Raw genomic sequence first — 72,089 nt, 5'->3', positions numbered from 1 at the left:
GGATCCCATTACAAGAATACAAAGGCAAAGCAGCCTACCCAATTTCAAGGCAGATGGAATGTATCCATGTTCATTGCCTATTTCTGCAATTCTTCAAGATAAAATATATAAAGGGAAAAGTAATCTATTGGAGCTGGATAACCAACAAATTTTAAAAAATAACTATACTATTCATTATCGCCTCCATTGTTTTTCACTGCATTGATTCCTCTGCCAACAATGCTAAAATAGTCAGGCAAGGGCTATCAAACATTAAAAACATCTTCCAGACTATCCCAACTCGTTTACATGGAAATTTTGAAATTGTATGGAAAAATACCATCTGAAAGAGAATTGTTGATCAACATTGTCCGTATATACAGCAAAGATAATACAATGGGGTTCAGAGTCCATAGTACTTGAGTGTGATGCCAAAACATCTGGAGCACCACTTGAACACCACCAGTTTTGACACTGTGGATGGTATATAAATTTAAATGCTTTTGCTATTGTTATTGTTATAAGCGCCTTCAAAACCCATCCAGGGTAATCTTTTATACTGAAGAAGAAAATCGATCTTAAACCAATAAGCAAAGTAGAAACAGAAATTATTTAGAAAGAATGATGTAAATAAAATAGAAAGAACCTCAGGTTGCTGGACTCCCCTGATGAAAATAAGAATCTTAGAAATAGATCAGAATTGCCTTTTAATCTAGATTTTCCCAACCTAGAGCCCTTCTAGATTCCCAGTCATCTAGAAATTTTGAAAAGTTGCTGTCTCAAAATCAGGGCAGGGAAGTGGGTACAGCTTCTTCCCCTCCCACTACAAAATGATGATGTAGTGTAAAACTACTTTTACAAAGTAGTTATTTCCAGATTCTGCTCAAAGGGATTTTAAACCAATGAGGTGCTCTTTCACTGGTCATGTGAAAGTTATATGGACATACATGCATTGTTGATGTCAACCCTTCCCCAGCCCAGCGCCCATCATTCTCACCAATAAGAAGAAAAGAATATGATCACAAAAGGCTGCTTTAGAAGGATTAACGGGATTTGAAATTGTCAAAAGGGTTAAATATTTGGGGGTATATTTGTCACCCTCAAATGCAAAGCTATATAAAAATAATTATGAAAAGCTATGGGGAAAAGTTCAAAAAGAATTGGATAGTTGGAAAAAACTACAATTGTCTCTATTGGGAAGAATTGCAGCAGTGAAAATGAATGTTTTGCCGAAATTTCTATTTTTATTTCAAATGATACCTATTCTTAAAAAGGATTCAAATTTGGAGGAATGGCAAAAGGGTATTAATAAATTTGTTTGGGCAGGGAAAAGGCCACGAGTTAAATTTAAGATCATGCAGGATACACGTGAGAGAGGTGGTCTTAAAATGCCTAATTTTAAATTATATTATGAAGCTGCAGCTTTGTCAGCGATAAGTGATTGGATTAATTTAACACAAGTGAGATTATTAAATCTTGAAGGTCATGATTTGCTATTCGGTTGGCATGCATACCTATTGTATGATAAGAAGGTGGATAATGTGTTCAAGGTGCATATTTTAAGATATGCTCTGTTGCGAGTTTGGAAAAAGTATAGACATAAGTTAAATTATAAGATACCTTTATGGGCAATACCGAAACACGCAATAGAAAATATAAGTGTTGGGTTTAAACATGATGTGACTACATATAAGGAAATTTTAAGCTTGGAAAAAAAATGTATGGCATTTGAAGCCGTATAATATCTTACGAGAAGAAAAGATTGTTCAAACTTGGTTTCAGTATGGGCAATTACAGGCCAGGTGGAAAGAAGATCAGAAAATTGGTTTTTCAATGACTGATGAAAATTTGGTAAAGCAAATTAGAAATCAAGGTCAAGCACATATCAAACGGATATATCTTGCACTGATAGAAATTGATTCAGAGACAGAACTTGTTAAAGATTGTATGATAAAGTGGGCTCCGAATTTTCAAGAAGTCATTACAATGGACACTTGGGAAAAGATTTGGGTGAGAAATGTAAAATTTACGCAAGCTCAAAATTTAAGAGAGAACTTTTATAAAATGTTTTATAGGTGGCATTTAGATCCTAAAAAATTAGCAAGTATGTATCCGAACTGCCAGCCTAAATGTTGGAGGTGTGGTGGTGAAGATGCAACGTATTTTCATATATGGTGGACCTGTAAGAAGGTTAAAGCATTTTGGATTAAAATTTGGTGGAATATGCAGAAGATATTTAAGAAAAGGATAAAGTTTTGTCCGCAATTGTTTTTACTGGGCATTATTACTGATACTACTGTTGTGGACACTAAGTTGATGTTGAATTTAATTACGGCAGCAAGACTTTTAGTAGGGCAATATTGGAAGAAGGAAGAACTGCCGACTATAGAAGAATGAACTTTAAAAGTTTCCAACCTGGCGGAAATGGCAAAGATCTCAGCGTATTTGAAAGACCATTCGCAACAGAGATATATTGTGGAGTGGAACTAAAGAGAAACTTCCTGACAGTTAGAACAATTAACCAGTGGAACAACCTGCCTCCAGAGGTGGTGAATGCTCCAACACTGGAGGTTTTTAAGAAGAGACTGGACAGCCATTTGCCTGAAATGGTATAGGGTTTCCTGCCTGAGCAGGGGGTTGGACTAGATGACCTCCAAGGTCCCTTCCAACTTTATATTATTATTATTATTAAATGGATTGATTACATCCAGAATAAATATGGGACTAAAAAGTTTCATTTAGCATTTGAATAAGTACTGATGTGATATTTATATTGCTTGTAGTCATTTTATAAGAGTTAAAGTGCGATAGATTTAATAGTTTATTGTTGTTTGCATATGGTAGATTATGATTGTTTCTACTTTTATACCTTGTATTTAGCTCTGGGAAGTCGGGGAGGGGGGAGGGGGAGGGAGGGAGGTGGTGGGGAGGGTTGGGAAGAGGGGAGGGGGTTGGGAGGGGTTTTGTTTTGTCTTGTTATAAATAAAATGTACTGTAAAACTTTTCAATAAAAAAAATAAGAAGAAAAGAATATGGGGGGAAACTGGTTCGGATGCTGATTTATGCCACTTAAAAATGTTTCGTGTCACTTCTGGTGCACTTTGGCACTATCTTTCTTATCCCACTTTCACACCATCATTGTTTGCACACCCTAAATTCTCAGAACCAATTTGCAGACAATCTGCCCAGAATTAGTTTGAAGACAATCTGACTCAAACTACTGAGAAGATGAACAAGCAACAGTGATCACTGTCCTCTTCAGAGCTACAGAAAGTCCTACAGTAACAAAACAGAAATTATTCTCATCCCTTTTTTACCTAGAATAGGAAAATATTAATAGCCTTTCATTGAGTACATCAACTCACCTGCTACGAACCAGGAAGAAAAACAGAACACGCCTCTGTAAGTTTTATTTCTGCTCCTTTGTCTGAATTGATGCTGGGGAGCTGTAAAGCTGTTAAGCTAGCCTTTCTCTACTTACCTCTAAGGGATCCCAATGAACAAAAAAACTGATCAGATGTTGACCCCTGGTACTCTAGCTAACTATAAACATTTATCTTACAAAATCAGAAGCTCAGGAGTTGGAAGGGGGAGGCAAAGGTTCCTCTCAATGCCAAAGTGAAGTCGCACTATCTCAAATATGCAAACTAGCATCTGGTTTTAAACTGGGGTGGAATTTTAAGTAGAACTAAACTTGTTTTACATGACCTTGAGTTTCTGCCCCATAATCATATATTAAGTGTACCATTTTTATCCAGCTTAGTAAAAAGAAAACAGCGTAATAGATATCATGCAGTCATGCTCTGAAGTCTAAGAACACAATTTTTCCCCTTTTTTTCCTGCTGTCAGTTATGTGCAGGTTATCCATTGTCATGATCCCCTTGCGGGTCATAATAATTGCTTCTAAAGTGGAATATTATACAGAATGCAAGTTTTGCCTTAACATAAAAAAGGAACCCTGCTTATTTCTACTGTTCCCACATAAAATATGTTCTGAAGGCAGATTTTCTGCAATGTTTTATTTTTTTATCTATAACTTCTGGGTTAGGAGTCCAGAAAGAGGACAGCACATTATTCTCCCAGGAAACTAGTAATTACTATTAGTTTTCTGGAAGGGTCTTCTGGAGGGAAAGAGGTATAAAATTCATGAATCCATAAATTCATAAATTACACAAAACTATGCCTTACAACCATGCTACAGCATAAGCAATAAGGCAATTGAGGGAAGGAAATAGGGTTTATGATTTGGAAATTGCCCAGGTTACTTGCTCACTGAGCCCCTCCATAGCCTGATATCATTTAGACTGCAACTTTTAGTGTCCCAATATGAGAATGTTAAGAGATAAAGTCCCAATTCATCTTGAAGGCAATAGGTTGGGAAGGACCCAATGTAGGTGAAAGGGGATGCCTCTCCTTGGTTTTGGCTCTACTCCTCAACTTTTCCTGCTAAAGTTGTTCTCCTTTGCTACTGTTGGCAATTGCACCATTCCAGGTCCAAGGCTCCCTTGTAGTTCCCCACGTTCTTCCTTTTGTTTTGTTTGTAATAACTGAACCTGGAGAAATTTCCAAGCCCTTCTTACATCAGTCCTTATGAAAACAGATGGCCACATTCCCTGCTGATGATCTTGTTTTCATAGCTTCATGCTCAATGAGTCAGAGACACCAAATGAGATACCCCCAATGAAGTGGGGGGGGGATTTGGCTTAGGTGTGGAATCCTATTGCCTTCAGTGTTATTGTGGACAGAGGCATCTTGGGCCAAAGCCAAGGAATGCCTGATCTTGCTGCAATTATTTGACTTTAAGTGGTATGTAATGTTTTCCTGCAAGTTTTAGCTTGCAAAAAACAAGATTTGACATAGGATCTGGTACAGTTAGTTAACTATCCTTACGCAACTGATATTTTTTGGTAAATAAGATCACGGAATGCTTCTTTCAGTATGAGAAATAGAAAACAAAATTCATTATAATGACAAATTTATACTCATATCATAGCAACCAAAGGCTGCAAGCTAATATAAGGTAAGAAAGAGAAAAGGAGAAAGAAATCAAAGAGAAAGCTAAAAATGCAAGAAAGGGGGAAAGGTAAAAGAAAAATTGAGAAGAAAAAAAAATGATCTTCCCTCTATAATCTATCTTAACTAATTACCGAAACCACAATTCATAAGTTTATTTTTTTCTGTTTTATGCAAAAAGTCTACAAGGGGTTTCCAGTCAGCAGTAAACATAGATATTGTCTTTTGTCTAATTAAGGAGATCAATTTAGCTATCTCAGCAAGTTCCATCATGTTCACCAACTATTTCTACATTGCCATATTTTTCCATCTTTATGCATACAATAATCTCACCCTGAGGTTATCATATACAAAACAAAGTTCCATGATTTTTTCTGCACTGTGTATCCACCAATCCTCTGGTTTCAATTGTATATTAAACTTTAAAAACAATGTATGTATTTGAATCCAGAATTTCTAGCTTTCTTATATGTCCACACAGATGATAAAATGTTTTTACTCACATTTCCAACATAGAATTGAAGTGTCTTTATACATTCTAGACAATTTCTCTAGAAACATATACCAACTGTACATCATTTCATAAAAATATATTATAACATACTGTAAATTTCAGTCCTTTCAATCATATATTTTCTCAATATTTCCTCTATGTATTATAACCAAACTTTTCAGCCCATTTTATGACATATTCTATCACATTCTTCTCTTTCAAATTTCAATAAAAATTTTCTATTTTAGAAATGACATCTTCATCATTTGTATACAATTCCATTTCAAATTCAATCTTACAATGTTCAAATCTATAAATTCCCTTGCCTTCATTAAATCTTTCTAACTGTAAATAAGAGAACCATTGACAACTATATCCTACTGCTACCAGCTCCTTTCTTGATTTTCTTCTTGATAAAATTCTAGTATCTCACAATACAGTAAGTTAGCCATTTGTGTTAGCCAATTATTTCTCAGCTTGTCTTGTGGTGAGATCAACAAAGATGTGTTCAGGCATAATTTGGGTTTGTATCTATTAAATACATGAACTTCTAATTTCAAAAGCCTTCTATTTCTCATCAACATTAATTCTTTCATCCAAACCAAACAGCAAGCTACAAAATACAATTTTAAATCAGATACTTCTCCTCCGTGATGTCCCGTTGCCTGGAGGCGGTTCGGGTCTGGATGGGGAGGAACAGACTTCAACTCAACCCCGACAAGACTGAGTGGCTTTGCATACCTTCATCCCGGGTTTATTCGGACATTCCACCTCTGGCTATGGGGGGTGAACTATTACCCCCCGTAGATAGGGCTCGCAACTTGGGAGTCCTCCTAGATTCACGGCTCACCTTAGAAGACCACATAGGAGCTGTGACTAGGGGGGCCTTCGCCCAGGTTCGCCTGGTGCGCCAGTTGCGGCCCTATCTTAGCCGGGATGATTTGTGCACGGTCACTCATGCGCTCGTGTCCTCTCGTCTGGACTACTGCAACGCTCTCTACATGGGGCTGCCCTTGAGGACCACCCGGAAGCTCCAACTGGTACAGAATGCAGCCGCGAGAGTGGTGTTGGGAGTTTCCCGATACTCCCACGTTACACCTCTGCTCCGTGAGCTGCATTGGTTGCCAGTTGTCTTCCGGGTGAGATTCAAGGTACTGGTAACGGTGTTTAAAGCCCTCCATGGCATGGGGCCGGAGTACCTCAGGGAACATCTGCTGCCCGCATCAAGCTCCCTGCGCCCTGTGCGTTCCCACAGAGAGGGCCTCCTCAGGGTGCCACCGATCAGAGAATGTCGATTGGTGGCCCCCAGGGGGAGATCCTTCTCTGTGGGCGCTCCGGAGCTGTGGAATCAGCTACCGGTAGAGCTCCGGATGGCGCCCGATCTTCGCTCCTTTCGTCGCGATCTCAAGACATTTTTGTTTGTACAAGCTGGCCTAGCCTGATGGGGATCGGTGGGGTTGTTTTATCTTTGGTCTTTTAATTTTATCTTGGGGTTTTTAGAATTGTACTTCTATTGTTTTTAACTAGGGCAACTGTTTAATCTCTTTTTAATGTTTGTATTTGCTATTTTATTCTGCCCTGTGAACCGCCCTGAGTCCTCAGGGAGAAGGGCGGTATATAAATGTTATTAAATTAAATTAAAATTAAATTAAATTTCCTTTGTATCTTCTAACACCTTATATTTAACTCATGGGGATGTTTTTCCTCTGATCAACAAATTTACATATTATCCTGACATAGTTTAAATAGGGCATCAATTGTCAAAACAGGTATTATCTGAAGCAAATTTCATTCATTCATTCATTCATTCATTCATCACAATTTGATAATATCAATCTCACCAAAGTGACTCTTGGCAGCTTACAAAAAAATCCATCATTCTATTATATTATCAAGATATTATCAAGACATTCATTTTTAATCACAAAAATTCTCTCCAGAAATGACAGTTGTAATTTCCCTTATATTAACATATATTTTTTTTAATTTCATTCCATCTTAACATGTTATTTTGAAACAACATAAAATTCATATCATACTAATACCCATATATTTTACTTTCTTCTCAATTTAAAATATATTTTATGAGTTCTGTTTGATCTTCTATTTTCATTTTCATAAACATCATCTTGCATATATTAATCCTAGAACCTGATAATGTACCAAATTCTTTTAATTTCCCCATTTAATATTTTAATTCCCTTTAAAACATCTTCCAAAACAAACATTGATATCTGCAAAAGTCTATAACTTATGAAAGGTGTGGGGGGTCTAAGTGGGAAATCATATACCCATGATGATAAGACACACTGGGCTAACTATTATAAAAAAGGAGATCAGCAATTTGCTGCAAGCCCCCAATTGGTGGTGCTTTCCTTAATAGGTGAATCATTGGCTGTCTTAGTTTGAGATTGTTGCAGGTAAATGCCAGGTCTAAATATCCCAAATGTGCTTTTCCAAAAGGCAATTGAACTTTCTTGGAGTTTTCCCTTGAAAACTTTTCACTTCTCATCCAAGAAGCTTCTTCAGTTGAATGGTAAGGAACAGAAGAATTTATATTTATATTCTTTGCAGTTATCTGGTCATTAGCACTCTGAAGGTCGGTCACTAGATCTCCAGGAAGTTTCTTGGATAAGAAACAAAATGATTTCAAAGCAAAAAAACCAAGAAAGTTCAGTTGTCTTTTGGAAAAGCACTTTGGAACAACCATGACCTGGATGATTGAGCATCTCCATAAACATTCAGCCATGTCTAAATATAATAAGATTTCATTCATTGATGATTTAGTACCAAATGAGCATGAATACCCCATGAGGTATACCACAGGTAATCCTCAGCTTCTGACTGCGATAGAGCCTGCCCATTACAGTTGCAAGTTATGATGGTCATTAAGTCAAGCAAGCAATTGATCACTTCATTTAATGACCCTTAATCCAGGTCTCCCTGGTGCAGCTGTAAGCGACCATGCACGTAGTTAAGTGGAGCACGGGGTGCCTCATGGTGGGGAGGACATGGGAGGCCTAGCATAGGTCCAGGTCTGCCTGGCTAGGCATCCCAAGGCTTCCAACTCTAAGCTTGCATTGGGAAAGAACAGCAGGAAGATTTGTCCTGGCCATCCCTATGGGCCACATGGGGCCCTCCCAGAAGCAGGTGCTATTTTGGAGTGGCCACAAGCCAGGTTGCATGGTTTGTGGTATGTGAGTGCTTCCACTGGACCTTCCACTGTTCTGATTAATCTTGCCAGTATTGTGGGCTTAGCGCCAAGCAACTAAAATGCCTTGCAAAACCCACCCTGTCAAGATAGTACTCACTGGAGATTCTGGGAGCAGCAGTCCAATACATCTTTATGCAACTAACTATTGGACACAATGCAAAGTAAAACTGTTGAAGAGGAATCAGAAATGTTGTTTCATTTTTTCCCATGAAGTAGGAGTGAAAAAAAGTTTTTTCCTGCAAGATCTGTAACATCTCAAGCACATGAAATTGTTTTTTGTTCCTTGTCTTCAAGAAAAAACATCTGGCAAGGGATGCTTTTGAGAGATTGGGAGTGGAACAGGTGCATCTTCAAGGAGGAGTTAAAATGATCACATAATTAACACATATTAAAAAGGAGTAGTACTTCAACTGTGTAATTACAGCTGGTGTCTAGATTTTTTTTTACACCTCCCCACTCCCATGGACACTCCTGAAGTGAAAGCAGTAGTAGTCTAGAAGTGCTGTTGCAATGTTGTAATATTTTGCAAAATACTTGCAATATTTCTTGTGAATGTTCACACTGCATGTCCCAGAATCTGAACACGCACAAAGCCAAAGTCCATTTCAAAATTCTTTTTCCATAATCTAAAGTTGTTACAGCTTGCCCATAAGTATTTTAGGTTACACTGTCTGTCATAAATTGACAGCACTGTGAAAATGCAGGATGTGGCATTTGGTGTAAAGTTCAACCTCTCACTTCAGAAGTTTTAAAGTTTTATTCATGCTCTGAGTATGAAAAAAATGCAAATGACACCTATGTTTTTTAAATGAAGCAGCAGTGATAAGATTTCATGACAGTGATAGGACAGGCAAAATTCAGGTGATGGTTTCAATTTTTGGAAAGCTCTTTGCCCCATCTCACGATGAACAAAAGCAAAACTAATTGTGTAAATAAGAACTATTGAGCAAAATTGCCTGCTATGCTTTGTTCATATAGGTTGAAGATTCTAACTTACTGTATGTCTGTCCAAAAATGTTGTAACTTTCTTAATATGTAGTTCCAGCAAGATTATATTTAACTTGTCAATACAAATCAAATAGGCTATATCATACCATTCTCACGTTTTCACTTTAGATACTATTTTCCCCCACAACTTTGGAGATGGGATTGTCTGAAAAAGCGCCAGTTCCAAACCCAAGTGAGGGAGACTTGAGCAAGCTACCTAGGCAAGTCTATTTTTTTGAAAACCACTGAAAATTGCAGCTGTTCCATTTCTTTAAATTTTCCAGATCCAGCATTCTTGCTTAGAAGAGAGCCAATGAGCAGGCAGACTAACATTTTGTTGGTTGCTCACTTCTCTGGACCAGTAAATAGATGATTGACAAGAAAATGACTGTGTAGTATGATTGGCAAGTGATCTTGCCAACTTTAGACAAACACTCTATTCTGAGAGCAACACAACCCGGCAAACCAGTCTACTAATGCTCAAGCATCATCCAAAACAGTGCTAAAAAATAGTTTAAACAAAGAATGGGTAAAGTCTATATGGGGTGACATATAGCAAGTTATCTTCATATTCAGTTATATTATGCTGGAACAGTCTAACGATTTCTCATATTCAATCCAAGATGTTTTAACTAGTAGAACGCATAGCTTTAATGGTATACAGAAGTAAATGAGATGTGGGCATATTTGTGAACTGCAGCAGGAGGGATTCTGATTAGTTTGAATGAAAGTTTTCCATTCAAAAATGAAAATGCAAAGACGAAAAAAGGTTGTCAAAAGAGATTCTTGCAAATAAAAAAAATAATACATTGGTAGGATCAAATATGTCATTAAGCATAACTGTACAAACATAAACAGACTAACTAGAATGCAGCCAGAATGTCACCCTGTAATGGAGAGCCCATCCTTGCAAGAACGAGGGAGAAAGGCTTTGTTGAGGCAAAAGTCCTACTCTTGTCATCATCACCTTCATGATCATAAAACCATAGAAGTCTAAGAATCACTGGTTTAATCCATTTTTAAAAACAATTGATTGGGTCTGTGCTGGGATTCATTGGAAATATTTCATAGTTCTTAGAGAGACAATTGGTAATGATAAATGAATTAAAAATTAGTGGAACCACCACAACCAAATTTTCCATTTGGAAAGTCCTGAGGATATTTCAGGGCAGAATTTCAAATAGCAAAATATTGAGGTGACTAAGATCCACCTCAAAGCTTTCTCCAGAAAGGTTGACATTGTGCAGTGATTTCTTTTTCGGCTACAGACCAATGTGTGAAGTAAACCATAAAGAGAAAATTTTGCAAATAATTGGGGACTGTAAATTTTTTTCATTAAAGCTAAGATGCACAGTAAGGCTTCCTAAGCACTAAATCTGCATTCCAAGACTTCAAATACTTGGCTCACCTCAAGTATTATAGAAAAAGAATTATCCCAAAATATTAAGGAAAAAATATTGATACAATAAATCAGTCAGTGAAGGGTTGGACTGAATTATAGGAACCATCTCTCTCAAGCCATTCAATGTGACATAGCATCACTCTCATGAGGTTAGAAAATCCTAGTGCATTATAACTCTGTCCTTTGGAGGCAGATCTGTTTTAAAAGGGTAGGAAGGAAGGGGGATACAAGGATTCAAGCAACATAAGGCTTTTCCACTAAGTCCTGTAGAGCTTAGTGAACACAACCACCCATTCAAGGATGGTCAAGAATAGACTACTGTGTTTCATGCCAGTTTGAGCCATACTTGTGCTCAGAGAACAAGAACTGAAAACATTTTATTGTATTCTATGTGCACCAAGAGTGCACACAGGGACCCTCCTTCAGGGACCTACCAAGTCCTTCATGCAGATTACATGTGAGGGAGCAGCAGTTTCTTTAGTAACTAAAGATTTTCCCATTTCTCTTCTTTTTCAAAGGTCTGAACTGCCCAAAACTGCTGCTGGCAGAGGTGAAGAAAGACTTAGCAAGCTGTTGGCTCCTGTTCAGAATTTATGCTGATGGGGTCCTTGGCCCTCTGCCCCCATCTTGAATATCTTTTTCTCTGTGTGTTTATCAGCTGAGTCCTTCAACAAAAGTGAGTTGGGGGGAACAAACAGTCTAAGAATTCCAAGATAGTTTGCCAAGAAAATGAAGGAGCAGCTGCAAATGACATTTATCTTATCAGCATGTCATTCCCCAATGGAAGACCCATTAAAAATGAATGCAAAAGTCTACATAATATTTGTAATTAGTTGGCAACAAAGATGGGTAGGGTACAGAATAAAGACATAAATCTAACTTTTGTACACTCATCTTGCTAGAGCTTTCCTACAAATTGGGAAAACAATCCCAGTCTTTCTCATGTTTAAAAGTAACAACAGGCAAAAAAATTTAAAGCCAAGACTTACTTTGCCAAATTTGGGATGAGGAAAGGATGAAGGGGGAATAACTAGCTGAGCAGTAGCAGCTGCCAATAATAATTATTTTAGTTTTGATAACATATTGAACATGTGTCAGCAGTATTATGTGTTGATGAAAAGAGACATTCTGTGTTACCCCAGATGAAAAAGTATCTGGATGCACATCTTGAACTGATCATATAATTTGTTAACCATGCATAATTGAATAAACCATAATGGCTAGCTTCAAACAATGTGCAAACTATGATTTGCACACCACAATGGCAAAAATAGTAAACAAAAATCAAAGCAATTATATTAAAGTTTAGCATAATGGGTACACCCAGTCCAGGAACATCCACAGGTAATTTAGAAAAGTCAGGATGATGGCTGCAGCTACCCAGTCAAGAGGTTCAGGCATTGGTAGAGTTAGAAAAAAACCCACCTGAATCTGTCAACCCAGGAGATGGACAAGAAACATCCAAACATATATGTCTCACAAATTTCAGATGGTCTTTAAAAAGGGAGGGGGAGAGAAAATGGGGCCATTTGGTTTGGTTTTTCTTCTTCTCTACTTAGGAGATGCCAGATAGAGAAGAAAGGAAGCCTTAGCCTATAGAAATCCAGACTGGATATCAGAGAATTATGCAGCAAGGTGCGTGGAGAAAAACTAGCTGCTGTATGCAATTATCTTCTTTTATCTTTATCTTTATTAGACTTATATACCGCCCTTCTCCCGTAGGACTCAGGGCAGTTCACAAGGTTTTTTAAAATAACAATAAAATTACAAAAATTAAGAACAGTTAAAATAATTACATTTAGACCTTGAATAAGTATAAAACCCCAATTAAAATCCAATTTAAAACCCCAATTAATACTCTCAGTCCAGGCCAGAAAGCTCAAAGAGCCAAGTCTTCAGGTCCCGGTGGAATGAGCGAAGGTCAGGGGCAGTCCTAAGCTCTATGGGCAGCTGGTTCCAAAGGGCAGGCGCACCCACAGAGAAGGCCCTCCCCCTGGGTGTTATCCGCCGGCAATCTTTTACCTGCGGTACCCTGAGAAGACCCTTCCTGTGTGAGCGCACTGGAAAAAGGGAGCTTGATGCCGGCAGCAGGTGTTCCTTTCCTTTATGGACTGAGATCTGAGCTACACAGGTGAAAGCTGTGTAACTTTCTGCCCCTTGTGTGTCTTTACAGAGACCCTCACTTGACCTAAATATAATGTCTTTTCCTTCTAGTCTCCACCTCCAATTTGTTTTGTGCTTTCACCTTCCTTTAGTTATTTCACCTTGATATTCACAGTGAATTCCTTTAAAATATTGTGAGCCAATGACATTTATTTTGGGGAAAGGGAACAGCCTGTAGCACACATCCTCCAGTCAGATCAACCTGCTGAAGAAAGATTACTAACTTGCCTTTTCTTGAGGAAAGTATTACTAGGTCACTTTTTCCAGAAGCTACGGAAAGGGTACAGCCATTTGTGGATGGATGATTTAGAAACCCCTTGTGGAAGTCAATGAGTGCTAGCCCACCACATCTCAGTATGTTTGCACATATGCAGCCTCTTCCACTACTGTTATCCACCAAGAGAATTCTGAAGTCTTAGGAAAATGCAACAGGAGCCATGTGGAAGTGCCATAGAGAACCCAATCTGTGAAATAAGGTAATGGGTGTAAAGCTTGCTAACCCAGATTTGAATATCTTTTCAGGTTTTTCAAAAAAGAATGTATTTCATTTAAATTTACAGTAGCCTGGAGTTCGATCCTCACCAGCTCAAGATTGACTCAGCCTTCCATCCTACCGTGGTCGGTAAAATGAGGAGCCAGATTGTTGGGGGCAATAGGCTGACTCTGTAAACTGCCCAGAAAGTGCTGTAAAGCACCATGAAGTGGTATATAAGACTAACTGCTATTGCTATTGCTATATGCCATCCATCTCCCCTATAAAGTGACTCTAAGATGTTGAGCAAATAAATCAGTTTAACCTAAGCAAAACATCATAATGCAATGTTTCGCAACTTTAAGGGGGTGGGGATTTCAAGTCCCAGAATATCCCTAACACTGCCTTAGTGTTTTTAGAGTCATAGTTTGTATTTATTTGGCTTACGGTTGAAAATAACACTTATATTTATATCTTTTCTAAAAAATAGAAGCAATAGGAAGCAATAAAATTAGATCCTCTCCCTTCATTGATGTCACCTCTACATTGAATTGGGAAAGCTAACAATATACAAGAATAGTATACAGAAATTATCTGTTGTATGTTGAACTGTTAAATAGATGTTACAGCTCAGACCAGCATAATGAGAATCTTCCTCTGCCAGTTAACCAAAGAAATTATTCCATTTTATTTTTTAGCTACCGTGTAGGATAGACTGAGAGAGAATCTAGTCCAACAAGTTATTTCCCCCATTAAAATCTTGTACCGAAGTCCCATGTGAAATTTCAATTACATTTTCTAAGCTATGGTAAGATTTCAAGGCTCTCTTCCCAAAGGAAATTTCCGCTTTGCAAATAAGCATTCTGCATTTGCTACCCTTTGGGGGGGAATAATATAATCTGAATGCTGGATTAGGTTCTATTAGATTTATTTTTGTTTGGGTGAGAGAGGATTGGAGATCGACTCATGATGTCTTTTTAATCATTCCTTTCTTTACAAATTGAGCCTAAATAGAGGAAATGGAGCTTACATGGCTCCAGAGAAAACATTGGCAAGAATGATGGATGGGACATGGGATGGGTTTTTTGTTTTGTTTTGTTTCTTTTCATCCCTGAAATGGAAATTCAGTTAGGAAAGAATGAAGTTGAGGGGAGAATGCCAGCCAACTGCCATTTTTTCAGTACCACCATCCTCACTGATTTAAGAATTATGGGTATCTTTGGGCTCCTGCATTCTCCTCCTCCCCTTTCTTTTGTGATTCTCTTCTCATCTTTACTTTCAACAAATCTTGTTTACAGGCAAGGACCAACTGTAGCATAACTAATCAGATGCAACATTGAACAACAGATTGCATAAACAAGGATCTCTCATATTTGTATATGAACAAAGAAAAAAGACAGAAGAAGCACATTAGTCTAGGGCTGCCTAGAGCTCCTTCATATAATTCCAAATTATGCCTGAATAAATCTATTGCACTCCATTTTCCTGTAATGCTACATGCCTTTACTTCTAATATGTAAGATTGTTCTTTCTGAAATATAAAAAGGTACATGCTAGAGGGAAATGGGGAACAGTGGGTTATTGGAATTTTGTTATTGGAAAAGCACTCTTTTAAAGAGGTCATATACACTGGAGAAGAAAATTTGTCCTTAGATATCTCTCAGAAGAGCAAACGTTTTTCAGGGAACAAATATTTAAATTCCTTCTCCATGACTGCTGAAATCTCAAGATTACTTTATGGGGTTTTTTTTAGAGTGCAAATATTCCATTAAATAAACTGCAATTAGTTTAGGCCTGTCTGTTTCTTTCTTACTCTTATTTTGGAACCATTTCAGGTTAAAAGTGTAAGAAACTCACCTCTGTTCCTTTTGAAGAAAAACGAAGAAAAGGACATCGCTTATACTTGCTTATAAGATGTACTTTGAGTTGAATATTCTTTTCTCAAATTGGTGTGTGTGTGTGTGTGTGTGTGTGTGTGTGTGTGTGTGTGTGTAGTAATCAAGATCTTCAAATGCCTGTTTTTCTTACTATTTATGGTGATTCTCTTCCTTTGTATTCCTTTGGATTATCTCAGTGTTTTTCAAACTTGGCAAATTAGATCTATTAAAGTTCTTAAAGTTGCCAGGTTCGGAAAAAAACACTGGATTATCTGAAGCACATGGAATATTTTATCATCCCCAGTGAAAGAAAAACCTGGAAATATAAATGTGAAAAATATCTACTCTGGACATTTTTGGTTTATTTTTTCTTTTATTTTTACCATTTATAAATAGCTTTTTCCCAGAAATGTTCAAATTAAGTGATATACAACAACTGTATTATTTGAAAAGTTTGTTTTTTAAAAAAAATAGAATTAAGAGCAATAACATTCACAGCAACAAAAACATTGCAAACGATATACTAGCAGATAATCACAGCACTTATTGTATGCAAAAGCTTGACAGGATAAAAAGAGGCACCATAATAGAAGTATACAATATTACCAGATTTGACTGGATTACATGTGTTGTGTGAAAATGTCCTATGTTCCCAGATATGAAACAGAAGGCATTTAATAAGACTGTACCTGCTTCAAAATGGATTCAGAAAAACTGCTCTGCACTTCTGAAATAATCTGCTAAAGAGACCAACTGTTAAAATGTGCTGCTATTTTAAGAGTTGACTTAATTTTCAAACCGAATCATGACTGAAGGGTACACAGCTTTAGCTTCTGGTGCTGAGAGAGTATTTCCTCTCAACAAAAATTAATCTTCACTGTTTCTATTCTTGACACCTAGAAGTGTAATTGCTGAGCATTGTTTGCGACTGTGCTGAAAGATGGTATGATTGATGTAGCCAAATATGAAATAGTACAGTAGGATGCATAGCAATTCAAATATTAGTTCCACTGAGTTCAGATAACTGCAGCTTAAAAAATGCACTGAACCTACAGAAAAGCAACAAAGAAGAAATAGGCAACCTGAGGCCTCCAACTTCTTTTTGTGACCCATTGAGCCCCTTTGCACCACAGTTGCCAAAAACTGATTGTGCCATTTTGAGGCATGAAAATCTATGAAACTGTTACTCCTCCCTCAAAGAAATGTAACAACTCTTTTTTTTTTAAAAAAAAAGAGAAAACTTTCTCTGTAAGCTCAGGGGGGGAAATAGGGAAATCTTGACTCTAACTAATTTCTACAATTGAGCCGCTTTTGAGGGTGGCTGCGGAATTCTGGGAGTTGAAGTCCAATTTCTTTAAATTGCCAAGGATGAACACTGCCATAAACGTTAAAGCAACCTGCAGATGTAAAAAGATTGCTCAACACCTGTAGGAAGACACAGGCCATAATGTGTAGCTCTATAAAATATCACAGGCAATGTAAAGCTAGCTAGCAATAATTAATATGCCCCGTTATGGACCATATGGAAGTTCACATGTTTTCATCTTTGACAAATGTGTTTCACCAGTCAGATAAATTTGGAGTTATAGCTGTTCCCAGATTGTTGTTCAACAGAGGTTGTTAGAAATTATGAAAATAGAAGTCCAACAACTTGAAAATGATTAGGGAATTCCTAAAGGATTGGAACAGACCAGAAGAGCCCCAAGCAATTACCAATGGCCTGAAAGGAATTAAACTGAAATCAAAAACTTTCCAGCAGTGGATTGCAGCCAGCTTCAGATTCAGTAGATCTGAATCTACTCTCCCCTTCAGTTCCCAGAAGAGATTAGGTTCCCCAGATCCACATAATAAATACCCTAAAGCCAGTAAAGAGTTTGCCATACATAAAACCCAACTTGTTTTGATCAACACGAGCAGCCTGGATTTGGAAACAGTGGGTGATCTACTATTTATTTCTTTTTCCCTCGTTAGCTCTGTTAGATATCAAGTTGACAGTTTTATTGGGAGATAGTTGATGTTTATAGATTAATTGAGATAAGGTTCAACCATATGTATGTCCTTTCCCTGTGTTATGGATTATTTTGGGTTTTTTCCCCTTTTATTCCTTTCCTGTTTGTCCTTTCCTCCCTTTTTATTGTTCATGCATTGTGTTTTTGTTTCTATCTTTTGATATATTATTGTCTTAGTACATTCTAAAAAAAGAACCTACATTTAGAATACTGTCATTTCAGGAAGAGAGGCTGCAGCTGAGAGTTTCAGTTCCTTACCAAAACTGTTCCCTTTCTAAAACCAGTCATCTAATAAAGGCAACAAGGTCCAAACAAAGATTTTTCCACTTGAAAGAGCTACACCCCATGCTTGTTGTAATGTGTAATGAGGTCTTACACTCTTGGAAGGCAAAGGACGTCATCAAAAGTTAGACCAACATATGTATTTATAACTAAGGAAGAACATCCTAATCTGAGAGATATAATTTTTAAAAAAAGATAATGAATTACTTTGCACCTCATGGAAACCTATTTTGTCCTTTTAAAGGCAAAATGTGAGAAACTGCCCAATAGAAAATTAATGGTTTTACCAACAAATTTGGCAGCCCAAACTGAAGATTTTTATGAAGCTCCAGCAAAGGGGGCTGGGAGTCTCTGAACTCCCCCTCTCCAATGATGCAAATTCTACTTCCTAATGAGACACATTTCATTTGAGGAAAAGATTCCTTATTCTGCAGCAAGATTGCTTGATGGGGTTAACTTTATTGTTCTATAACTAGAAACTTTTTAACACTCAAAAGAAGGTTGTAAGCTAGAAAAAAAGGGGACTTGTTTTCAGTAATAAATGGGTCTGGGCTCTAGAATTGGCAAAATTAATCTTGGATGCTCTAAACATTTTCAGTTTTGTTTCCAGATTGGAAGTATTCCTGGGTTGGGTACATTTCTTAATATGAGAGCTATATTACTCTACATTTAACAGGAAAGAAAGCAAATAATTGTATCAAGTGAATCTGAATCCTACCAGCAATGTAAATTAAATAAATATAAAGACCAATTTTTATGATTTCCCTCCCATACCCTTATTTTATTCAAATAAGCTAAAGCAAAATCCTTGAAAATGTTGCTATAGTCCAGCTTCCGTGCCAATTTATAAAAGTTATTTTGTCACTATTAATACAAATTGGAAGCCATTATTATTTTTACCAAATACCCTAGAATCTCATTTTTCTAGATTTCAACGATACTATCTTATACATCAATGATTAGCTTACTCTGTTTGAAAATACACTGAATAGTAAATTACTGAGCAAAGATAGCACATCATCTGGATTATACCAGCTATCTTTTTTGCTGAATTTTTTTAATATTTGAAATGATGTAGAAGGATATTTTTAATTATTGTATATTATGATTTGAGTTTTTTGTAACTGTATCCCTGTATCCCTATTTGGGATATGAATTAACAATTGTACTTCTTTTAAATTAAAACAAAAATAGAAATTATGCCTGGAAAAAACATCCTAAATTCAAAGTGAAACTCTGATGTCCTGTTGGAGAAGCGTGGGATTTTTTAAAAAATTGTTTGGTCAATATAAACTGGAGCATTTTGTTCAAGAATGCTCTAATCTATGTTGTTGCTTTAACATGTTTCAAGACTAAGCCATGACAAAAAAATTGGTTCCAGGACTGAAGACTGGTGTCATGGCTAGAGAGTTATATCCTAAATATAATTTATCCCTTGCATTAAGGAGATAAAGTATATTAGGATGGAAGAAGTCTAGGCATTACAGAAGCAGCTTGGGTTTTAGTGGACCTTTAAGAAAAGTGGGGGGGAAGAGCTTTGTCCCTTGTTTTTCTTTTTCCTTTCTCAGTAGAAGAGCAAGTTCCCCAAAAACAAGAGCAGGTCTACTCAGAGGAAACTCTCAAAAGACTTATTGAGGTACTCAAGATTAAAGCCAGTGGGGGTTTTTGTCATCGATGGTCACTCACATGGAATACAGTTTCCATTGTCAGTGAAGAATGATCCATGTTAAAAGAATGATCCCAGTTAAACAGCAGAGAAATACGGGTTGACTAAGCCACATCATGCTTAGATTAATGCAGTTATTTTGATGAGAGAGGCAGCCATACTGCTATTATTCCCCCTCAGGAAAAAAAAGGCATTGTGGTAACTCCCAGTTTGCATTGCATCTACTTATCAAACACTAAGTACAACAAGTTCCCTTGGCAGATTGTCAAGGCAAGTCTCATTGTCCACTTATCAGCCTGGTCACTCTTCCACTCCATCTACAGGCTGATGGCAATCCAAATCTTCCTTCACTTCCAAACTTCCTGACAATTTAACCCCTGTCTTCCGATCCACACACCAACATTTCCCTCGTTGCCCATCCAAAGCTGGGTGACACTGAAGGAGAAAGATAGAAGATTAATTCTCATAATTATGAAAAAAATAAAACAATCTTACTAAGAACTCATTCTCATATTCCTCTGCTCCCAATTATTTTTGACATCATGTCCTCATAACATTGCCTTCATTTTACCCACAGCCAAGCCAACACAAAACTTCAGTTGTTCCATCTTTTCTCAACACAATGTTAGCTGACAATACAATTTCAGCAATGATGTAATTTGTGATGTGGTTGAAAAGGAAATCTACCCAACTCTTATTGTCCATTTTAGTTGCTGCAAGCAATTTATCTGCATAATACCTAACCAATGCTTTCAAAGAATTGGATGTCTTCCATTTTTCTTTATAAATATGGGGTTAATTCTCTCTTTAAAAAAACACTAGGATTATATTTTTAAAAAGCAGGAAAAGAGTGTTAGTACTATGTTGCGTAGAAGTTCAATAAGCAGCAAAAGGACTAGAATTCATCTAGCTATGTGATGCTTATTCTGTCACTAACAAGCAGACTCCAGGTTTTCCATTGCTGCTAACAACAAGTTTGTATGGCTATACCTTTCACAGTTTTTGTTAAGGAGTGGAACAAACTCTTCAGTTCCAAGTCCATGGCTAATTCCAGAGTACTTACAGGTGCTGCTAGCTGTAAAGGCAGAAGTTGCTACCAGCATTGCCATTCCCTTGCAGCACAAGTGGAGGGCAGAATTCACTCATTATTGATTGCTCCCTCCCACTTCACTCCACATCCCGCCTCATGGCCTGCATTAGAGCCAGTTTGATGTAGTGGAGTGATAGAGAACCAATGATACACCATGATATTTTGGGTGATACACCAGTGTTCACTAATATCCAAGAACTATTCTCAAAAGCGCACCCCATTCTCACTTAATTTTTGAAGACAGCAGAGGGCGCATGAGAATGGGATGTGCTTTCCTTGCAGCCTCCAAACCCTCCAGAAGTCACACAAAAGGGTAATGCTGTTGCATGGTCTCCGGAGCCTCTGGAAGGAATGGGGAGTGCTTTTACACAGTTTTTGGAAGTTGAGGCTGCAGGAGAACCTTCTCCAAACCTGCTTCAAGAATGAAGGCCTTATGTAACCAAGAACAGTCTTGAATAAGCCACAGGGGCCTGTCAACAAAAAGAGAACACCATGTAAAAATAAGTGGTACACAGCAGAACCTGGGAAGCACGAGGGATATTTTACCGTTCTCCAAGGCTATTGAACAATGAGGAATGGCAAAAGACAGCCTTTTTGAGTGACAGTGGTGGCTCTAGGGCTGAAATCAAGACCCAGGCCTCAACTTCAGGCCCGGCCTCAGCACTATCACCAAGTGTTACTGTTTGAGGTGGTCTGGATTTGGTGGTGGGGAGATAAAGAATTGTTTATCTTTTGTTACCAGCAGAGTCTGAATTTTTGACATGCCAAGGCCAAGAGGTTTGCAATCACTTGTCTAGTATTTAGGGCAACAGGCTAGAAACTGGGGGGGGGGAGAGAGAATGGTACCTTGGTTGTTTATATGCCAGCTGTTTCCACATTAATTTAGCATCAAATTAGCTTTTCCCTTATAGAATCCAAAACTCCAAAGTTGGAATGGAATTTTGAGAGCCACAGGATCTCAAAAAAGCAAAGACAATCAACTATACCACAGCAGTACTGGAAATAAATCAGTTCAGTTCTTCAACATTACTGATACTGTGGGAATACAAAGGTCCAGAGCTACTTTTAAATGGCAATATGTTTTATCTTGAACTGTGTCACCAACTCCACAAAGACAAATAGAATAGCAGAGGGTACTACCAGAATGATGGATAGTCACCTCACCAGCTTCTTGATATGTTCTCTGACTAGTTATGGCCATCATAACAGTTATTTACTGAAGATGCTGAAATTTTCAGAATGTTCTCACTAAAATTTTCCACCTTATGTAATCTGTCATATCAGAAAAGTGCTAGGCTGGGAAAGGCTGAATGACATCATGCCAGTTTTCAGAGTCAGAACTAGCTATTTATTAAATATTGCAATGCCCTTTCCAGCTTTTGAGGTGTCAGAACAGTAAGCTGATTGTTATAATATTATATTTAGCATCAATAGGAACTTTTCATCACCCCATAGGTTAAGATGGAGAAAAGAAAATGCAAGCTTGTGGCTCTTTCTATGTTTATTTTTGCACCCAGTTTTCTCAATTACGCTGATGCATTGTTGGAGTTCCATAACACAAAGCCAACACTCATGGGTCGCTTTAATGCACAATTAATAATAGTTCATAGGATGTGCTATGCAGTTCTGAGTTGTAATGAATTAAAAATCTGTTTGTAAATCAAGAGAATTTAGAGCGGGGGGGAATGCAGCCCACACAAAATAAAACGCCCTCCCATATTTCAAGGTTACCTGCTTGGGATGGAAATTTCCACTTTGGTCACAGTTAGGGATGGGAATGAGGTAAAGGTCCTCATGGGTTCGGGTTTGGGAAGATGCTAGTCTCTCTAGGGCTCTTTGAAGCTCACTCTGACACAAGCCTTGAACCTGTTGGCAAAATAATAGGAGGAACTGCAGTCAGAACACAGGAATAGGAACTGTGAATGCATCCAATATCTTTCATAGTAAATTTGAGTATTATGTTACCTGAACATTTTTATTCTCACCAGCTTACTTCTCCCTGGTATGGAGGAAGCTAATGAGCCATCAATGCCTTGATTAGTCAAGCTTAGTGAGATATTCAAAAGGGGACTTTGGATATAACTGGGAAGCCTCCATGAGTTCAGTTGGTGCATTGATTTAAATGACTAGCAATAACCAACACTGAGGCAAATTGGAAATGAATTTTATAAAGTACCAAAAAATAGAAATAGAAGTGCATGTATTTCATGTTTCAAATAGGTGTTTTCAATCAGATTGTCCTCAATCCCCCTAATGCATCAGGCTAAAATTTCCAGAAACTCCATGGCTGTGCTGGCAGGGTAATTCTGGGACATGTAATTTTAACACATCTGGAAGGCATCTGAAATGTTAGGAAATGAAGAGCAAAACTGAATAGCAAATGGGAAGAGCCTAATTCAATGAAATATGGTTTCTATTCCCCTTTCTCTGAAGAAAGACCAAAGCCCCTCACCACTGGCCGGATATCCTCCCGGAGCATGAGGCTCCCATGGTTCCTCATCTTGACACCAATGTTTATTCGTTCCCGTGCTCTTGCTTGTTGTTTCTGCAGGCATTTACGGTCATGGATGTTGCAGGGGCTGAAGTTGTTGGTGGGAGGGAGCTCAATCTCTGCCTGCTCTAAATAGGAGCCGAGGAAATGACAAGGATCAAAACAAAGCAGATTGGTCTTGAAGGTGTATTTTAAAAACATGCCCGTCCAAATTGTTATCTACATTTCTGAAAGTCTGGCTGCATAAACGTTTCTTGTGTGCATTGTTCCTGTTAACAGGAATATTGGGGAGAATTCTAGTAGTGCCAGCCTCAACTCATTTGGAGGGCTCCCAAATCAGATTACAAAATCAAAAGACCTACTAAAGACACTCTTATGGTTTTGCCTCCATCTAGGACCTTTTTTTGCAGCCAAGCTATGGTAGCTTTTTTAGTTCTCAGTTTCTCTAAAGAAAAATAGCTGTGGTTGAATCTTTTTTGGAGTTCATAACCTGCAGGGTAGAAACCTTGCCCAGTCAGTTCACAATTATGTCCATGGATGGGTTTAACAATGATAGAAATACTTTCTGTCCTATATTATTGCATTGTGTTCCTACAACAATTTGCAGCTTTCAGGCAATCTATTGAAGTCTGCTCAAAAGTAAGCACCAGTTGAATACTGGAATACATGCTCAAAAGCTATTATTTTTGATACTGTTGGCTGTCAGAACACTAGCTTGGATCCATATGGATATAATACAGCTTGCACAAATAAATTCTAGGAAAAATGTTTCCAGCAGAGTGGGCTACCAAAATATTTTTTTGCCCACCTCATTTAAATTCTGTTTTCACTAACGTACAAGCCATTTGTATTTTGCCTAAAGCTTTCTCTCCTGGTCCATTTTTCTCTTCAAAACTTTGTCCAGTTGGCTGCATCTGAGTTTCCAAACTATGGTCATGTTCTCTTTTTAATTCTCCTTTTCCAAAAAGGCTGAGCCCAAGTTTCCAAGAATTTTTGTACAACTTTGGCTCAACTTCTCATAAGCTGACAAACATTGGAAATGGACTTGCATGTTCACCAAACAAGGAGACAAGGTTTTCTTCATCAGTGAGGTTTCCCTCTATTTCCCCCCCCCCAAAAACTATGTTTTTCAGCATTTTCACTGGAAAAAATTTGGAAAGAATTTTATAGATCATCTAGTCCAATATCTTGCCCAGTCCAGAAATCCATTATTGCTGCATCTCCAATAGAAAGATGCCCAGCTTCTGTTTAATCAACTCCAGGGAAGGAGGTGGTTTGGATATGACAACTCTTTGTCAGACTCAGTAGCCTCCTAAAACAAAAGTTCCTTTGTCTTAAGGGACAGCATTCATATTATCCTTTTTCACATGCATATTATCATTTAACATAACATGAACAAACTATAGTAAGCATCAGATTTTTAAACACCTGACTTGTCCAAGAAATTCTTCTTCCCAAGAAATTGGGAATGAACATCCAATTGACTCATACCACATTCTAAGGCACAATGTTGTTTAAACCTAGCCAGCATGATTTATAAACTCACTTTACTTCTTAAAATATTGTGTGGATCCAGCCAGGATAAGATTATTCCCTAAGCCATAATTAACTAAGTTGGGCTTAGTGGGTTGAACGATTATGACTTTGTTTTACATTCCAAAGGGTATCTGAAAATTGAGTCATGGCAACTGGCTTATTTTTGCTGATCTGAAACGTTTCACTGCTCATCCAAGTAGCTTCCTCAGGTCTGAGGATGTTGATTATCCATAGAGTCACTGGAATGTACAACCCCTCTGGCACCAAACCATACAATTCAATTTTCAGATAACTCTACCTGGATAGCTAAGAATCTTCATGGACATAATGTTACCCACTTTGGGGAAGAAACCCTGAGTTTTGTACAGGAGGAGTTGGTACATTCCAATGACTCTTTAACTTGTCTTAACTGAGGAAGCTGCTTGGATAAGCAGCCAAATGTTTCAGATCAACAAAAAATAAGTCCAGTTGCCATGGACTCAACTCCTACTTAGTTGACTGAGAATCTTCATCAACATACCAAATAGGGCTTTACAATTACGTGCCTTTCAAAGCAAAAGTGTTTGATGAAACATCTCTTTTCAACAGTTTGCACAGCCTTAATAGAGGGAAGCCTAGAACTACAGAAAATCTAGTGGTTGCTTGCATCTTTGCCACCTACATACAATAGGCCTAGAGAAGCTAACAGGCCAGGTGAATAGCAAGAATTTGCAAGAATTGCCTTTTCTGATGTTCCAGTAGAAAGGCACATTAAGGCAAAACCAGCATTATCTGGTTTATATCCCCCTTCATGTTTCTAAGCCAAAATATATTTTGTTGATCCTTTTCAACTTCACTTCTGGCTTTCAGTTTGATCTACACTTCCAGCTTTTACCCAGGTGGCCTGCCTGGGGAAAAACCTCTTACTGAGATTAGGCTGGAAATAAGAAAAATTATGTTCTATGTTCTATCTTTTCCCTTTCTTCCTACATTACCTGAACTTAGGCCACCATTGTTGCCTAGTGCCTAGCACAGTGCTCAGTCCCCCACTCGAAAGCTGTCTGTCTGCAGTGTCAGCAAGTTTCCACCAGCCTGGCCAATTTCAGGCTATTCCCTCCTACAGAAAAGCCAGATGATATACTAAGCTGGGCTGGCTAGGGAATTCTGGGGGTTGAAATCCACACATCTTTAGGTTGCCAAGTTGAGAAACACTGTTCTCAGCAGTATAAGAAATACTTAGAATGCAGACAAAAATTATTTTCATGATTTATGTTAAGAAACAAAAGCAACATCTGCAGAAATACGTTTGAAGAGAAATATTGGTTTCTAGCTGACCTTGGCTGATCTCATAAAAGCTAAGAGTGTTTGGGCCTCATTAATATTTGGATGGAGGACCACCAGGAAATGTGAGGGCTGTATGCTCACTACCAACTGAGAAGTTAAAAGAACATCCCAGGAGCGTAAAGTCCATTTCTTCTTCTTCTTCTTCTTCTTCTTCTTCTTCTTCTTCTTCTTCTTCTTCTTCTTCTTCTTCTTCTTCTTCTTCTTCTTCTTCTTCTTCTTGCTAAGATTACTTTTCCTACTCATCAACTGACTTTGGGTGGAAAAGGAAATTTATCCCAGACTTTAATGAATGGAATACAACCTCTTCAAGCTTCTTTTGCATCATAGCAAGGCAGCATGGACAGCTTTTTATATACTGATGAAATAGATTCCCCTTCCAGGAAAAAAAAGCATTATTGTGTACACATTGAGTACAGATTATGCAATAACACAAAAAAAATCCCTCAGGAAGCAGTTTAGAACCATAGCTATCGATCTGGTAGTGAAAAATATTAAATCCTCACATCACACTGTTTGTTTTTAAGCTCTAAACATGGAGGTACATTCGGAAGCAGAACTTGACACAGTTCTCTTTGTCCTATATGCCTTAACATTCCTACTAGGTTGGAAGCAGTTGGATTCAACTTCTACTAGTGCTAGTATAGGTATATAGTAGTCTTAAGGAATTTAAGGATGGCAGATGATGACCCCTCTGTGCATTTTCAGCACTGTAGCCTCTGTGAGATCTTCTATTGTTGGCAAAATGAAGGGTTATCCCCCGGGTGCTTGAAACAAGAGACCTGCTCAATTGTATTTGTCTCCATTATTTTCTTGCAAATATTGGAAAAAATCAAATTGCTTGTTATTTAATTTAAAACATTCATACAACCTCCCATCTTATATTAAGATGGCTTGGGTGGCTTGTTTTTCCAAAGGAGAGTAAACTAGGCAATAACTAATATTTTTGATTGTTTTTCTAGTACAATTAGTCTATGGATAGTTCCTGGACAGACTGAACAGTTTATAACTATTTTTTTCTTTCTCCAAATTCCAGCTGTGTGTAAAGATGGAATTCAATGTTTCAGAGAAACTAAAATCCCATCTCTGACTACAATTAGGTACATATTCTTTTTCAGACCACTTTAGTGCAAATAACAAAATTTTGAATTCTCATATGGTTTGAGAGTTGCATTAATAGCTTAGGCTGATCTCTACAATTAGGGACATGATGTCTGTCCCTATCTACAGTGATGCCAAAAATGGCAAAATGCACAATATGTTATTATACCACAAGTTTTGCCCTTTTATGTTTCTATCACAACACCGAATATAAATAGACAAAAGTAACTTCCATTGTGATGTTATGATGCCACTTTTGTCACCTGTTCTTCTTGGCCCTCTCATGTGGGTGGATACTCTTGATTAGGGCTCATCTTATCTTTATCTTGATGGAACAAGATAACTCAAAAGGCTTTTAGCTGGGAGTCAGTTATGGAAATCATAGCCCAACAAATATGGAGAGGAATAAATCAGAAAAAGTTGAAACATATTACTATTGACAAGAACTCAAAGTAAGGTTATCAGTCCCATAATATAAACAATAATCTTTTCATTTAAGTTTTTAGCATAGTCCTTTCATGCAATTTTGCTTATAATAATTTCTGCATGAATTTTTGTTTTTTTCAGACTAAATCTTTTAGAACTTGTAAGATTTTATCTGTATGATCTGGTATTTACCTACGGATGATATATTAAGGGCTGTGTTTGATTTTATTTTTGATGAATTATTTAATTTCTTTACTGAAAATATGTAACACTAAAATTAAAAGATCATTGAAAATTGGGCAAAGTTTATCCTTCAAGAAATTGTCCTCACATACAAACTTTTCATAAGCCAGCTCACTGGGATCTCAGGAATTAATAAAAAAGGCATTCCTCTTGACTAAATACATATTTAAGGACATCAGTTTTGTAATAAACCAATTGTTCTCACTTGCTCTCAAAGGAATTGGAGAGTAAATTTTTTTTTTGCTTTCTTCTATCCACTTAATAAGGAGTCTGGGGTCTTTTTAATGGATTAAATTATACAAGACTTTGAGACTTCACAAACTTTAATGTGGAATAATAACTTCCCTAGGTTATCATTCTGACTGAGAGATTGATAAAGTTTAAGGCTGCTTTGTGGATTATAAACCACTATTGTATCTACACATGTTGCTTTAATCATGAGCACTACTGGCAAAATGCCAGCCTCAATATGCTTAAAGATTAAGATTTGTGAGCCTTCATTTCTTAAATCCCCTTTCATTAATGTTGGCAAATGGCTACTGAAAGTGGATGATCACTTTTTTTTTGTATTTCAAATGTTGCTGAAACATATGCTCACTTATCCTTGACCAAGCTAACTGGGGCTACTTAGAATTGTAGTCAGCAACACTGGAAGACACAAATTTCTTACCTTTCATTTATGGGAGATAGGTGCCAAGTTCAATCTCCTTCCTTTTCAATGGCCCTATCCATCAGCTTAAAGCAGAAAAAAGTGGCTCATTTGCAGAATAGTTGCTTTGCAAAGGAGAATTTCTAGTGGAATTCCAGTCATTTCCTAGTAGAGCTAGAAAAGTTCCTGCTGGAAGCTTGTAAGAGCCACTGCCATTCAATTGGGCAGATTCATACTCTCTGCCAAGATATAATGGAGATGGTTTGTTTAAGCTTAATTTGTTGTCTGAATCCAGTCTTTGTAGTTTCTTAAATATGGTAAGGCTTAATATAATATGTGGACCCTGCAAACAACCAGCAAAGGCTGGCATCAGACGCAAAAGGGCAGCCAGAGCATTATTTGGGTCACCAGGCATGGAGATACAAATCTAAGTATCATATTGATGGTATCTGATCTAATGATGTTGGATAATCTCACCCAGTAGTTTTGATGTTAAAAGGATTGGAGAGAATACCAGTGCTGTAGCACCTCACAAAGGAGCAGCAGTGGGTGGACCTCTCACCCCTATCAATACCGATTGGAATTGGTCACAGAGCCAGCCCATCAGTGCACTGCCCAATCCCAAATCCCACAGCTAGTCCAAAAGGATACCATAATCAATTATATCAAAAGCTGCCAGGAGATCAAGGAGAGTAAGGATGAATATACTACCCTATCTAGTGTCTAATGACGATTTCATGAGGGAGCAGATCATGGTCTCCTTAAAGCATGTCAGGAATACCTCCTCTTGCAGTGATCTGTTAACCACTGCATGCATCCACCCAGAAGTCACCATTCTGAAGCTTTCAATAGCCAGGAAGGACAATGGTCTAATAAGCAAGTAGTTATGCTGACAACCCTGAGGACCCTGTCCACTTCCTTAGGACCAAGCTGCTCCCTGATAACAGGGTGAGTCTATTTCGCAATCTTCTCTAATGGACTTGCTTCACACTTGGAATCTGAGAGCAAATCTGAGCAATTTTATCCATCATGCATTGCATAAACTCCTCCAGACAGCCCTGAAGATGATTGCCTGAGCCTTCCTTCCCAAGGGTGACTTTGAACCAAGCTGTCAGGTGACATTCTGTGGATGCAATAAGTGCAGAGAAATATTGGCGTTTCACCACTCTTATTGCCAAGGTATGCCTTAATCACATTTCTAATCTGTGTTTGGTCAGATTCGTTCTTTGTTTTCCTCCAGCAGTGCTCTAGATGTCTCTTGGTCCCTTTCAACCTCAGCTCCTACATGAACTATGGAGAGCATTGGGTCAATGGGCCAGGAGAGGACAAATAGCTGCAATCCTGTCCAGGGTGTAATCCTGATTCCAGGTTGCCACCAGAGCCTCCACAGGAACATGCCGCAGTATCCCCAGGGTCTCCCCAGCTTCCTTTGGAACCCCAGTGAATCAATCTCTGAGCGTTCTAATAGGTCCAGCCTCCCTGCAGAGGGGGGTGAGTGTAAGGGGATCTCAAGGCAGCCAGGGTGTGGTCTTACCTTGGCAGAGGAGACACTGACAGATCCCCCAACAGGTCACATTGCTACTGCTCCAACAAGAAGTTCATATCTAGAGTGTGGCCACTGTCTCACGTTGGCCATGGATAATCTATGGCCATCATGGTGGCCATGAACACCCACATCATTTCCAAGGCCAAACCCATGAATGGCAGATCAAAGTCCCTTAGGACTATAAGCCTGGAGAACTCCACTGCCAGCCTTCAGATGGCATCCAGCAGTTTAGGCAGGGAGGTTACTACAGAGCAAGGAAGCTGGAATGGCAGCAACAGTCCCAACTGATCCTGCAAGCCCAGTCTCAGGAACATGGTCTCAGATCTTAAAACATGGGGAGCATGGCCCTTGAAGATCAAAAAAGATTAGTAAATAACAACTCACCCTCCAAACTCTAAACCCGGCTGGGCACATCTCCAAGAGGGGAACACCGCCCTCTGGGATTAGCCAAGCCTTAGTAATGCACACCAGGTCAGGCTGTTCCTCCCTAATAAGATGGTACCTTATTGTTAACCAACCTGATATTCATCTGCAGCAACTGAAGACCCAGAGCTAGAAGGACTGGTGTTCAGGGGTCTGAGCATGAGCTTGCAGAGCCGGAATATCCACCAGTCTTAAGCATTGGGGCTCCCTTCCTTTAGTCTGTTGTTTGACTCCTGTATAAGCACCCCATGTCCATTACACTTGAATGAATTGCCCTGCCCTAAAAGCCCCAGGGCAATCCTCCTTCCTCAGTTCTGGTGTCCCTCTCGTCTGAGGCAGTGCTCTTCCTTCAGTTATCCATTCAACTGTTCTTCAGCCATCCACTATAGTTCAATCATCCAGAGGAGTGAATGTAAGATTCTTCAGTTTCTGTATGTAGCTTCAAAGATCAGACCTTCAAGGATGTTCATTTTCTATTGATGTTGCTGTATACTTTATTTTCTTTCAGCGAGGGGAAAAGTTGGATAATGTGGATTTTATGCTGGCCTCTTTCAAGCTGCCTTTTAGCTAAAGACCTCACTAGTGCTCTCTAGAAAAGCTTATAACCATGACAAAAGGTGTTAACCAATTTGCTTCTGGCAATTTTTCATTGTGTGAACAGAAGGCTCAGTGCCAGGAAAACAGCTGAGTGGACTTTAAAGCCAGTTGCGCACCAGTTGCCTGGTGCGCCAGTTGCGGCCCTATCTAGACTTGGATGCCCTGTGTACGGTCACTCATGCACTCGTGACCTCTCGTTTGGACTACTGCAACGCTATCTACATGGGGCTGCCCTTGAGGACCACTCGGAGGCTCCAACTGGTACAGAATGCAGCCGCGAGAGTCATGTTGGGAGTCTCCCGATACTCCCATGTTACACCTCTGCTCCGTGAGCTGCATTGGCTCCCAGTTGTCTTCCGGGTGAGATTCAAGGTACTGGTAATGGTGTTCAAGGCCCTACATGGCATGGGTCTGGAGTACCTTAGGGAGCACCTGCTGCTGGCATCAACTTCCCTCCGCCCTGTGCGTTACCACAGAGAGGGCCTCCTCAGGGTGCCACCGATCAGAGAATGTCGTTTGGTGGCCCCCAGGGGGAGGTCCTTCTCTGTGGGTGCCCCGGAGTTATGGAATCGGTTGCCAGTCGAGCTCCAGATGGCACCCGACCTTCGCTCCTTCCGACACGATCTGAAAACGCATTTATTTGAACAAGCCGGCTTGGCCTGATGGGGGATGGGTTGGGTTTTTTATTGTTCTTAATATTTGTATTTACTGTTTTTACCTTGGGCATTACTGCTAAGCTTGTAAGCCGCCCTGAGTCTTCGGAGAAGGGCGGGATATAAATGGAATTAAAATAAATAAATAAATAAATAAATTATGTTTAATTCCTTTTAACTTTTGTATTTTTGTATTTTTATACATTTGCCCTGTTCACCGCCCTGAGTCCTTCGGGAGAAGGGCGGTATATAAATAAAATTATTATTATTATTATTATTATTATTATTATTATTATTATTATTATTATTATTATTATTATTATTATTATTATTATTATTATTATTGTCTCCCATCCATCCCATCCCATCCATCTCACCACAATGAACACAGGATGGAGTTTTGAACTTATGGGCTACCTTGATGGTGTCTTTGCTGTGATCTAGCCATGCATTTTGCCCCTCAGCTCACACAGAGACATGGTGGCACAATGGTTAGAATGCAGTATTGTAGGCTACCCACATCCTGGAGTTCAATCCTGATGAGACGCAGCCTTTCATCCTTCCAAGGTCAGTAAAACAAGGCTCCACATTGTTGGAGGCAGTATGCTGACACTGTAACTGCCCAGAGAGTGTTGTAAAGCATTACGGGAGAGTATATAAATTGAAGCGCTATTGCATAAACTGGGCAGATTAAAGGATGCTCGCTGTACAATATGTAGCACTTATGAACTTATTCTGTTCTTAAACAACACAAAAAGTTGGGGGGAGGGATTTGTGGCAAAGAGTATCAAAGGGAACAACTTTGGAGAGTCTTGGCAACCACTTTGTGGGTTAAATGTGATTCCAGTGGTAGGATTACCAGATGTTGGCAACCCAGAAGGCAAGAGTCAAGAGAGCACATCTGGTTATTTTAACTTTAAAAAAAGAAGAAGAAAGAGCAAATGTAGGATACTGTGAATTCAGAGTATTTTAAACTTAATATTTTGCTAGAGCACAACATGATTTTTCCCCATTGTGTATGCATATGTGTTCTACTTTCTTCTTGCTGAACTTCTCTGCAGCTGTAAGGTCGCGATGTCATGCCTTTAAACACATACTCCCACACCCACTGTAGTCTGTACTGAATTATCGATCTCTGTGAACAAAAAAGCTCCATGGTGCTTTTGCAGTGAGCAGCTCTTGTGAACAGAAATGAAACAAAAGTCTCTTCCAGAATGCCAGGCCCCTTGCCAACAGCCTCCTTCTCTGCAGAAGCCTACATGAAACACTGTGAGAAACAGTCAAATGAGGATGGGGAGTCCCATCAATGGGACATATTGATTTTCTGAGCTCTTAGAACAAAAACACAGCTGACAAGCCTCGATTATCCAGAGCCAAAGCCACTTAAGAAGAAACAATTTAAATTGTTACAAAAATATACGAAGATCAACAAACAGGAAAAAAACGTATTAAGAACCAGGTTGTTGATATATCCATATACCCAGTGTGAGGATTATTGGAGCCTGTGTTAAATAAAATCATTCAGATTTGTTCTGTGTTGGACTCGGGCTGTGCAGAAGCAGTTGAAACTGATTGAAGTATAGTCTGCTATGATCATCTGGGAAGTGTTTTTGCCTGTATGTCTCAAGAAAGTGGGGAAAGTCCCTCAGGTTGTTGCACAGCCATCTGCTTGTTAGATCCATGTGTCTCCCAGTTGCTTAAAACCTCCCAAGAGGAGATATGTGATTGAATCTAAATAGTGGTAGGTTCATCTTTGAAAAATGGTGGGGGTTCCTCCTGATTTTAAGGAGTAGGTGATGTATATACTCCTCAAGAAGCCGTGATTAGACCCAGTAAAGGTAGTTTATGTCCAGCCCATCTGTAACTTTCCCTTCTGGTGGGCAGCAGCTTCAGAGGGTCCAGATGAAACAGATTATCTGCATTCTTTCTAATTAGGTTTTAAGCCTGGACACAGAACTGAGATGACACTGTGGATGTTCCTAAACCCCAGAATGTACTAAGCTTAGCATACTTTCATACATTCCCTACAGGGGTTCTTGAAAACAGATAACAGAAAATTCCATATAAGCTAAGGTTCTGATCCTGTGGAGAAGGAACTAAATGAAACCATAGTCCAGGTCTTGCTATACTGCACTTTTTACAAAAAATCAAATAAATAAAAAAATAAATAAAATCCAGGGAATTCTGATTTATTCTATGTACAGCTTTATTACAGACCCACATGCTCAAAAATTAACGTGGATTTTTAGAGTGATAACTAAGTGAGTATCTGAGGCTTATTCCAGAAGCCAGTTTATACATTTATTCAACATTGTGATGTTTGGCTTGTTTAACAAATCATAAAATATGAAAGTGAAATACACTGGAGGATCACTAGGTTTCACAATGTATATCAATGCATCTAATGTAGTATTTAAACCGGTTTCAATTTAACTATCAGAGTTTCTGTCAAGATATCCAGGGAATTAACATTTCCTGGAAAGTAGAGGAACCTTTCAAAGCATATGTTGATATGGGACACTAAACAGCTACTGTCGCTTCCTGTTCTTTACCCCCACCCGCCTCCTCAATGTGTGCTGTGAGCAGAATACGCAATTTGTTGCACAGCAAGTGAGAAAGATGGATAGATGAACAGATCAGGAAGGAAATAGGAGAGGAGGAATGCTACAGTCTTGCTTATTTATTTTATTTGCCTCCTGTGTTTTTAAACAAGATAAATGAGGCCACAAATAAGATAAAAATATATAACTAGAAAGTGCTAAAATAGAACAGAACAGAATAGAATAGAGCTGGAAGGGACCTTGCAGGTCTTCTAGTCCAGCCCCCCACTCAAGCAGGAGAGCCTATACCATCTCATACAAGTGACTGTCCTTAAAAACCTCCAGTGATAGAGCACCCACGATTTCTGAAGGCAAGCTGTTCCACTGGTTAATTGTCCTCACTACTGGGAAATTTCTCCTTAATTCCAGGTTGCTTCTCTCTTTGATCAGTTTCCAACCATTGTTTGTTGTCCTGCCCTCTAGTACTTTGGAGAATAATTTGACCCCTTCTTCTTTGTGGCAGCCTCTCAAATATTGGAATACTGCTATCATGTCACCTCTATTTCTTCCTTTCATTAGACTAGCCAAACCCAAGTCCTGCAACTGTTCTTCATATGTTTTAGTCTCCAGGCCTTGGATCATTTTAATTGCTCTTCTCTGAACTTTTTCCAAGGTCTCAACATCTTTTTTGTAGTATGGTGACCAAAATTGGTCGCAGTATTCCACGGGTGGCTTTATAAAGCGGTACTAATACTTCATGTGATCTTGATTCTATGCCTCTGTTTATGCAACCCAGGATTGTATTAGCTTTTTTGGCTGCAGCTGCACATTGCTGGCTCATAGTCAAGTGATCATCCACTAGGACTCCAAGGTCCCCCTCACAGTTACTGTTTTTGAGCCAGGTCTCACCTAATCTGTACTTATAACTTTGATTTTTCCTGCCTAAATGTAAAACTTTGCTTTGCTTTAAAACTCATTTTGTTGGTTAGGGCCCATTGTTCCAGTTTGTCAAGATCTTTTTGAATCCTGAGCTTGTTGGCTTTTCCTGCCAGTTTAGTGTCATCTGCAAATTTGATGAGTTTCCCTCCTATTCCCTCATCTAAGTCATTGATGAAGATATTGAAGAGTACTGGGCCTAAGACGGAGCCTCGTGGTAGCCCACTGCTTACTTCTCTCCATATGGATGTAGCACTAGTGAGGACTACTCGTTGAGTACGGTTTGTTAGCCAGCTACAAATCCATCTAGAGGTAATTTTGTCTATTCTATCTTTTTCTAGCTTACCAAGCAGTAGACTGTGGTCTACTTTGTCAAATGACTTACTGTCCACAGCGTTTCACTGGTCTACTAATTTGGTCACTTTATCAAAGAATGAAATAAGATTGGTTTGGCATGATTTGTTTTTAACAAACCCGTGCTGGCTACCAGTTATAACTTTGTTTGCTTCTATTTGTTTGCAGATCTGTTTTTTTTTATTATCTTTTACAGGATTTTCCCAGTTATTGATGTTAGGCTGATTGGTCTGTAGTTTCCTGGGTCTGTTTTGTTTTTGTTTTTTCCTTTCTTGAAGATGGGAACCACCACATCAGCTCTTTTCCAATTCTCAGGCACTTGCCCAGTGCTCCAGGATTTTTGAAAGATATGGTGCAGTGATTCTGAGATAACATCTGCCAGCTCCTTCAAAATGGCATATATTTTATAGAATTAAAAAACAGGTTTAAAAATACTAACAGTGTGGACTCACTTAATGGTGTGATGGAAGACAGAAGAGCTGAGTAACTGGAGTCCAAGTTACAATAAGGCAAGAATCTTGCTTATTATTTTGCTGGGGAAATTACTCAATAGCCCTTGGTCTGGTTTACAGATGGAACAGAAAGAGGCAGTAATAAAAAAAAAAGGTCCAGGTTTAAGGAGGTTTTATCAAAGCGCCCTCTGGTGGACATGTGCTACCAATCCATTTAATGTTAATAGCAACTGATATATTTAATTTTGCCACAATCCTTTTATTTTATTTATTTTATTTTTTATTTTTATTACATTTATATCCCGCCCTTCTCCGAAGACTCAGGGCGGCTTACAAGCGTTAGCAGTAGCCTTCATTCTATGTATATGCCTGCTTATTAGGGCTTTCACACACACACCCAAGCGGCATTATTACAAAGTCAGCTTAATTGCCCCCAACAATCTGGGTCCTCATTTTACCTACCTCGGAAGGATGGAAGGCTGAGTCAACCTTGAGCCTGAATATGTGGATGAAAGGTTTAAAATTTAATTAAATTACAATTTAAAAGAAAAATTTTATAAGATGATAACACCAGGTAAGTTATCTAGAATGTATAAGGGTATAAGGCAGTGATGGCAAACCTTTTAGAGACCAAGTGCCCAAACTACAACCCAAAACCCACTTATATATCACAAAGTGCCAACACGGCAATTTAATCTGAATATGAGGTTTTAGTTTATAAAAACAACTCATACATTAATACCTTTTGTCTTAAAAGAAAAAAACAATAACAAAGCTGTCAATGATATATAGCATTGTTCCAACATATTGCGTGATGAACAAACAGGAGCTCTGAACTCCCCAGTGCAGGAGGTTCAAGGAATCATCACCCCTAAGGCACCTTGCTGGGCACTGAGCTCTCAACAGGTTTTAGCAGACCTTGTCTAATAAAACTCAGAGTTGGCAGAACAAGCCATACCTCTTGACAAATATGCACACTGTGCTTAAATGTTTTCCTCATGGGAATGTTTAAATATTTTCCTCATGGGAAATCATTTTACACTATAGACATTTAAACAATGACAAATGTGTTCTTGTCTAGTGGAGTCCATTTCCTCTGCTAATTCTTCACAGAAAAAAAAGTTAAAATATTCACTTGTAACTTGGAATCCATTTTATTCTTTGAAAATAATATAATCTCCTACTTTTGCATATATACATGCAAGACCTTATATGACTATTCAGTAATTACTAAGATTTTCTAGAAGAAAACCTGGCAGTTGAAACAGCTTCAGGCCAATTTAATTTCATTTCTGTGCTTCAATATTTTTGTTGGCTTTTGATTTTTTGGCAAGTATGTTAGCCTTAACAGCTTTTTGCTGCCCTTCTGTGCTATTAACCACATGGTAGTTAGACCAACAAAATCACAGAACTAGACCATAAAAAAAAAGAATACAAATGCTTTCTGGAATTGCAGGACTTCTACATGCTCCCTTGCAACTTGATTAAACAGCATAAATTTAATTTAAAATGTTTGCATTTCTGGTGCCCATTCTCTCAGGGCAGAGGAATTGGCTTGGCCATTTCTGCAAAAATTTAAATCACCCTTTTAAAGTGTTGAATTCAAATGGAAGCAAATAAAAACATTTTGAATGAAGCCAGATGCAAACAAAAGCTTGTTTAATAAAGTCATTGGAACACAGAACAAGATTAAAAAGAGGAAAAACTGGGCAGTGGATTGAAGGAAATTTGATCACAGATGCAGATTTGGAAAGAAAAGCTGGCTCTAATTTGCTATTCTCTATCAAGACAACTGATCCATTCGCAATTTGTTAGCTTTTTACTGATGCTAATAGGCAGCTATTCCACACTTTCAATTCTTTAACAGCTCATATGGATTAAGAAATAAATATATATATATTTCTTATCTTGAAATCCTAATAACAATCTATACAACTGGAATGGAGACATGAATTTAATAACAGCTTTCACCAAATATAAACTGCAGGATTTATACTGTATTTTGCAATCTTTTTAAAGAAACAAAACATTCAGTTTTTACAAAGCTTATACAAGGCAACCTTCTAGCAAGTTAAATCAAATGTACACCTAGTCCAATATTGTTTACTTCAAATTAGTAGCTAGTTACTATAATTGAAGATACTGTACTATAGCATTTTCTTATTTTGGTATCTTTTTTCCTACAATTTCCTTTTTTTGCCCAAAACACCTGTTCAGACTAACAACTGGGGAGAAGCAAGAAGAAATTTACCTGATGAAATTTCTCACAGTTGCTCTGAATCTAAATGTGGCTTTTTTTTTCTGCATTCATGTACAAGCAAAACGTTGAGCATGTAATATATAATAAAAGTGTATTTATTCATACATTTGCACATTTATTTACCAACAGAGAAAGGCCTATTTGAATATATTGTCTTACTATAAATGGTCATATTTGACCCTATTCAAAAAGCACACTGGGTGTTCCAAGCATATAGCATTTTATTATATAGAAGCACCACCTCAACCTCTAGTAGCACTGAGGTGCAACAAATGCGTATTTCTTAAAATTTCTTTTTCTATCTAATTGTTGTCCCCAATAAGGAAAGGTTGACCATTCCCATCTACAACGTAAAGTAAGTTCATTTGATCCAGATGTTCGGTTTCATTAAACTGCTGCCTAAAAGTTCTAAACGATTCCTTCAGAAAATCCTAAAATCTTGATCACGCAATACTGAAGGAATTCCAAGGACCTTCTGTAGTTATATGTTCCCCATTATCTGACTGATACTGTTGCTTCAGTGGTTTGGGCAGAACAAGCCAGCTGGAGATGCTTTTGTTAATGTCTATGCTTCGATGAAAGTAGGAAAATGGAAAAGAAGATGCTGTTTTTCATTCATTCTTCTGGCCTTGTGCAGTAGCCTCTCCCTAGAATTCAAGCTTGTTTTCTAACAAAGCTTGTCTTCTAGCATTCCCAAAGCTACTTAATATGAAATCTTTCTGAAGAATATTTGGGGGATGGCTGTGGTCGCCAACTCCATTTTTCTTTAAATTAATTTAAGATTATTTTATTGTATTTTTATATCTGATTTTGGTATTTTTTATTTGCTTTTTATCATTCCTATCATAATTATTAAAATGACTAGTACTTATTTTTCTAGTATGATTTGTAACTGATTATTTCTAATTTTATTTATATTTATCACAGACATTTTAACTGTTTATACATGACCTAATGAATAAAAGGTATGCAATTCTGCCCCAGCCATTTTCTCATTATATTATATTGTGCATGTATTCCTTCTCCCAATGTTATTTATCTCCCCATGTCTTCCCCTGTCCAAGAGAAACTGCATTTAACCAGCATTTTTAAAATAACTACTGCAATTTTCTGCCACTATCCAATTCCTGTTGTATAATCTATATGAATTATTACTCTTTGGGGGAGGAGGGGAAAACACTTTTAAAATTGTTTTAACGTCAGAAAGAGTTTTCAGGATGGATATCCATTTCTTTCCCCACCATCACCACTACTTTTTTATGTTTACATAATTGAACAGCTGTGAGCAATCATGCAGTCTTTATTTTAAATCTAAAATTGCATAGAGAAAGGGAGGAATGATGGAAGAAATCTTGCATAGCAACATTAATAGAGAAAAAAGTATGAAATCATTGGACTTCCCTATCTGGACTCTGCTAGAGTTTTAATAATGGGAGCAACTCTGCAATTCTCTCATAGTTAAATTTCTTGTTTAAAACCCATTTGAAACAGTGGTATGATCTGCCACTGTTTGTGAAATTCTGGAAGAAGGCGGCATTTGTTGTCCAATAAAAGCAACTGATAAACTTCATTTGACTTCTGTCACTCGTGGAGCTCTGTGTTGTGATACGTTTCAAAATTGCAAAGGTGGGCAGCAGTAATGTCCTGAATGTTAATACGGCAAGGATTGAGTGGTGCCAAGAACTGCTTCTAGGGAATGGCTCAGTGTCATCTAATACTGTACATTCAAGCAAGCATTCCACAGAATTCTTCTCGGTTTTGCAACCTGCGGACAATGTTCTTCCTTTTATTTGCTTTTATGAGGAAGCCTTCACTTCAGTTTTCATGATTGTCCTGAAAATGCTGAGCAACATTTTCAGCAGCTTTTTTTCCCTTTATCTGTACGTTTTGCAAAGTTGGGGTGTGGAAGCGGTTAGAGTCACACAATGTGCTATGCTAGCTAGAATCTAACATTTTCTCTTGACAAGTACAGCTTAGACTGTTGTGTACCAATTTCGCACCTCTTTATACCAGGAGATATACTGGTCATTAGGGTTCTGCAGAATCATCTACTCACATAATGCCTGACTCAGTTCCTTGTCAGGTCCTACACAGGATCCTTATATGCATGAATCTGGTGCTCTTCTGAAAGAGGGCTAGACCTGTGCTGAAAAAAAACAGGAATCCTATGCTGCAGAGAAAATTTATTCAAATATGGATATTTTAGATAAACTCTGTCAGCTATGTGCTACTTGTTCTGTCCCCAATGATCCCATGATTGGTTTTTGAACAGTTCCACCAACAAGAGATTTCATGTGACTACTTTTTTTTACTTGTTTTTACTTTGAGGAAGCACCATTTTGCCTACTGCACAAGCTCCTTTCTGCTTCCTGCCTGCCGCAACCATTTGCTCATGTTCTCTTCCAGCACTCTCTTTCTTTAGTGATCATTCCTTCTCACTTGATTTTGTACCTTCTTCCACACCTGACTGAGACAGGCATGCGAATGGGGCAAAGGATGAAGCTGAAGAAGGGCCTGGATTCTCTTCCCAAGCTTAACTCCCTACCTTGGCCTGTCAGCTGGGTTGAGACTGGTTTAGAATAATCTGAGAGCTTGCAGATGGGAAATACCTCCGACTCCTTGTTAAATAGCTATGCATGCTGTTTAAAGCACCAACCTGCACTTTCCCAGAAACTCATGAATCTTAAACAGAATATAGCCTCCTTAAGTAACACCAGCTGCCTGCAATTAGTGCAGGTTCGTATCCCACCAGGCTCAAGGTTGACTCAGCCTTCCATCCTTCCGAGGTAGGTAAAATGAGGACCCAGATTGTTGGGGGCAATTAAGCTGACTTTGTAATAATGCCGCTTGGGGTGTGTGTGAAAGCCCTAATAAGCAGGCATATACATAGAATGAAGGCTACTGCTAAACTTGTAAGCCGCCCTGAGTCTTCGGAGAAGGGTGGGATATAAATGGAATTAAAATAATAAAAAAATAAATAAATAAAAATACTCACACAACTGTCACAGCATCCCCGTGGTGATATAATGAAAATTTGGATGCTTGGCATCCTGTATGTGTATTTATGGCAGTTGCAGCATCACAGGATCATGTGATCTCTGTTGTGTTGGTTCGGGAATCAGAGAGAGTCAGACTTCAGGCATGCAAAGACTTTATTAGGAGAAAGCGTGGTCCAGAACTGGGGAACAAAGGTTACCTACCTTATTTTATATCTGACCAGGTGAATGCCTTGCCAATAGGTTTAAACTCAGGTTTCCCGCCGGCTGGGCAGCCAATCCCTTTAAATCCACCTTTCCTGCCGAACGCTGTTCCTGCACGGAGCTGTCCAGCTCCGCACCTCCTTATTCAGCTGTCCCACATGTATGCTATGCCAGCATACACTACACCCCTTCCCCCATAAGCAAGGACAATACCCTTTCCAAATTTCCAAATTCCCCCCCCCCAACATAACTATATACACTTAATTCCCACACAGGCTTCCCCTGCCACCCTCAAGTTCGTACATACTCTGAGAGGTAAGCAGGAGGCCTGTGGGATCGGCCAGAACGTCTCAGGGGTTCCCCCCCTTCAGGCCTGGTGTTGCCTTTTGAGTTGTTTGACCTGGGGTTGTGGTGTGCCCCAGGTGCAGGTGGTGATGTTTCAGGTGAGGGAATGTACCTGTCCTCATTGGACCTGGAGTTATGGGGAACTCCCTGGGCTTGTACAAGATGTTGTAGCCCCGTTACTCTGGTCCGGATGTTGGTGGGGTCTGACTTGTTCCAAAACCCAAGGATTGGGAAATGTTTCTCTGTTTACTAAGTCTCTTTGGTCCCTCTGAGAAGGTTCAGGTCTGGGTAGGGCCTCCTGATTATTGCTGGCTGGCACTTTTCCAGGTGGCACTTTTTCAGGTGCTCGACGCCTGAGCTGGTCAACATGTCTCCTCCATTGGAGGCCCCCCTCCACCCTTACGATGTATGACAACAGGCCTGTTCTCTCAACCACTTCCCCCTGCACCCATGCTTCCACGGAACTGTAGTTCCTTGCCCAAATGGAGTCCCCTTTTGAAAATTCCCTGGGGGATTTTGGGTGTTCCACGTCTGCTGCCACTCTGTCTGGGTGTAGTCTGTCAAGAGTAGTTATGAGACGCCTTCCCCAATGAAGTTCGGCTGGGCTTTTTCTGGTAGCGGTGCAGGGTGTGGTGTGTTGGTGCAGTAAAAACTTAGCCAAGCGTTGTTTCCAGTCCCCTTGGATGATGCACTTCAATGCGTCCATTGTGGTGCACACCATGCGTTCAGCCAAGCCATTAGTCAAAGGATGGAAGGGAGCAGAGGTGACGTGTCTAATCCCATTGGTCTTCAGAAATGCCTGGAATTCCGAGGTAAATTGTGGACCATTATCAGAGACCAATACATCAGGAAGGCCATGAGTGGCAAAGAGTCCCATGAGCACTTGACAGTCCCTGTTGTGGTCATGCTACTCACAGGTACCACCTCCAACCATTTGGAGTGGCTGTCCACCACCAAGAATGATTGGTTGTGCAAGGGCCCTGCATAGTCAATGTGTATTCTGGACCAGGGGGTGTGTGTTTCTTCCCACTTGTGGACTGGGGTGTGCGGCTGTGGTGGCCAAGATCTTTGGCAGGTGTAGCAACCAGCTACCTGTTCCTCAATGTCCTTGTCAAGGCCCGGCCACCACAGATAACTTCTTGCCAACGCCTTCATCCGTACCACCCCTGGGTGACCTTCATGTAGTGAGTGAATGACCCTGTCTCTCAATGTTTGTGGTATGATGACCCGGCATCCCCACAATAGGCAGTCCTTGTGTGAGGACAACTTATGCCTCCTGGTGAAGAATGCCATGAATTCGGGCCCTGAGGATTTGTCTTGCCACCCCATGTTCACCCACGTCTGTACCCTACTCAAAATCTTGTCTATAGGTGTTTCAGCTGCAATGTCCCTGGCACTGAGAGGACATTCTAGCAGATCTTGAATGGCCAATATTTGGGCTGCAGGTGCTGGATCTGGTTCAGCATTGTCTAAAGGAAGTCTGCTTAGGCCGTCAGCATGGCCCATTTCCTTGCCCAGCTTGTGCACTAATTTACAGGAGTAAGCTGAAAGGAAAATGGACCACCGGAGCATTCTGGGAGCCATAATCTGTGGGGTCTGCTTGTCTGTGGTAAACAGACCTAATAAAGGTTTATGATCTGTAAAAATAGTGAAATTCCTCCCATATAGATAGTCATGGAATTTCTTTACTCCAGAGACTATTGCCAGGGCCTCCTTGTCTATCTGTGCATAGTTCCTTTCAGCCGCTGACAATGTCCTGGAGTAATATGCAATAGGGACTTGTCTGCCATCATCCTCTAGGTGGCTCAACACAGCCCCCACCCCATAAGGGGATGCATCACAAGCAAAGCAAATTGGTTTGTTCTCAATAAAATGGGTAATTGTGGCATTGCTTACCAAAAGGTTTTTTAAGGACTGGAAGCTGGAGTCATGTGTCTTGGTCCAGTTCCACGTGGAGTGCTTGTCCAATAATCTGTGTAAAGGTTCAGCAATAGATGCTTTGTGGGGTAAAAAAGCGTGATAAAAGTTAAGTAACCCCAGGAAAGCTTGCAGCTCCACCTTATTTTTGGGCGTGGGAGCCTCTTTGATTGCTTGTAGCTTAGATGCTGTGGGGTGAACCCCCTGAGCATCAATTCTAAACCCCAAAAATTCTGTCTCTGGCACTCCAATGCTGCACTTATCTCTCTTAAGCTTAAGGCCAGCAGCATGGAATCTACCCAAAACTGCCCGCAGGCGCTCTGCCAGAACCTCCTCTGAGTCCCCTGCTATAAGAACATCGCCAAAGTATGGGCAGACTCCCGGTATACACTTTAGCGTACGCTCCATCACCTCCTGAAAGATGCTTGAAGCTACTCCAATGCTGCACTTATCTCTCTTAAGCTTAAGGCCAGCAGCATGGAATCTACCCAAAACTGCCCGCAGGCGCTCTGCCAGAACCTCCTCTGAGTCCCCTGCTATAAGAACATCGCCAAAGTATGGGCAGACTCCCGGTATACACTTTAGCGTACGCTCCATCACCTCCTGAAAGATGCTTGAAGCTACACTAACTCCGAACTGCAACCGGTCTACCCAGAATGCCCCCTTGTGGGTGACTATCGTTTGTGCAGCGGCAGTCTCTGGGTTGACCGGGAGCTGCAAGATCCAGTTTGGCGAAGATCGCACCTCCCTGGAGTGATGCAAGGATGCTGCTGACTGTAGGCACCGGGTATGCATGTGGGTTTAACGCTTTATCGATTGTGCATTTATAATCAGCACAAATTCTGACATCACCGTTTGCCTTGAGAGGCATGACAATGGGGGTTTCCCACTCTGCTCCCTCGACTGGATGCAGCACCCCCTGCGCCACGAGCTTGTCGAGTTCCTGCTCTATTTTGTGTTTTAGTGCGAATGGTACCCTCCGTGGCTTTATTTTGATGGGTTGTATGTTGGGGTTCAATGTGAATGTAATTGGTGGACCTGTGTATTTTCCCAGTGTTCCATCGAACACGTCTGCAAAAGCCTTGCACATGGATTCAATGCTGTGCGCTTGGGACTGTCTGGTGAATTGCGATAATGCGAATTCCCAGCGCTTTGAACCAGCTCAACCCCAGCAAGCTAGTCCTTTGTCCCTTGACCACTAGGATGTCCAAGGGCCCCTGGAACTCCCTGTACCTCACATGAAAGGTAGCCTCCCCCCGGACTTGTATTGGGGAATTCTGAAAATCGGTGAGGGTGATGCTAGATGGTCTCAGGGGAACCCGCTGGCCCCTCCGGCTGCAAATTAATTTATAGGTCTCATACGAAATGACTGAGACAGCGGAGCTGGAGTCCAGCTCCATTTTACAGGGAACCCCTTGGAGCTGCACCACTAGCTTAATTTTGGGGGTGAGTGGTTGACGAGCCCCTGTATTACACACCGCCCCTCTGCTCTCTGTGTGGCTGATGGACACGATGCGTTTCGGAGCCCCAGTACCTGACGCCAGGTGAGATTCAGCATCCACCTCATGCAGCATGTCCCGGCTCCAGCTCTGGCAAACGGAAGCGATGTGTCCCATCTTGCCGCACACTCGACATTTGGCCGTTCTGAACTTGAAGGCGGAACGATGATGGTTTCCCCCACAGCCGGCGCATTTCTGCTTGGTCGAGCCGCACTTGCAACCGGAACACTTCCTGGGCTGGCCGTTGGCCGCAGCTGTGGTCCGTTGACCCCTCAGGCTATCACGCTGTCCCATCGGGTGGGAGTCTCTGAGCTGTAGTGCATCCACCTCCAACTCCAGACCGTCCATGCTGCTTCTTCCAGCCCCGTGCGTCCGATGGACGGCGATACCCTGGTTGCTTCGGTTGGTCTCAGTCAGCTCTGGCTTCTCAGCTAACTCCCAGAACAGTACTTCCTCCTGTACTTGCTTGAGGGTCAGCCCTGGTCTGGCCAGCAGCTTCTGCCTCAGTTTTCAGTCCCTGAGGCCAAAGACAATTCTGTCCCGCAACCTCCTTTCTAAGTTATCAAAGTTGCAGAGGCGAGCCGCCTGTCGGACTGCTGCCATGAATGCTGACCCCGACTCACCCGGCAGCTGGTTCCTCTTTACAAACTCAAATGTCCATGCCATTTCCGACATGTGCGGGTTAAAGTGCTGATTCAGTTTGTAATGAGGTTGTCATATTTCACCTCCCCGATGGCCATGGGTGAACACAGACCCACTGCCAGTTTATAAATGTCCTTTCCACATGTGCTGAGTAGGGCTGCCACCTTTATCCTGTCCTCAGTAATGCGGTTTACTATGAAGTAAAACTCTAGCTGCCCCACGAACGCTTCCCATTCTTCGGGCTGGGCGCTATTGAAAACGGGAGCTAACACAACCGGCGCCAAGGGAGCTTGACCGACCTGAGCCATGGGAGCCTGACCGTCCTGAGACATCTCGAGTGATCCGATCAATCCTGTTCCGATTCAGGCGATGATTCCCCTGCCAGACGGGGTGTCCTACCACCCTTCAGAACAGGATCCCATCCTTGTCACCAATTGTGTTGGTTCGGGAATCAGAGAGAGTCAGACTTCAGGCATGCAAAGACTTTATTAGGAGGAAGTGTGGTCCAGAACTGGGGAACAAAGGTTACCTGCCTTATTTTATACCTGACCAGGTGAATGCCTGGCCAATAGGTTTAAACTCAGGTTTCCCGCCGGCTGGGCAGCCAATCACTTTAAATCCAGCTTTCCCACCGAACGCTGTTCCTGCACGAAGCTGTCCAGCTCCGCACCTCCTTATTCAGCTGTCCCATGTGTATGCTATGCCAGCATACACTACAATCTCTCTTTGCAACCTTCCCAGATGCCTACCAAGAAGCAAAGTCAAAGTGGGAAGTAGAATTCACTTAATGATCATATGGTTCACTTAATAACCAGAGTAATTCATTTAACAACCAAGGCAAAAAAGGTCATAAAATCATAATTCCACAACCATCTTGCTTATCAACAGAAGTTCTAGTCCCAATCATAGTCATAAGCAGTGTTGTTGTTTTTTGTCACAGAACGCACAGAACAGTGTTCCAGCACCATTTTTTGAAGGGAAGAACCAGCTCATTCTAAGCTGCCAGCACGAGTAAAGCTCTGGCTCGGTAAAAGGAAGTTGCCCAGAGAAATCAGGGGCATCGAAGGTCAACCCAAAACACTTCCACGGCCCTGAAAGCAGACCCTCTTCTCTGCCTTGGTTCATGGGGCTCCCCCCTGCTACCGCCGCCTGTCTTCACCCTCGTGTTGGCCACCAGAGATCAGGACTGAGTCCTGGAGCGAATCTCTTCAAGGGACCAGGCACGCTCCCAAAGCAGCAGCGCTGCCGCCATCTTGCTCACTCTGGCTCCAGAGGAAGCCTCTGTGTCATCAGAAACAGAGGAGGACGAGGTGGCAGAAGACATGCCAGCTCTGAACAAGCACCCTCTCAAAAGCCACGGCAATGGCTTCCAACAGCTGACGCTACTCACGTGATCTGTTCCTCAGAAGCTCCCTAAAGCAGTTCTTCCACACACACCTCTCGTAAAGGGCTTTCAACTGGAGCCAGAGCTGTGCGTGAGTTCCGGCACCTTTTTTTTTAACAAAAAAAATATATTGGTCATAAGAGAAAGACTACCTGTATTTCCTGTTTGCATGTTTTCCCCTCCAGCATGTGCTACTTGTTGGGAGGGGTAAGGAAACCAAATGAATCCACCAATTCCTTTTCTTTGTTCTGCACTGAACCTTCAAAGTAAGCATTGCTCCCTGGCTTTATTCCTAAGGTGGAAAATGCTGTGCGGGTAGGCAGGGAAGGGAATGTATACCATACTTGTTCTTATTCTAAGCTCTCAAATTTAAAAATAAATGGTCTAACATAATTGCATGCACACAGCCAATTAAGAAGTTATTTTTTATGTCAGGACAAATATTTATGATATAATTGTACTAATGTGCAAATTGACATTGCTAAACATAATTTAATTTTTTTAAAAAAAAAAAGGTGGAATGCGCTGTATTTGAAGTGGGAAAGTTTGGGATGAGAACCAATGGAGATCATAATCTCCAGTAAGCATAACATTCCCAGGTTTACCAGCCACTTTCCTTTAGTCAGTTGGTATTATTTTATTGCAATTTAAAAAATCACATTGTGGCTTGGGCAAATTGACTAACCATCACTGAGGAAAGTCTCAGACTTGCATGACTGAAATGGAGACAATACAGAGAGGAAATCAATCCAGGGCAAGTCTACAGCTCTTTCACCAGAGCCAGAAAGGGGGGGCTTGTCTGGCTGAGAGGAAAAGGGCCACACTAAATGAGAAACAGATTTAAAATATGGAGGGGAAAGAAAGCTTTGGTTAAAAGCCACAAAATTAAATTGGCAGTGGAGGAATCTAATGGTGGGGGAGGGGTGAGCATGAAGGCAGGGAGTAAAATAAATAAACAAAGGAATTGCCTTCAGTTAAAATTATAGTAGGTTTTGTAAAGGTTATGCTGCCATTCTGCCTTTTGTTACCTAGCAACCACCAGGTGAGATGAAAGGAGCACATGGCCTCCATGTCACCTGCTGGCCGCACACGGTACAGGAAAAGAAGTCCCATGGGGTCTCTGTTACTTGTCAATTATTATTCAGAAAGTTTTTCCCTATCTAGTCTTGGTTCCCTGCTATTCCTATTGCTCTCTATTAGTTCTCTATTTGGGTTCCTGGAGGGGAAAAAAATCCAATTGTTGATTTAAATCACAACTCAGCTCACTCCTGCCTGCTCCTTTCCTGTTATGACCTTTTCCCTCGGCACTGATTTGTCCTCACTCAGTAAATGACATCACCAAAAATAACAATTTCAGAAAACCTGTTCCTGGTATTGAGGGTGACACTAAGCAAAAATGTTTGCTCTCAATTACACATTAACCTGCCTGCCAAGGGAACCTGCCATAGAGAAGAAAGTGCTATGAGTCAGTCATCTCCTCAACCATGTTGAACTTTTAGGTTTGAAAGTGTGAAACTTGGCGTTTAAATCAGGGTTTTTTCCAGGGCAGCCTGCAGGGACAGGGTTAAAAATGATAGCCACAATTATGTAATTGTAGAAAAAAGTGCAAAGGCTTTGACAGCATGGTTATGGCCATCTCTTAACATTTTTATCCTCTCCTTGCAGACACCTCTGGCTTTGTCTAGCATGGCAGCCACATATCTCAGTTGATTTTACAAGGGGGAGGTTGATTCAATCTATGGTCACTGAACTCTAATATTGGGTAATCTCTGAATGGTTACATGACTCTCATAGGACCCATTAATGAACCTGCTCCTCCACATATTTATATAATCAGTCTTCCACAGCTTTTGGGCAAGACATGTGGAAAGCGCCAGGTTGGGGAAATTGAGTCAATCTCAAAAAATAGAATAACATAATATTAGTTGCCAGTACTGCTACAACAAATTTGCCTCAGGCAACACATTTAATCACTTCTGAGCTAATTACCAAAATCATCAATATGGATGATGAACTTTTTATGGGTTTACTCTCTTTTTATTTACTTATTTAAAAAACTGGTATGCCTAACCATCTTTGAACTACAACTCCAAGCAGCTCACAACAGTTTTTTCTAATTATATAGAACAGTCCACTATAATGGTCTGCCTGTCTTGTTAATGACAGTGGCAAAAGTAATGGTTGACCATTGTTTTTATTTTATCTTTGCTATTATCTTACAATATTGCCATCTATTGTTTGGTTAGTTGTCTTATACAAAATATACTGCATGTTCAGTTTTTCATATTTCAAACAATCTAACTTTAATCTAATTTAATTTAACCTTTAAAAATAGCAAAAAGGGTTTTTTTGCAAACTATTTTGTAGGATGAGTAGCTGGGATTTCAGCCTACAGACTATTTCTTCTCCAGTCCTGCAAATTAGTAACTAGCAAAATGTACACAGAATAGTAAGTATTCTGTGATTATTCTTTTTTGGTTCATGCTCAGCCTACTTTGTTTTAATACGCCACCACATTTCCCTAGCCAGTGAACATTAAGAGCCATTTGTTCCACCTGCAAATGTGCTATGTTGTATAACATATTACGAATAGGTTAGTCATCCCCCATTATTCTACTTGAAAATAGTTAGAGATTAGACTGTAAATCCCATTTTACTGCAAAATATACCCAGCATATTGTATGTTTGAGTTTATATAAGTGTAAGCAATGGAAAAAAATTCTACTTGGGTACTTTAAAATATAATAGCTGACCAAAAAGGAATGTACTAGCGGCATCCCACTTGTACACATAGAATTAAATCCTTATCTAGTAAGATAATTCTTTATCTTACCTCCAAAAACCCTTGCATAAATGGCAAATAGTCAGGCACTTAGACTCTATAGCTGTATCCATGATCATGAAATTATTTAGAAAATAATTTTTGAAATACATTTTTATTACATTTGTTAAAATCTGTGTAGATAAGACTAGTGATTTAATGCTGAACTGGGTTGGGAACCTTTATTCAACTACAGAGCTTACTAGTGGCTATGGGCCAATAAGCAACTAATTTCAAAATACATGTTAAACTAAATCGTTATTTTTTGTACTTTGTTATAATGTAGGATCCCAGCCATATCCTTTATAATGCAATGTAGTTTAGCATAACAATCAAACCCACTAAACTATGGCTTCAAGAAACAATCTTTACGAAATTATGGGTTAGTATAATGTGTGAATCTAGTCATTATTTCTCAAGTCTTCCTCCTTCTCAGGATTTTTAAAATAGAATAAGAGTAGATTCTCATGTTACTATTCTGAGCATCTAGGAACAGATGTAAAGGTAGAAAAATAGAAAATATTGAGGTAGTGCTGAAAACTTTATATGAAATAAATAAATAAATAAATAAATAAATAAATAAATAAATAAATAAATAAATAAATATAATATATTTTTTCTAGCAGAGCAACAAATTATATTGTAAGTATTGTGGCAGCATAATCTACTGTGTGAACTATCAAATGATGGTTATAAGCATCATAAAAAGTTCTCAGAATACTCAATTATAATCCTTAATGAAAAGTCCATAGATGATGGAATAGTTTTCAGACAGTCATGTTCAATGCCTCCCACTGCAAAAACTGTGATGCTACAGGACAAATAAATAGAAATCTTTTTTCAAGAATGGTACCATTTCAAACTAAAAAGACTATTAATAGAAGAGAGGGTTTGCTTAGATAATTGGTCATTTGCATTCTAGAATATTTCTCTTCTAGGAGACCTAAACAATGCCCTTTTTAATATACTCCTTGCCTGTTAAGGAGCTGTAAACAATGGATAACCCAAATAAGTAGAATCATAAGCCTATAGATTGCAGTTGTGACCAACAATTCAGTCATTTAGCAAAGCAATTGCTAAGTGAAACTGCAGTTATACTTATAAGCTTACTTCAAATTTCCTTTGCTTTATAGTCACAAATACAATGATTGGTTCCAAACTTAATTTTCATCACTGCAAACAGTCACTAGGAAGAGTTTAAACTAGGATTACTTCCAGTGGTGGGATTCAAATATGTGAACAACCAGTTCTCTGGGTGGATGCCACTTCTGGAAGTCCATTCTGGGCCTGGGCAACAAAAAATTAGCTACCGGTTCTGTGAAGTGGTGCAAACTGGCTGAATCCCACCACTGATTACTTCTATATCTTAATCTTAATCTTTTCCCTGTTAACATTCATTAATCTCTTAGGATTACTAGATGGGGAGGGGGGTTTACTTTATTTGATGTTGTTGTACTTAGACTTTTAAAGGGCAGTGTTAATTTTCTTATACTCTTGATTTTTGTAGGACATACATTTCCCCATGTTTCTCCACTGCCCTTCTCTTAATATTTCCCTGTCTCATTGTATTCTGTATCTTCTTTTTAGCCACCTACTGTATATTATTACTCTTTCTTCTGAGCATATCAAGGTCAGCAATTGGTGCAGATCAATTTTTCATGAATTTTAACAATGCTCCCAAATATATAGTTACTACATACAGTATGTGAGCTGGCAAAGGAGGACACAAACAATAAGAAAGAAAAACATATATATTTGGGGGCAGGAGGGGGAGTACATACTGTTTAACTTTCTTGACATCTATAACAAAAATTACAGTGAAAAATTATAAACAAAAAATAAGTCTATCTGCATACGAAGTACTTTTTCCAGCATCAGAAAGACTGTTTTTAATGTATGTAATAGAGCCCATAGAAGACAACAATCTTCAGTATGTTACTGATCACAGCATAAATGGAAAGTACTAATCAACTAGAGCTTATTAGCTTGCACTTAGCACTTATTTGAAAAGCAAAAGAGATACTTTCAGATACTCCCAAAAGCAGACAATATTTGATTTTAAGACTATGCCTTCTGAATGGAGGACATGAGGTTAAAAAGGAGAACATGTCCTCCTTTTGCTGGATATCTGGTGATCTTAATCAAATAGACTTAACACTATTTTTAAAAGCAAAATAAACTTTAAGTATATTCAGAAAGCAGGAAGAAATTATTCTTCTAGACCTGCCCATGTATATTATATACTATAGACGTATCTAGTTTGCAATACCAAATTTCCACTATAGTCCCCTACTATCCGATATGTAGAACACCCACACGCCAGCCATTTGCCCAGTCCTGTACTGCATTTTTCAGAATTTAGTCACAGTTCCAGTTCTTGCCCTTTTATAGACAACTCATTTTTATGACATATATTAATTCCAGCAGCCAAATTGTAAATTTAACCTTACCTGAATTGTTCCTTAAATAGCAGAGCATTCATGGACTTTCCAAATGATCATAGTAACAACAACGAAATGTCTGCGATACAATATAAACATATCAGTCATACCTAGTGTTCGAAAAGCTGTTTCTATCCAGTTATGGAGGAAGCCCTTGCTCAGGTTTCTTTTTCAAAAAGGATATTCCTCTGATGATCCAGCTGTTTCCCAGATGTCTAATCTCCCCAACCTATTTGAGCAGGAAAGTCAGCTTCCTGTAGCAACTTCCAGGATAGAATGCTTCAGGATGTCATGTTTCAAAACAAAAATTCCAAAAAGGAGATTCTGTTCTCTTTAAAACAAATAGCTAAAGAATTGTGTGCAATTTACCAGGAGAGAGAACAGGAGAATTTAAAAGAACTCTATTAGAAGGACGAACAGAAAGATCCATGATCATACTTAATTTTAAAAACCAGGTACTACTATAGCTCAGGGTTCTTTGACCAATTATTTGGACTATATGACCATTATTTATTTATCTTATACATCACATTTAAAAACCACCCATCTCCCTCATGGATGGGACATTTACATGGACATTCTGTATTACGTTTATCTTAGTTCTGTGGTTCTTTTTAATCTCAAAACACCAGCAGATCTTCATGCAATGATTGGCTTCAAATATTGTATTGGGGGACTTTCTGTGAGTGTGAAACAGTCTTTTTTAGTTTAGTGATTCCCAGATGTGCTGAATCATCAAACACGCCCCCCCCCCTTTGTATTTTTCACCATTTTGCTGATGGGAAATTTTGGGGATTACATTCCCAATATACTGTATTTAGAAGATCACAAACTGGAATAATTGCCACAATACTTTTATTAATGGCAACTGCCTTATAGGTTTTGCCCATACTTGGGGGAACTGGATTGTTTTTAATCTTAACTTAGGCCCCAAACATACATAATGTAACTATCATTGTTGAGAATCACATTGTTACAAGACTTTCTTTTTAATGCTGAATTAATTTTACTGCAGATCTTTTTTAAAAGTGTGTGGTCAATTTTATATTTAATTTTTAGTTTACAAAGAAGTTGGTCATGAATCTACTTGTACATCTATTTTCTACCATCAAAAAAAACCACATGTGTTTTCCCAAGGATGAAGATGCGGTTGAAGATACTTGGTTTCTATATTTTCAGAAATGAAAGTTCAGCCATTGCTTGCAAGTTTCTATAGCCCAGCAATCTTAGGGCAGTACAGAGTACAGTCTTATACTACCACAGAAATAAAGAATTTAATCTGAATTATTATGGTTTTCTACAAACTTTACATTAAGACATTGCCAATGCAGATTTCAAAATTCTAAGACTTCCCCTTTTCTTATTTTTTGTAACATTTTGGCTACCTGTACATTTAGTAATTATTTAAAAAAGGAAGGATTTATAAAAACACAATTGCCATGCCTTTCTCTGATTAATTAAATACTAGTATCTATTATAGCAACACTAAGTCATAATTTTTATTATTATTTCACCATGTGTTTGTTGCTTGTCCTAGCATGTGAATCTACTCATGATAAGATTGTCAACCAAAGGCTATTTTTTCATATCATATACTGTATATGATACTAGTATTTAATGTATATAAAACTTTTACTCTATCTTCTTCCTTGTTCATAACAACACAATGAAGAAATCATTCTGGTCCTGATTTTAATATTAGTTCTGTCTTGCATATGCAAAATTAACCCTTCCTTATTCCTGAGTAATTCATTTGGAGCAACATCCCATGGGTTCCATAGTGCATATCCTCATAATAACTAATGATGTATTTTTAAAAGTCATATAAAATGAAATATTAAACCTCTTATAACTCTTTGCATGCCATTCCAGCAGCATGGAGGCACTTCTGCATAGGTTTATTCTATTTTGTAGACACACTTGTATGACTAAGTAAGAATTATTAAATAAGGAATTATAAAATCTGAGCTGATCTAGATGAGACAGATTTAACAAATGCAGGAGAGAAACCTACACACCTGACCAGCCCTTTGTGATCATGGATTTTGCATTGTCCACAAAAAGTGGCTCTTACAAGCCTATAATTAGTGTGAGGGAAAAATTCATCCATAACTTGAAGGTTGATGAAAAAAAATTACAATGTATTCTTTCAGACATCACTTCAGTGTCTTCCATTGCAGCACCACATGGAGCAATTCCAGCAGATACCAAACCTCTATTAGCCAGGAAGTGTAATGATGGGTGAAATATCATCACAGGAGTTGTTCACCTATTCCTTGCAGCTGGTAGATACAAAAACTGAGGAGAGGAAATCCTTGACAAACCATTAACAAAGAATTAAAAGATGTATACCTTGCTCTTTTTAATGCATGTTTGTAGCTATAGCAGAAGCAATGATGTGGTTAAGTGGTTTAGGGCAAGTCTAGAGAAGAAATAGTTATTATTATGGATTTATTTAATTCAAAGGGAAGTATGAATATCAATCTAATGCATATGAATTATCACTTAATGGATATTAATTATGCCTTTGTAATCTTGAAAACCTCTACTGCTTTTTACCATTAAGAACTTCAAACTGGAAATAACACTTAGCCATCCATTATATGCTTTTTGAGTGATCTGAGGATCACTTCCTCTAGAACAAAAAGACCTAAAGAGCAATAATTATTGCACATTACTATGGAATACAAAATCACAGTGCTGAATGTACGTGTTTGTGTGTGTGTGTGTGTGTGTGTGTGTGTGTGTGTGTGTGTGTGTGTGTGATAAATATACCATTTCATAGATATTTCCACACCTGAGAATGCATGTAGAAAAAAAGAAACCCAATCAGTCTTTCAATATATCACGATAGTCTTACTCCCACTATTTTAAGATTAAAGGTAAAGGTTCCCCCGCACATGCGTGCTAGTCGTTTCCGACTCTAGGGGCCGGTGCTCATCTCCGTTTCAAAGCCGAAGAGCCAGCGCTTGTCCGAGGACATCTCCGTGGTCATTTGGCCAGCATGACTAGACGCCAAAGGCGCATGGAATGCTGTTACCTTCCCACTGTAGTGGTCCCTATTTTTCTACTTGCATTTTTACGTGCTTTCGAACTACTAGGTTGGCAGAAGCTGGGACGAGTAACAGGCGCTCACTCTGTTACGCGGCACTCGGGATTCGACCCGCCAAACTGATCAACAAGCTCAGCGTCCTAACCCACTGAGCCACCGCGTCCCTATTTTTAAGATTAAGATTAAGATATTAAGATTAAGCTCATTCAATTTATTTGAATTTATTTCCCAGTTAGTCATGTACCATCAGATAAAAACTTTATTGATTAGTGAATTGACCATTAGGATTGTAGTATAGTCCACTTTCTTATCATTGATTAAAAAAAGTATCGAATTCATACAAAGAAGAAACCATTTTAGCTCCACAGTGAAACATCTTCATAACTTGTATAAAGAAGAGAAATGATCTGATCAGTTTTTTTTCCTAAGGGCCAAATTCTATCAAGAAAGTTTTGAAGATACTTTTTTAAAAATCTTCATCTATTTCTCTGAACATTTGTACATGTGAAAAATACCATTTGTTATTAGACAGCATGATATATAAAAGGACAAAATAGATCCATGTGGCTTTCAAAAATTTCTCCAGTGCAACAAGCAGGAGACCAATTTTTCTCCTAGTCACTTTTTTTCCCCTGCTTGTATCATTTCTCATTTCAAAACAGATTAAAGAAAACCTCAAATCACAATCTGGGCATATCACCCAGGAGGAACTCTTTGCAGCTTTTTATTATTATTATTCAGCATATGAACCCTGTGCTGCCCCAGTTTGCAATTCTCTTTTTGCTATCCTACTTATGCAACAGAAACTTATTGGTGATATAAGTAAAATGTGAAAGAAGAGGAGTGTTTGGGGGCTTTTTTAGCTTGAAGTAATTATTTAAAATGGGTCACCTTTTAATCCTATTCAGCTATAGAAGCCAGAGCAACCAGGTAGGAAAGTTATTTCTCCAGCCTCCCTGGAGTATAACCATTTGGCTTCCTTCCTGGCCAGGAATTGGGCAATGTGAGACTATATTCACACAGGATCATTTCTCTGCAGCTTTCCTTTTTATTACAACCCTGAAGTATGCCACATAGTTAACAGTAATAACTACCTTGCTAACAGTGTTGCCTTACTACTATCAGTAAATAATTACAGCAAAATCCTTTCTCCCTTCAGTAATGTTCTTTCCAACCCTTTGCTCTTTGAAACTAGTCATTTTAGGATCACCACTAAGAACATGCCATTGTACTATCAGCCAAATTAACATACAGCTAGCCATAAATACAACACACAGTTCTGATGGATTTCCCAGAGAGATTACAGAGCACTTAATCCTGCATAAACCAAACATACTGGATGCAAATTTGATGCCAATTTCCTTCCAGGCATTGGTTAGGAGATGTAGATGTGGGCAGCACCAGCGTCTTAAATTCTGTGTGCTCAAATCATTGCCCCCTCATCTAAAGTACTCCAAATCAATCTTTCCTCTGCATGTGTGGAATAGCTCTATAAATCATTCCCAATAAACAGTGCATGCCACAAATGATGATGTCTTCTAGCCTTAAGGGTCCAATAACCTGATGGCACCTTACCTGTTGACTGCATGCTCTCTTGAATCGCCTCGACTTCAGACAGGTCCATGCAAACACCTTGGCCATGCATGAGTGTGTGCAAGGGCTTTTCCATTCCCCGTGGTGGGTAACACCGCAGCCCTGAACCACAGCGAGATGTGTATACCCCACAGAGCATCCCTTTTGTTAAGGCACACGTGGCACAACATCCACAGCCTGGTTCCTGCACCAGCTCCTCACATCCAGAGGGTGTCCTGCAGCGTGCCAGCTTCTCCTCAGAACATGGAGGGCACTGGATAGCCTCAAGGCTCACAGAAAAGCCCACCTGGGCTAGAAGCAGCAGGGCAACAGACACCCCATGGGAGGGCATGGTAGGCAGGCTACGGTCCTGGAGAGTGAAGGGCCAAGAAACAAAGGCTGCAAAGAATAGTCTTGCTGCTAGAGCAGACTGCCTGATATCCAGCGAGGGGGACTCTGTACTGAAGGGGGGAGAAGCTCATTCTTTGGACTTTATACCACTCTCTGGCCACACCTCCCTGCTCTAGGGAGAAGCAGAGAAGGAACAGCACAGCAGCCACATAACTGAGGCAGCTTGCCCCGCAGCCCAGAAAAGACCTTATTTGCCCTGAGGAAGGAAGCACAAAGAGCCTGCCGCAGCTGTGAAGACTGAAACCTGTGCTAGGAATGGAAAACAGCAACAGGAGCAGCAGCCCTCCCACCATGCTTTCCCTGTTACTTTAGTAAGTTGTGAGTGAAGGCACTTCCCCAACAGGTTTCTCACAAACTCTTTTGTTACATGTACAGCACGCGGTATAAAAAGCACAACTCATCCAGTACTCTGCTTCTCAGCCAACCCTCCAAGGTGAGGTCATTCTCTGTTCTCTTCAGCAATAGAAAACTGAGATACACTGCCTTTGACTTTGGAAGTTCCAGCTTAATTACTGTGCTGCATATTTCATGAATTGTTTAAAGTTCCTTTTCATAAACTGCATTTCTTTTATGATTCTCTAGAAACAAGGGAAAGTAGATGCACATTTCTCTTTGCATTCCCTTGCTTGAGCAGAAAGTCACTCCCCAAAATGTGAGTTTTTGGAATATGCTCAAAAATGTGTCTGGAACTTCTCCACATTCCTTGGAGAAAGATGCACAGGTTCCCTCTACTGTATAGGCATTTAAAAGGGGGGGGATGTATAAACAGCTCTACCATGCATATGCCACAATATCTAAAGATACCTAGGATGGACACTAAAGAAATATTAACTTTGGTTTGTCTCTCTCCTCACAGGTTGAGAACTGATTCTGGTGGAGAAAATAGTCACTCTCAGTTCTGCTTCCTTTGTTTTGCAAGCCCAAGAATATCATTGCCTATAATTGTAGCCATTCATTATCAAGTGAGACCCTTCCATTGACTGTGTTGGCTGAAAATTTTGGAAATGCTTATTGCATCACCTCTGAAGGGCACCAGATTAGGGAAAGCAGGATTATCACCTGATCATTTAAAAGATTGCCTGCAGCATGCTCTTAAGATTCCAGATGTGTTCATCAGCCCCCAAAGTTGGATGTCTTTGCATTAAACCATAAATCATAGCTTACAAACCATAAAGGTTGGTCATACAACATGTTAAGCCCAGGGCTTTTTTTCTCATAGAACGCTCAGAACGGAGTTCCGGCACCTTTTTTGGATGGAACCTTGTAGGGTAGGCAAGGTGGGTTGTATGACATGTGTGAGTTCCGGCACCTTTTTCTTTTACAAAAAAAGCACTGGTTAAGCCACAAACAAGCAATCATATTGTGACTTAGTATGACTCATGAACCCAGTCCTTTTCCCCTTGGAATTATGGGAAGAGAAGCTTGAAACCTGGAAACACCTTTCAAGATTATCGTTATCCTGCAAAGTTTTAAAAGCATAATTTGGCCTTTAGAGAATAGAAAATACTTCCTATTAATAAAATACTCACCTGAACATTTTCTGTGTGTGCTGGGTGTTAATTTTAGATCTTTCTGTGTTGATTTTGGTTACCTGGTACCATAACGCTACCCTGAATATCTTCAAGAGCATCCTTATACTTAGTTCTTGGCCTGCTCCTGGAATTGGTTTTGGCACTAAAAACTTCATAGTATTTTTGCTCAGGACAGCAAGATCAAAAGGAGGACACAACTTCATTCTTCACTATAAAATATTGTGTGAAGAGGAGGAAAGGGAAGGTCATTAATTATAGCTTACTGAACAATCCTCTTGAAATTTATTTTCCTGCCTATGCTAAAGGGGCTGAGCTGTACCTTTTCATTCTTCCTCTTTCTTTTCTTTTTTAGCATAAGAATTTTTGCCAAAGATTCCAGAGTGATATAGGTATCTTTGACATTCAGAAGATTGCACCTTTACATTTCATCTCAACGGGCATCTTCGCTAGCTTACACCTATCAAACTTTGGAGACAAAAATCCAGGCTGCCACTAAAAGGCAGTGAGAAATACAAATATTTTTATTCTTTGCCACTACCTAATGTTTTCTGGATTTTTGCAACCTGCATGTAGTAGCTATAGTCTAGTTAGTACAACCAAAATACATTTAAACATGATGATCTAGTCCAATCCCCTGCTCAAGCTGGAAACCCTACACTCCTATACTATTTCAGACAAATCCTTGTCCAATCTCTTCTTAAAAACCTCCAGGATTTTCATTAAACTAGACATGCCCTATTCCTGCAACCATTCTTTATGGGACAACATAGCAACAGCGCTACTTATACCACCAGGTGGCGTTGTACCGGGACTGATGCGGATTGGGCTATGTCTCAGCGGGAATACCAGGTTCAAATGGATTGGCCAGGTGGATACCTGGCCAGGTATATATAAGGACTCAGGTAACCCCAAACCCACAGTACAGTTCTACCATCAATAAAGAGCTGCTATGCTGTACTCATCAGTCTGGCGTCATTCCATGCGGTCTAGAACCCACTACACAATACCCACAATTCCTGGAAGTAAGTCTTTCCACTAATTAATTATTCTAACTGTCAGGAAAGTTCTCCTGAGTTTTAGTTTAGTTGTCTCCTTGATTAATCTCCATCCATTGCTTCTTGTTCTGCATTCAGGTGTTTTGATTGACGCCATCTTTGCTGTGGCAGTCCTTTAGATATTGGAACACTGCTACCACGCCACCTCTAATCCTTTTTTTCATTAAACTAGACATGCCCTATTCCTGCAACCATTCTTTATATGTTTTAGCCTCTAGTCCCCTAATCATCTTTGTTGTTCTTCTCTGCACTCTTTCTAGAATCTCAACATCTTTTTCATATCGTGGTGACAAAAACTGGATGCAGTATTCCAGGGCATTATAAAGTGGTATCAACACTTTATTTTTTAAAAAATATATTTTATTGATTTTTTTAATATAATCACCTTAATATTTGGTAAACAGCGTGTTGTCTGGGTTTATATTTAAAAGACAATCAGTAACAATTAGTATCTATAATTCTATAATCCACATAGTAGCTTTGCTTGATTTTCTCTTCTTCCAATAATATTCTCCTTTGCCAGCCTTGAATTAATACAATTCTTATTATTTTGATAAATAACAATTAAATGTAGACATTTTTCTAATATTTCTGCAAATAATAACCACATCAATATAAAACTTCTCTTCTAACTTATCATCTTGATTGCCTCATCATAGATCCTGTTTACAAAATTCTTATTTAGCTTTGTTTTCCCCACAATGTTCAAAACATTCTTACCGGTTAAGATTTTCTCAAAGTTCATTACACTTGAGTATTTAAATCTTTTCCCTCATACAGGCCATCCCAACACTTTTACATTTCTCATGCCTTAAAAAAAGAGAGAGAGAAGAAAAAGAAATAAGATAGTATATTACTTGAAATACATGTCCCTGTTAAGTCAATGTTACATTTATATCCAGAATTTTTCTCTTCTCTTTAACCGTATTGAAACATATGTTTAATTAATCTTTAAATGTTCCATTTAATAAATCCAATTATCTAATCTTTTAGATCTATTCAAAACATTTTTATCCATTAAAATTTTCTCAAGATCAATTTACACTTAAGTATCTAAAACATTTCCTTTATATAAACCATCCCAACATTTTTATATTTCTCATGTCAAAAAACAAAAGAAAAAGAAAAAAAAGAAAAAAAATACTCAAATGTTACTTGAGTGGCTCATACCTCTTAAACTAAAATTCATTTATATCCAAAATCTTTATATTTCTTTAACCACATTCAAACAGATGTTTAATTTTTAAATATTCCCTCTGATAAATCCCATCATCTAATTTCTTAATTCTCATTTTTTTAAAATTCCATTTATATCCCGCCCTTCTCCGAAGACTCAGGGCGGCTTACAAGCTTAGCAGTAGCCTTTTTTTTTCTCAAAACTCTTTCCTGGTCAATATGCTCTGCTGAATCAAAGAGTCTTCCCATAGTCTTGTAGATGTTGTTGTAGGTACAAAAGACAAATCAAGTAAGATATTTTTATGAGAAGGTTTCGCCCTTTCGTATTCATTTTATGAGAAGGTTTCGCCCTTTCGTATTCATCTTTTCTTTTCTTTCTCTCTTAATTTCTCTTATCATTACGTGTCTCTCAAGTTCTCGTGGTTATCCTGACAGCTCTGTAATCCATTTTGTTGAATATTTTTTTCTTGTCCTCAGAGTTGTTTTGTGATCTTAGAGCAGAGGTCTTCAAACTCGGCCCTTTTATGACTCATGGACTTAAACTCCCAGAATTTCTCAGCCAGGCATGCTGGCTGAGGAATTCTGGGAGTTGAAGTCCATGAGTCATAAAAGGGCCAAGTTTGAAGACCCCTGTCTTAGAGTATAAGTTATCTTTTCCATATACAATATTTCCTGCAATTTTTTTCCACCTGGATTAAGTCATACTTCTTTCTATTGTTAGGTTCCATCTTTAAATCTCTTTCCTCTAGATTTATATTCAGTTGTCTGTTTTATTTTCTTGCTCTCTATTTTTATTTTCTGAGAGGTTTTTTTGTTGTAAAGTTAAATTGGAGATGTATTCAATTATATTTTCAAAGTTATTTTTAATTTCCTCGTGGTTTAATATCATTGTTATTTAATTAGTTGCAACATAGCATACATCTCCTCCTGGAAAGTGTTTCTTTTTTCTTGGTATATTCTTTCTGCAGATCTCTGGTTTTCCATGATAGCCATGTAGCTTGGCTAGACTCTGGAGTTAAGCTAGCCTTTCTCCTGCTGGTTTCTGGAGATTTTCCTGGATCGATCAGATCAACTGCCATCTCTCCATGGTCAACGGGATTTCCCTCCTTCATCACCTCTCCAGGGTGACTTTAAGCCCATTTAAGGTCCCCTAACAGGCAGAAATCAGCCGTAGGGTACAGAGCCCCACGATCCCTTGGCTGCTGCACTACTGCACAAAACCAGAAGCCCAGTGGCATCAACACTTTAATGCAGCCTGGGGCTGTGCTGGGTTTTTTGGCAGCTTCAGCACACTGCTGGGTCTTGTTTACATGACTGTCCACTAGGACTCCAATATCGCTCTTGCAGTTATAGATACCACCTATTCTATACCTGTGCATTTGTTTTTTTTCTTGCCAAAATGTAGAACTTCACTTTTCTCATGACTGAATTTCATTTTGTTAGATAGGGCCTGGTGTTCAAGTGTGTCAAGATTCTTCTGTATCTTGAGCCTATATTATTGACTGTTGACTATTCCTGCTAGCTTGGTGTCATCTGCAAATTTGATAAGTTCTCCTTCTATCCCATCATCTAAATCATTAAGATATTGAAGAATATCACCTTCAGTGAGATGGGTAGGTATATAAATTTGATAAATTAATTATTAATCATTATATAAAAGGGGTTGGGTCCTACCAAATACATATACTACTTCCCTCCATAAATGAAAACTGCTCTAAACTAAAATATAAGAAACTCCACTTATGGTCACATGAATGATGATAATCTGGATTTTAAAAACTTCAGAACTAGGGGGACAATCAATAATAGCAATGTAGGAGGATTAAAGTTGGCCCGCATAGTTGTTGTGCCATTTCTTTCTTTGTGGCTTATTTTGTGTGAACCCGGCCAAGCTGACACAAAAACTCAGCTATAGATTTAGTTGTTTGTGAATTTTTCATGAGTCTCACATTGATCAGAATTTTATTTGCACCACAACTATTTCTCATTTACTCATAAAGGTTAAGGCCAGTTCTCACATGTGGCCAAATCATGGATTGCTTTGCTGTTGCTTCAGATCTGTGGCATGGGCTATGGGAGAGAAAAAGGCTCACCTGGATAATCACAGTAACGTATCTGAGGCTTTTGCTAGGAGAACTATTTCACCAAAATCAGTTTGATAGTTGGTGGAGGATAGTTGGGGAGATGATTTGGGATCTTTGGTTATGTTTATAGTCTTGTGGGATTTCTCCAAGATCGGTAGGTGCAAAAAAGTTGGTACAGAATAGCTAAGTCCCCCACAACACACTAAAATAGATATCGCCCAGCTCTATTATGTTACAGAAGCCCATCCTAAAGGATCTTTGGGATGTCCACCCAAGTCCATAAATGTCTCAAAATCAGCCTCAGAGAGAGCTGGACATCTCTGTAAAAAATTTGATGGACTTGTCCACAGAAGATGGTTGCCTCTGATTATCATCCTGTTTCAGAGAGGCTGGCAGGGTGAGTCTCTCCTTATTCCAGATTAACAGTCATGATAAATAAGTGTGTAACTCTATTTCTTGGGATTAAAAAGAGTGGGTAAATGTAGATGAAAATGGCCTAGCTTACATAAACTGACCAAATAGTGTGTTTATATATATCTATCAGTGCAGATCTTCTAAATTAGAACATGTATTTTTCACAGTTCTATTATCTCCATATACTGTAAATATTTCAGGGAAGGAAGGAAATCCACAATATTTTATGATTTACAAAGAGAAAAAGCTTGAAAAATATAAGAGAATACCTCTCACTAATAACATGCATGAAATTATGTTATGAAAGAGGGGGCCTGAAAGGAAAAAATACCTTACAAATCTTACAAATATGCTGTTCAAAGCTACTGCTTTAGTAGCAAGCATGTTTGAATATGAGAGTGAATTGAATGAATGAATGAATGAATGAATGAATGAATGAATGAATGAATGAATGAATGACAGGGCATTAATGTAATTAATGCAATTGAATATAAGAGTATTAGGAATAAGATCACTAATCAACATGGGAAAAAGTTGCAAGCTAGATTATTTTCTTTTCCAACTTATGATTGGACACTTTCGAACAGCATTCCTAACTTACATTTTCCAGATATGCTGAAGTACAATTCCCAACATTTTTAGTAAGCAGGAAAACTTCTTTCAACTGTGTGCTGGTGTTAACCCCCAGCCCAATGGGGTTTCTACCCTGGATCTCATATGAACTATACCAATGTATCTTTCCCACATACACTATTGTTGTTGTTTTAATTTCAGAAGCTGGCAACTGTTCTGCCAACAGTTTTATAGGAAGCAAGATGAAATATAACTGTTTTTCTAAATGTTGAAGGAATTTTTGCCCTCTCTCTCTCTATTTGCTCTATCCTTAAACTTATCTTTATCTGCTTTATCAAACCTAATGCTATCATACCTTTCTACTATGTTATCCACAGCAATTCAACTTCCAAATGCTGGCAATATGGTTTTTCACTGATAGATATTCATCCATACTAGTTGATTGAGGAATATCCCCACTCTCTGAAAATTGTTACATTATCACTGGCCCCTTTTTCTACTCTTCAAGCACTGAAGTGGGGACATTAGAGACAAATGCACATACAAATATGTTTCCAGTTGCAACAAACTTGCACAACATTGAAAACCTCATTCTCAAGAATTTCAGGAACTTTTGAGCCAGACATTGCTTGTCAGCCATAACTGATAAAGAGCATCTTTGGAAAAGAGAATTATATTTGGTGCACAATTTTTTCTCTGAATGATAGGAAAACCACAAAAGGAAACCAATATCTTTGATAGCAAGAAGTAGTGGTGAAGAGGACTTCCAGTCCTGTGCGGTAGCAACTGGTCATGGGCTTGTGGACCGCCACACCCCCGTGGCTAATTTTTGTCCTGCCTGGAGACCTTAATGGGTCCAAGCCAATCCAGAGAGGCGGCAAAGAAAGAAGGGTGCCCCTGAGACTCTGGAATGATGGCAGTCGCTCCGTTTGTCTTGGGGAAAACCTTCTAACCCGACAGGAGAAAGGCTGTATTTCACCGATCAGCCCAAGCTACTTGCAACCGAAGTCCAAAAGAACTAACCAGCACAACAGTAAACAGCATGCTTGAAACTGGGTGAGGAATCTGATTGTCCTTTTTCTATTCTACACTTAATTTCCTGGAAAAGATCCCCAAGAAGCAAAATACCTCTGAAAGTGAAGGAAGGGGACTTCCACCCCACCCTTATACTAACAGAAGTGGCAAATTAAAATTTCTATGGAGGATCAAAATATATGGTAATGAAATAAATTTATAAACTTGAAAGCTAAAATTTAACTTTGGACAAGTTTAAAATTGTTGAATGGTTAAGACTCTCATTTTAAAGACCATTGTTCATACTGAAAACTAAATAGATGCTGACACCTAGTGGTGGATGAAGATTATGACAGTTATGATTTCCATAGAGAATTTGCCAAAACCTGGGAAAAGCAAATCTGGGTTTATGACCTTTAAAGCTTTAATAATAAAGAACAGCTGTGACCAAAAAAAGACATCAATCTGGGCTGCAGACAAAGAGAGAATTATAAACTTTAGGGGGGGAAAATTTGAACTTTTTGGATTACAAATATCTATTTAACCAGGATTCTAAAACTATTTGCAGATAAGAAGGAAAACTTCAACTTTTGGCCATCATGGATCAGAGACACATAGATAGAACACACCAAGAAACATAAATACCTCTCAGGAGGAGATATCTAGTATACTGCAAATAATGAAAATAACACTGAGTTCAAATCACAAAGAAATCCAAAATAACTTTGAAAATATAAATCAATCTATTTCTAAGTTAACTCTACAATAAAAAAAACTTCCAGGTAATAACTACAGAGAAGGAGCAGACAAAACAAATAAGTGGACACAAAATTGAAAATAGAGTCTCAAAGATGGAACTTAACAAAACAAGGAAACATGATTTAATCCTAGTGGGGGAAAATCTACAAGAAATGGAAAAAACAACTTGTCCCTTAAGACTATAAAATAAATCTGAGGACAAAAAACAGATTGGATAAAATGGATTGTAGAGATGTTGAAAACACTTTATTCGATTGACTTCTTACACCTACAGCAACAGTCATGAATACATGGAAAAATGTTTTGATTCAGCAAAACACATTGATCAAGAAAGATACTGGTCAAAAGAAAAAGATCAAAGTGAAAATTAAGAAAATAGATGATGGGGCTTCCAGTTTGTGTGTGCGGCGCTTCCAGATGCACAGGAACAATCCGCTTCCTGCCATCCGTTCTTTCTTTTTTGGAGGACCCTGAAAAGGGTCAAAAATCGCCCTGGAGGGGCGACTACTGAGAGGAGGCCTTCCCTGTGATTGCAGAAGGGCGACAGCCTCTGCTTGAATCCAGGACAGCTCCTTTGGCCCGAAGAAGAAGAGATCGGCCATAAAGGTGGCCGATCATTAAGCCGCTCCCTGCCGAAAGCCAAAAGCACTACCTAGCACTAAGAAGCAATCTGGAGGACCTGGGTGAGACTTTACCTTTCTTACTCCCTTAACTATTTTCCTGTGGGACTTTCCTAAAAATTTCTTTCCCCACTTTTTGAAAAAACGGTGAATATTTACTCTGGGAACAAATCTTAAAGCCTTAAAGAAAATCAAGTAATTCAACAAAGAAATTAAGTAATTTTATCTGTATTTACTAAAAAGCTCCTATTTTTTGGTGGGGATCTACTACCCTATTTCCTCTCTAAGCTGTGAATTAAGGAAAAAAATTGGACTAATGCTACAAAAGTTTTATATTAATTTGGAAAAAAAGAAAAATTTTACATTGCATTCTATATGCTATTGATGACATCTTGTGGCGAAACCTGGTACAGCAAGTAAATTTTTCTCCTGTTGTGAGACCTGACTGAATAACAGAGCTGTCCTTGACATTACTTTTAAAGATAAGTGTGGGAACACCTGGCACTGAAAACAACTCTTTTGGAGGTGGATAATCTTTGAGTATTATTAAAATAGCCTCCATGGAAGATTTAGCTGCAAACAACAACGAAATGGATGAATATATCCCACCACTTGATTATAAACTGATACTGGACATGATTTTGGCATTGACAGAGCAAATTAAAGCCAAACTGCAAGAAAAATCTGACAACTTAAAGCCACCAAATCAAATTCTGACCTTAAATGAGGAAATGATAATCCAAGAGCAAATAGAAGAAGAGGAAACTAACACTAAAATAGAAGAATTCAAAGAACAACAAATGCAATCTACAGAGAACCTTAAAGTCCAAATTTCAATGTCAACTACAAAACTTACAACTCAAAAAGCAATAGCACCTGAAGAAAGCAATATTAAGAGTGAAGACATTAAAGGCCTTCAAATATACTATATTGAGAATTCAACTAATCAAATGACAACCATAACACCAGCTACTACTTTCTACCTAATACAGATGGAATTGCAAGAAGAAAAAGACGTAACTGATCTAATGACAACTATATTACATCAATCATTAAAAACTGAATTATTAAAGCAAAACTTCAATGGTTACAAAGGGGACACTTTCTTTGCAAAACTGACATTTGGATACTCTCCCTGGATTCAAATAAGGGGTATAGGAAGACAGGGAGATACATTTGAGAATTTAAAGTCGCCAAAAGGGAAGCCTGATTGGCACAAAAGGAATGCAAGAGTTAGATTTGAAAAACTGAACTTGTTTCTTTTTTAGGATTCCTAAATATAGAGTATAAAAATACCTTTCAATGGATTAAGGGGAATCTCTAAAAATATAACTGATTTTACATTTAGGTTTTAGATCTGTAAGGGAAAACAAAAGTAAGCTTTTAGAATATAATTCTGAACTATATTATAGAATTTGGAATGATATATCAAAAGATAGTATTTTAACAATTGATGTACGGTTAAGATGACTTATAGAATATATTAGTTGTTACTTTTGAACTATATTGTAGAATCTAGAATTTTATATACAAAAGATAGTATTTTAATAATTGTTGAACGGTTAAGAAAAAATATCTTTCTAATAATTGGTGATTTGTTAAGATGAAAACTAGATTTTAATGGTAAAACATAAGAATGTTTTGTAATGAACAATGTAAGTTTTGTAGACAAGAGAATTATTCTTTATTGAAATAGGGAATTGTGGGTTACCCAAAAATTAAGCTTTCTTTCGTATATTATAGGCTATTCTAGAATATTTTATTGCAATTAGATAAAATTTAAAAACAGGATGTTGATATGTATTAGTGAAAATATATTGCAAATTTTGTTAATTGACTAGGTTACAACTAGAAATGTATTAACTTGACTATTTTGACTACGTGATAACTAAGGGAATCAGAGAGGGAATCCCTGTTGATGCAACCTGAACTATTTACAACTTGTTATTTGTTATTTTGACTACCCAACCACCGTATTGCTTCACAAATACATGTATATGTAAATATTAAAAAATCAATAAAACTTGTATTAAAAAAAGAAAATAGATGATGGGATCTACCAAAGAGAATATTTTAAAAAGAAACATTTGTTTGAATATGGTTAAAGAAATAGAAAAGATTCTGAATACATATGTCATTCTAAGAAGGATGAATTCCTTAAATAAATACTGTTCGCTTTTTTCCCCCTTTTTTATTTTATTTCTTGATATAAGTAATATAATACTGTTGGAATGGCTTAGATGAAGGAAATGTTTTAGATAATTAAATGTGTTTGAATTTAGGGAAATTATAATGTATAAAAAAGAAAAAATGTTTTGAATAAGAATTAAGGATTAGATGATTGGGCACATTAAATGGAATATTTAAAGATTAAATGTCTTTTTAATCATGGTTAAAAAGAATAAGAAATTTTGGGAATGAATATATATTAGCTTAGGAGGGATATATATTTTAAGTAGTATTTTACTTTTTATGTTTCTTTACTCTTGCTCTCTTTTCCTTTTGTTTACCTATTGTTTTTACCTATTCTTTAAGAAGTGTAAAAGTGTTGAGATGGTTTACATGGGAAAAATAGATTTAAATCTTTAAATGTAATTAACTGTTGAGAAAATCTTAACCAGCAAGAATACTTTGAACCTTATGGGAGAAACAAATCTAAATAAGGACTGTAATAGGATATAAGATAAGGCAACCAGAATGATTAGATAGAAAAGAAATATTATATTGATGTGATCATTATTTCTAGGACTATTGGGGGGAAATCATATATGTAACCATTATTTATCAAAATAATAAGAACTGTATTATTTCAAGGTTTGCAAAGAAGACATTTTGGGGAAAAGGGGAAATTAATTAAATGTACTATGTGGATTATGGATTATAGAAACCAATTGTTAATTATTTTTCTTTACAAATGTAAACTCAGCAAACACACTGTTTACCAACTATTAAGTGATTTATGTTTTTAAAAAATCAATAAAATATATGGGAGAAAAAGAAGAAGTTGTGAAGAAGTTGAATTGCAGTTGAAAAGATATACAAGTGCACTAGACACTTTCAAAATAAGATACCTATTGTGGCTTTTCTTTTATGCAAAATTTTCTAAATTTCTCCCATCTTCCTTCTCTTGACCAGGTTAAGCCAGGAATGGTATCTTGCCTACAATGTGCCAAATTCCAAGTATTATGAAGAAAATAACCCTGCTGGGAATCAATTTGATAATTTCCTTTTCAAATGCCTTCCAGTTATATGCACATGTGATACGTCTTAAGTCTTTGGGAATAGCGCCCTCATGTGATACCATACAAAATGTTTTATCGCCTTACTTAGGGACAGGCGCAAGACCCCATTAGTCCCAGAGTGTTCACTAAATTAGTCCCAGAATTCACCAAAAGAGTGAAGTTCCTCTCATTGTTAAACTTTCCTGATTTCTATCTTTTATCTTCCTTTTTCAAATTAACAACCATATGAACTGGAAGTTCTATGGAGAGGAAATTTGTCAGCTTCCACAAGTATATACCGGTAGTATCTGAAATTGAAAACTGCAATAAAAAGCCTACAGGTGGCGCATTTCTTTCAGAAATCCTTGAAACCTGACTTCCAGTCTTCCACAAACAAAGCAGAAATAATTTAATGCAGCCCTTCTCAACTTTCCATTGTCTAAACATCATGAGAATATATCCTTTCAGGATTCTCAGACAGCATCAGTTATAAACCAGACAGCATCAGTTATAAACCAGAATATCCTGACGAGGGAGTGGCCAACCCCTGGAACAAGTCACAGATATGAAGAAACATTGGAGAGTAAATAATAAGCAGCATATTTAATGATATTGGATCAGGAATTACAGAGCTTCATATATAGTCCAGGGGTAAGCAACCTTGGCTCTTTTATGACCTGTGGACTTCAACTCCCAGAATTCCTGAGCCAGCCTGGCTGGCTCAGATATTCTGGAAGTTGAAGTCCACGAGTCATAAAAGAGCCAAGGTTGCCTACCCCTAACATGACACTTTTGGGTAAGCAATTTTATTGAAAATGCAGAAAAAAGACAAAAGAAACAGGAAACAAAAAAAATTAAAAAATAAAAAGGAAATCAAACATATGGAATCAGAGAGAAGAAAATAAAATGCATATACCTGTAGTTTACACCAATGATATTCATTGTACCTTTCCATTCTTGCAAATCAATTTGCTTCCATCATGTTCATATATTAATTCATAAATTGTCTTTTGGTCTTTATATTGCTTGCCTCTCTCTTTTTTGAGATTCTCATCAACTCCACCCAAGGCTTTCTTGTTTTCCCCTTCTTCTCAGCTTGCTTATTCTTCATTCATATACAGGTAGTCTTCAACTTATGACCACAACTGAGCCCAAATCTTGCTAAGTGGGATATTTGTTAAGTGAGTTTTGCCCCATTTTATGATCTTTCTTCAGACACTTGTTAAGTGAATCACTGCGGTTGTCAAGCAAGTAACATGATTGTTAAGTGAATCTGGCTTTCCCATTGACTTTGTTTGTCAGAAGATCGCAAAAGGTGATCACATGACCCCAGAACATTGCAACTGTCATAAATATGAATCAGTCGTAACTTTTTTAGTGCCATTGTAACTTCAAATGGTCACTAAATGAACTTTTGTAAGTTGAGGACTACCTGCATTTGTTTTGTGATTGGATTATTATTTATTATTTCTATATGACTAATCTACCTATATGACTAAACTACCTATTATTCATTTTCACACTATTGCTTGTCCATATTCATTCATTTACTTATTCATATTCATTTATTCATTCTTGACCACATCTCTTCTAGTTTTACTACAGACATTTTTATGTAATCATTTCCATTCCCTCCACATTCAACATAATATAATGTATAGAGCAGAGGTCTCCAACCTTTTGGGTACCATGGACCGGTTCCGTGGAGAAATGTTTTTCCATGGACTGAAGAGTGCATGGGTTTGGGTACTGCCTGCATCTCATGGATGGGGCTTTGTTTGTTTGTGCGGACCAGTTGCTGGCATGCCACGGACCGGTACCAGTCCAAAGACCAGGGGTTGGGGACCCCTGGTACAGAGGCATATACTTATACACAACCTTCTTTTTACTTCTTTTGATAACTTTTCTCTTTGGTTATCTTCCTTGTTACTTGGGATGGATATTCAGGTATTTGGCTTCTCAGCCAAAAACACTGCATTGCATACAAATAATATATAAATATTCATGTCCCTGACCAACACACTTCTAACATCTTCCCAAAGCATTCCCTATATTTTATTCATGTATAATTAAACAATCAAGGGACATTAAACAGTGATCTTCCTGATCACTGTTAAACTTTCTCATTTTGTAATTTCTCAGCCACTTGTTGAAGAGCAAACCTTTGACCTGCACATTCCCTA

At 38.6% G+C, this 72,089-nt stretch overlaps 1 protein-coding gene across 2 annotated transcripts; it reads right to left on the bottom strand.

Annotated features, from left to right (window-relative positions):
* Window positions 1–15,970: 15,970 nt before the first annotated feature.
* On the bottom strand, window positions 15,971–57,452 carry IGFBP4 (insulin like growth factor binding protein 4). Of its 2 annotated transcripts, XR_014028714.1 has the most exons (5): window positions 57,051–57,452; window positions 23,100–23,266; window positions 22,379–22,513; window positions 18,799–19,992; window positions 15,971–18,698 (listed from the first exon to the last, which is right to left on the bottom strand). XR_014028714.1 is itself a non-coding variant. In XM_081346476.1 (4 exons), the coding sequence occupies exons 1-4, from the start codon at window positions 57,397–57,399 to the stop codon at window positions 19,858–19,860; spliced, it is 786 nt and encodes a 261-aa protein (XP_081202602.1). In that variant the 5' UTR covers window positions 57,400–57,452; the 3' UTR covers window positions 15,971–19,857. The 2 variants fall into 2 exon arrangements, 1 of the variants encoding a protein (XP_081202602.1); XM_081346476.1 differs by having other exon boundaries at window positions 15,971–19,992.
* Between the last annotated feature and the right edge of the window lie 14,637 nt (window positions 57,453–72,089).

Source organism: Vipera berus, assembly GCF_964194415.1.
Source record: "Vipera berus genome assembly, chromosome: Z".
Classification (NCBI taxonomy): Eukaryota; Metazoa; Chordata; class Lepidosauria; order Squamata; family Viperidae; genus Vipera; species Vipera berus.
The sequence above is the reverse complement of the archived record's forward strand: the minus strand, read 5'-3'. Positions and strand labels throughout refer to the sequence as shown.

Excerpts from the sequence above, each read along its gene's own strand:
- IGFBP4 (XM_081346476.1), bottom strand. The coding sequence starts at position 57,399 with ATGCCCTCCCATGGGGTGTCTGTTGCCCTGCTGCTTCTAGCCCAGGTG. Across the intron at positions 22,514-23,099 it reads GGGAGGATATCCGGCCAGTG|GTTCAAGGCTTGTGTCAGAG; the intron begins GTGAGGGGCTTT and ends TTTTGCCAACAG. Across the intron at positions 19,993-22,378 it reads GAAATTTCCATCCCAAGCAG|TGTCACCCAGCTTTGGATGG; the intron begins GTAACCTTGAAA and ends TTTCTCCTTCAG.